Here is a 72089-nt window from a genome sequence, read left to right as displayed (position 1 = left end):
ACGAATTGACCTATTAATTGGCGCGGGTCCATTTTTCGAAATAATTTCTCTGGGACAAATTCATTTGGACAGGACGTCGCCAACTCTTCAAAACACCAAACTTGGTTGGATAGTATCTGGAGGGATGTCGAGTATGCCAAATCATAAATCGGTTTTAGAAGCCATCAACAAGGACCCTGCTGCTCATTCTGATGATGACACATTTACTGCAATAGTAAAGTGATTTTGGCAAAGTAAAGACTTAGAGAGAACTCCACGGATGAGTTGAGTGTTTTTAAATTGAACACTGTGTCTGCCTTCTTGGCTATAAGAGATATGAATCAGTTCTTCTATGATGAAGAGGAATCATTTCCAGTTGGAGCAGTTGATTGGTTTTCCAGTTGGTTTGTAAGGCTTTCTATGTTGATGATTTAATCTCTGGAGGGGACTTAGTTGAGGAGGTGAAAGAAATTCGTAGTCAGGTGAAGAAACTGCTGTAGCGAGGTCACTTTCCAATCCGTAAATGGTGTTCGAATGAGTCAGCAGCCTTGGAAAGAGATTTTGACTGCGACAAGGAGCAGGTAATCAAATTTTACGATGGACCGGATATCGCCAAAGCATTGGGATTAGCCTGGGATCCAGCTTCAGATCAACTTCTATTTAATCCACCAAGTGGATTGCATTGTCAACAATAGCCAAATTCTATGATCTACTTGGTCTAATAACTTCAACTGTCACAAAAGCTAAGATCTTCCTGCAATCTCTATGGCATTGCCAGAACCAATTCTTTCGTTTTGGGGAAGTTAACCTGACAGTTATCGGTCGTACAGAACTTAAAATTTCCATGATTGGTAATGCAGCGTAGGGATTGCGTTGAGTTGCATGGATTCTGCGATGCTAGCGTATCTGCTTATGGAGCGTGCTTATACTTGCGATCGAAGACTATTGGAGAATCCAATAGAGTCCATCTGCTCTGTGCCAAGTCTAGAGTAGGTCCAGTAGCGCCTTTACAATTCCAAGAATATAACTTTTCATTTCTGGTCAGACTCGTCTATTGTGTTGGCATTGATTCGACGGCCTCCAAGGGAGTTTAACGTATTTGTATCAAACAGAATCGCTAAAATTCAGGAGATGCGGGAAGCCATCACTTGGCATCACTTTCCATAGAACTTAAACTTGGCAGACGTCGTGTCGCAAGGATGTACCCGAGAGAATTGCTGGAGCATTCCCTTTGGACTTACTGGACTCCATTCCGTCGAATTGGCCGTCCCTATTAGATGCAGTAAAGGATCTGCCAGACCGCCGTTCTGCGGCTCTCATTTGGAACCGTTTGCATTGACAATTCAATTGCCGCAAGGCACCCCATAAGTGCTATATCGCCGTTTTCGTTTTCTACGAACGTAGCTTATTTGGAAGTTGTCCAGGTTCTATTATCGCAGTGCTGAGAAGATTCATCAGTCGCCCAGGCAATTTGCGTACTACTGGGAGTGACAATGCTACAAACTTTGTCGGTGCAAAGAGCAAGCTTGCCGAACTGCGAGAGCTAATTTTAAGTGAACCGCACAATGCATCGATAGCTAGCCAAGAGAGCCGTCACCAAACTAGCCTTTCTGCCCATCGATTCCGATGTAGTTGGAACCGTACCTTTTCCAACGGGGGCAGATTAGTCATGCGCGCATAAGTGTACCACTGTATCTGCAGCGCTCTTCTCCCTTTTCGCCCTTCTTTCTTCTCTCACTAAAGCTATCCCGTTATTTAATCAGCTAAGGTACTTTGTAAGCTTATGCCTATAGGTTTATATTTTGAAGCCAATCTTACGCTTAGACAGTCTGAATCTCCGAATAAAACAGAGCATACATATATAATATTTACGAATTCAGACCGAGGGTTTGATAAAAAAAACACACGATTGAGTTTTATATTTTATTAAACCTTTTTATTAATTCCATTTATGGAAAGAACTAGAGCCATTTGATTATCACGAAATTGGAAAGTTAAATTGGCTTAAGCGGTGTTATCGCGGTTGATAACGTACTCAGTACTGAACTACTGCATGGAGGCATGCTTGCTGTTTTATAGGCTATTTGGGGAAGCCAAAGAGCGAAGTTTAAGAGAGTTGGGTTGTAAACCTCTATTTTCCTGTTGGAAGAGAGTCTTCTGAAGAATAGGGGTAATTGGAGAATCCTGGGACAAGTGCGTAGGCGTAGGCGCCGATCGCGAAAGTTTATTATTTCAGTTGGCTCGCCAAGTGGTCAAATGCAAATGATTAGTGGACGAGAGTCTGTGTTTATAAAGGCGGCAAGTGTCTATGTTTATGATAAGGCGACAAGTGTCTATGTTTATGATTTGCGATCTGTGAGAAAGGGTGGCTTTGGAACATGAAGCTGTGTCCAAGGTTAATCGAAGGACTCTCGTTCTTTGATTACATTTTGTGCTTAGACTTAGATATTTTGTGTTTATACATTAATGTGTGTATATGAGCTTATACTAGTGTATGTTGCTTATAATTATCTTATGGGGATTTGTGGGTGTTATGTTACTTCCCCATCCTTAAGAAAAAAGCCTGTCCTCAGGCGCTTATTTTAGGGTACAATACAGGGGTATTTACCTGGGGTACAAAGTTTTCTGTTTCAGGGTGTATAATAGTTTCGTTTTCTGGGGTTTGATTTTTGAATTTTACAATTAATTTTTGGGGTATAGTGTTATATTTATAAATAAAGTACAATGCAACAATTATAACTAGTATGATTAATGCTGTAAGTGTTATTATTTGAAAGATATTATTCGTCTGATTGTGTTGTTCGATTATTTCTTTTGTGTGAATGTATTCTAGTGGTTCAAGTTTTGTTACGTTATTATTTACATAGATAGTTTGAGAGTAATCTAACATTGTGTTGCTAATTAATATATCTTCTAATTGAACGGAACAATTAAATGTTTTTATCATATTGTTACCTTCTATTATAATTTCTCTATTAATACAATTTTGGTTTAAAATAGTCTTGGGAAGGTTCCAAGTTGTAATTATATTAGGTTCTACATATTTTATTTCAAAATCAGAATGTGTTTTACTGTATCTACATTGTGTTGAGAGTTGGTTTAGTATACCTGTTATACATTTATTTATGACCAAGCTTTGGGAACTTGCTGTGTAAGTTTGATTATTGTGTAAAAAATATTTGTCATGTATTGTTTCAGTCAGTATGTTACTATTTTCGTCTGGGTATGGTATTATTTCAAAAACTGGTGTTTTAATTATTTCTCTTGGAATGTGGGATATTATCAGAATTTCGTTCGTATCAGATTTAAGCCAAGCAGAAGTTTTGATATTAAGAATTTTTTCAGAATTGACGTGAGTTAATGAATCGTGTTTCAAAAATTTTGGGTTAAAGATACCTAAGCGTGTCAGTTGCAAACCAAGTTCTATGTCTTCTATGTATTCAGTGAATTGTTGTAGGTTGAAAATTACTAAGGCTAACATTTGTTCTCCTTCAAAGTTACTATTTAGATGATTGGTCAATTAAATTCATTTATTAATGGCTTCTATTACGTGGTTGAGTTCGCTTACTTGTACATTTTTTTTAGAGATGTCACCTATTTGTTGTTGTAATTCTTCTTTATCTTCTTGATTTAAGGTGCCGAATAAGTATTTGTACATTGTTCCTATAAAATTAGCGAGACCGCGTTTACTACGTTTTGCAATTCTTATACCGTTCATTTCTCTGTTAAGTTCTTCTGTTAGATACTGAATTTGTGGTAGAGTTTCAAAGATTTGAGCTTGCTTGATAAGTTCTTCATAAGTGTTTTCGGTTTTAGTTAAATTAACAGATAAGTAGTGATATTCATAGTTTATTGGTAAATCTAATGATCCGGTTTGAAAGATTAGGTAACCGTTTTTGGCCTGGATAGGTGTTACTTCTAAGTATTGTGTGTTAATTGTCGATAGGAGGCATAACATGAGTATCATGCTCGGGAGTAGGCCTGGAATTATCGTTATTATATTTACTTTTATTAATTTTCTTCTTCTTTTTAAACTTAGATTTATAGTGTATTATTTTTCTACCTCTATTTGTTTCCTCAAAATGTTTTTCGTCTATTTGTCTTAAATTTCCTGTCTTTTTGAATGGGTTAGTCGTTTTTGATCTGACTAGAGGGGATTCTCTGAAATTGGTGTCTATACTAAAGTCTTGTCTAGTTTCATTGAGTTTGTTAATTTTGCTCACTTTATTTTCTTGTGTGTTATAGCAAGGGGTTCCTGCATAAATAAAAATGTCTGCTGGTGCTCGACAATTTGTGTTTTGTTTTGTTTTGTGATTGTATACGTAAAGTATTTTCTCGAATTTTGTGAATTGGTTTTCGGGTTCATTTTCGCTTGATATTATTCTTAATTTTTCATTAACGGTTTTATGAAATTTCTCGATGTCAGAAATTCCATTTTTACTTGTCGTTATATTTAAGGTTACTCCTTCTGAATCTAACCAGAGTTTAAGTGCGATGCACATGAAAGCGGAGTCTTTGTCGGCTTTTATTTCAATGGGTTTACCCATGTCGTTGAATATACGTAAAATAGCTCTTTTAGCTTCAAGCCAGTCTCTACTATTTACTTCTATCAGGGAGGCGTATTAGAATAAATGTCAATACATGATAGGAATTGTTTATTGTTTATTAAGTAGAAATCCATGACATATTTGTCACTGGGGTTAAAGGTTTCTGGGGTTGTTTCGATAGTTAATTTTGTGTTTCTGTGTTCGGTTTTAGCGATGTTACAGATTTCACATTCATTTATGATGTTTTAGATAAGCTTTTGGTAATCGGGGTAATTATAAAGTTCTTTGAACTGAAGTGTTAGTTTTTCTATCCCAGGGTGTAAATATTCTTTATGTGTTTTAAGAATGATTTCTTTGAATTGGGCATATGTTTGAATGTCTATTAGTTTGTTATTGGTTTTCATGGTTTTAGTGAAATTGTCGGGACTTATAATTTGAATATAAGCATTTTGAAATATCTGAAAGTCGATTTCATTAGGGAAGTAAATAACACTTTTCTTATTACAGAAGTATTCTTTAATTAAGTCTTTAGCAAGGGTGTCGGTCATTTCTTTATAACTGATTTTTATTCTAGTTTTGTGGAAATATTTTATTATCTGGACGTCGTCAAAATTGTCTTTTATGAATTCGAATTGTCTGTTATAATAATTAAGGGGCCTTTCTGTTATTGGAATGTGATTTTGGTTATCTTCTGATGCACTCTCATCTTCTTCTCCTAGGAAGTTTTCTTGAATGTGAATTCTGGATAGAGCATCAGCGACATGATTTTCGTTACCAGGTAGGTATTGGATATTATAATCGTATTGTTTAATGTTGTCTTCCATCTCTGTAACTTCATGTTAGGGTCTTTTATATTATTTTGCCATAGAATTGGCCTATGATCACTTAATATGTCGAATTTTAAGAATAGGTCGATAAGGTAAGATAGCTAATGGTTCTTTTTCTATTGCTGAATAGTTAAGTTCGTGTTCGTTAAAAATTCTGCTTGCATTACAAATCGGTTTATGTTCTTGGGATAATACAGCGCCTATAGCTATATTACTTGCGTCTGTCGTTAACGAGAATTTCTTTTCGAAGTTAGGGTATATTAGGATTGGATCGGGAGTAATGATCGTAATGAGTACTTTTAGTTTCTCGAAGGCGGACATGTAGTCATTATCTTTTGTGTTAATTATTGCTCCTTTTTTCAATTTAAGTGTCATGGGTTTTTTATTTTTGCAAAATTGGGAATGAACTTACGGTAGGATCCCCAGAATCCAAGAAAAGATTTTTTTCCTTTTGTAGTTTTTGGGTTAGGAAAATTAACAATTGCATTTATTTTGTTACGGTTTGGTTTTATAGATTCGCTGATCGTAGTTTATCAAATACCCTTTTCAATGACATTATGTGTTCCTCTAGTGAAGTGGAGTAAACGATAATATCATCTAAGTAGACTAAACAATCCTTATAGATTAAATCTTCTAGAAGGTTATTCATGCAACGTTGAAAGGTTGCTGGTGCATTTTTCGAACCGAAAGGCATACGAGTATATTCGTAATGTCCATGTTTTGTTGAGAATGCGGTTTTGGGTATTGACTGTTGGTCCATTTGAATTTGATGGAAACCTTTAGCTAGATCAATGGTTGTGAAGTATTGACAGCGTCCAAGCTTGTCTAATATTTCGTCCATTACAGGAATAGGGAATTTGTCGTCAATGGTTATTTCATTGAGGCTACGATAGTCTATGACTAATCGAAATTTTGGTTTGCCAGAAGCATCGCTTTTCTTTGGGACAATCCAAATTGGAGAACAATAGGGGGATAGATAGGGTCTTCGTGCTTTGTATGAAGTGTTTAATCGTACTTGTGAAGGTCAAATTTTCACCTTCTTTGTACTGAATATCACTGTATTCGAGCAAAACGTGTGAAAGTTGTTCCCTTTCTTCCGTATTTAGATGTTCTAATCTGAATACGTTGGATTCTCTTAACTCGTCGTTTAAGGCGTAGTTAGAGGATGTTACGAGAAGTGCTTCTTCTATGTAAGGGGTAATAAGAGGGTTTTCTTCAGATTCAGAAGATTTGGGACACTCATTGGTAGTCTTGGATTCTTCTGGATTGGATGGCTTTGGCTCATCTGGTTTTAAGTGGGGTTTCCGCTTAATTTTACGGAGGGTTTTCTCCTTTTTTGGGGTATGTAGAGGGGTTTTCTCTAGGTTAGATGACTTGGGGTACTCATTGGTAACCTTTGAATCATCTTTTTGGATGTGATCGTACCACATTTTAAATGGGTAGCCATTTATGTTGACTGTTTGTGTTGAATAGTTAATTTGAGTGTTGTTTGACTAAATAGTTTCTGCCTAATAGTAGATCATATTTTTCTGAGAAATTGTGAATAAAGAATGTTTGTTTAGTCGGACAAAGTTTGCTTGAATGCAATGAAACGCTTTGGTTCAATACTATAGTGCCATTTATAGTGTGGACTTTCATTTTAGAGAATTTTATTGGGAAATTAAAGAAATTTTGTTTCATAATATTGATAGACGAACCAGTGTCTACTTGGAATTTGAGAGTAATATTATTTAGTTTAATTTTTATGAATGGATTACCTACTCCTCTGGATCGCTTTCTGATTCCGAGGCTGGTTGATTATTCCATGTCCATATTGTATTGGTCACTAGAACTTTCTCTCTGCCGTTTGACGGGAGGGTTTGGTGCCTTACTATTTTGTTGTGGGTAATTTAAAGGGTTCTGGGCTCTACCCTGATTTAGCTTTTGCTTAAATTCATGCATAACCTGCTGGTTTGATACAATAGGTTTTGAATTATTGTTGGGATTTGATTTATTTGTGTTGTGCATAACATTATTCGCGAAATTTTGATAATTTCCTTTATTCTTAGAAGTTTGGGGTGGATTTGTGTTAGGATTGGAGTTATTTTGGTGTTTCGTTCGGTCGTTGAAGGTTATTTCGTATACACCTTCTTGTTGTGCTATTTGTTTGAGTTTATATACTGTCGTTATGTCATGTCTAGCAAGGGTCATAAATAACCTTTCGGGCAATTTTCTCATGATCACATCCTTAACTGTGTTGTTTAATGCATTTGTGTATAATAAGGTGTTGTTAACGTTATTTTCTAACATAAGCTTATTTGATATTGTGAATGATTTGGTTTCTAATTCTTCGATGAACTTACGGATACTTCCGTTGAAGGGTATATTGTCGAGGCGACGGAGTAATTCTTCACATGGTGTTTGTGTTTTATATTCGCTGTTGAGTGGGTTCATTAGAGTCGGCCAGGTTGTTGCTCCAGATAATTGTGACACTCGATGGGCATCTCCTGCAAGCTGCATCTCTATTGCGCTGAAGAATACATGTTTTTGTCTGGGGTCCGTTGTTGGATACAGTTGGAGTATGAACTCTATCCTTCATATAAAGGCACTGAGCTCTTGGGTGTCTCCACTGAATGAAGGTATTTGCCTAATTTGATTTAAGGCTTGATTCAAGTGGGATTCTGATAATAGTTGGATTTGTTCGGTTGCCATGGTTGATTTTTGTTTCTGTAGAGTCTTTTGGTTTTTCGATTTTACACTTTTATTAATCGTATGCAGTAGGTTGACTATTGTGTGAGAACCACCGATTATACGTAGTTCTTTTGCGGATAAATAGAGTTTTATTGTATTACGATTTACGTTCACTTAGCGCCGATTCGCGTGGTTCAATCATTAAAAGATACGCTTGGTCGTACAAGGATCTTTTGTCACTGGATTGATATTTGTAATCGAGTCGTACAACTTTTTCTTTTTATCCTACCGGCTGCGCACATTTACGAATTCAGACAGAGGGTTTGATAAAAAAAACACACGATTGAGTTTTATATTTTATTAAACCTTTTTATTAATTCCATTTATGGAAAGAACTAGATCCCGAAATTGGAATATCACGAAATTGGAAAGTTAAATTGGCTTAAGCGGTGTTATCGCGGTTGATAACGTACTCAGTACTGAACTACTGCATGGAGGCATGCTTGCTGTTTTATAGGCTATTTGGGGAAGCCAAAGAGCGAAGTTTAAGAGAGTTGGGTTGTAAACCTCTATTTTCCTGTTGGAAGAGAGTCTTCTGAAGAATAGGGGTAATTGGAGAATCCTGGGACAAGTGCGTAGGCGTAGGCGCCGATCGCGAAAGTTTATTATTTCAGTTGGCTCGCCAAGTGGTCAAATGCAAATGATTAGGGGACGAGAGTCTGTGTTTATAAAGGCGGCAAGTGTCTATGTTTATGATAAGGCGACAAGTGTCTATGTTTATGATTTGCGATCTGTGAGAAAGGGTGGCTTTGGAACATGACGCTGTGTCCAAGGTTAATCGAAGGGCTCTCGTCCTTTGATTACATTTTGTGCTTAGACTTAGATATTTTGTGTTTATATATTAATGTGTGTATATGAGCTTATACTAGTGTATGTTGCTTATAATTATCTTATGGGGATTTGTGGGTGTAATAATGGATATGTTACTTCCCCATCCTTAAGAAAAAAAGCCTGTCCTCAGGCGCTTATTTTAGGGTACAATACAGGGGTATTTACCTGGGGTACAAAGTTTTCTGTTTCAGGGTGTATAATAGTTTCGTTTTCTGGGGTTTGATTTTTGAATTTTACAATTAATTTTTGGGGTATAGTGTTATATTTATAAATAAAGTACAATGCAACAATTATAACTAGTATGATTAATGCTGTAAGTGTTATTATTTGAAAGATATTATTCGTCTGATTGTGTTGTTCGATTATTTCTTTTGTGTGAATGTATTCTAGTGGTTCAAGTTTTGTTACGTTATTATTTACATAGATAGTTTGAGAGTAATCTAACATTGTGTTGCTAATTAATATATCTTCTAATTGAACGGAACAATTAAATGTTTTTATCATATTGTTACCTTCTATTATAATTTCTCTATTAATACAATTTTGGTTTAAAATAGTCTTGGGAAGGTTCCAAGTTGTAATTATATTAGGTTCTACATATTTTATTTCAAAATCAGAATGTGTTTTACTGTATCTACATTGTGTTGAGAGTTGGTTTAGTATACCTGTTATACATTTATTTATGACCAAGCTTTGGTTACTTGCTGTGTAAGTTTGATTATTGTGTAAAAAATATTTGTCATGTATTGTTTCAGTCAGTATGTTACTATTTTCGTCTGGGTATGGTATTATTTCAAAAACTGGTGTTTTAATTATTTCTCTTGGAATGTGGGATATTATCAGAATTTCGTTCGTATCAGATTTAAGCCAAGCAGAAGTTTTGATATTAAGAATTTTTTCAGAATTGACGTGAGTTAATGAATCGTGTTTCAAAAGTTTTGGGTTAAAGATACCTAAGCGTGTCAGTTGCAAACCAAGTTCTATGTCTTCTATGTATTCAGTGAATTGTTGTAGGTTGAAAATTACTAAGGCTAACATTTGTTCTCCTTCAATTCCTTTATTAATGGCTTCTATTACGTGGTTGAGTTCGCTTACTTATACATTATTTTTAGAGATGTCACCTATTTGTTGTTGTAATTCTTCTTTATCTTCTTGATTTAAGGTGCCGAATAAGTATTTGTACATTGTTCCTATAAAATTAGCGAGACCGCGTTTACTACGTTTTGTAATTCTTATACCGTTCATTTCTCTGTTAAGTTTTTCTGTTAGATACTGAATTTGTGGTAGAGTTTCAAAGATTTGAGCTTGATTGATAAGTTCTTCATAAGTGTTTTCGGTTTTAGTTAAATTAACAGATAAGTAGTGATATTCATAGTTTATTGGTAAATCTAATGATCCGGTTTGAAAGATTAGGTAACCGTTTTTGGCCTGGATAGGTGTTACTTCTAAGTATTGTGTGTTAATTGTCGATAGGAGGCATAACATGAGTATCATGTTTATTATATATATTATATTTACTTTATTTATTTATTTTACTTTATTTACATTATTATATTTACTTTTATTAATTTTCTTCTTCTTTTTAAACTTAGATTTATAGTGTATTATTTTTCTACCTCTATTTGTTTCCTCAAAATGTTTTTCGTCTATTTGTCTTAAATTACCGGTCTTTTTGAATGGGTTAGTCGTTTTTGATCTGACTAGAGGGGATTCTCTGAAATTGGTGTCTATACTAAAGTCTTGTCTAGTTTCATTGAGTTTGTTAATTTTGCTCACTTTATTTTCTTGTGTGTTATAGCAAGGGGTTCCTGCAAAAATAAAAATGTCTGCTGGTGCTCGACAATTTGTGTTTTGTTTTGTTTTGTGATTGTATACGTAAAGTATTTTCTCGAATTTTGTGAATTGGTTTTCGGGTTCATTTTCGCTTGATATTATTCTTAATTTTTCATTAACGGTTTTATGAAATTTCTCGATGTCAGAAATTCAATTTTTACTTGTCGTTATATTTAAGGTTACTCCTTCTGAATCTAACCAGAGTTTAAGTGCGATGCACATGAAAGCGGAGTCTTTGTCGGCTTTTATTTCAATGGGTTTACCCATGTCGTTGAATATACGTAAAATAGCTCTTTTAGCTTCAAGCCAGTCTCTACTATTTACTTCTATCAGGGAGGCGTATTAGAATAAATGTCAATACATGATAGGAATTGTTTATTGTTTATTAAGTAGAAATCCATGACATATTTGTCACTGGGGTTAAAGGTTTCTGGGGTTGTTTCGATAGTTAATTTTGTGTTTCTGTGTTCGGTTTTAGCGATGTTACAGATTTCACATTCATTTATGATGTTTTAGATAAGCTTTTGGTAATCGGGGTAATTATAAAGTTCTTTGAACTGAAGTGTTAGTTTTTCTATGCCAGGGTGTAAATATTCTTTATGTGTTTTAAGAATGATTTCTTTGAATTGGGCATATGTTTGAATGTCTATTAGTTTGTTATTGGTTTTCATGGTTTTAGTGAAATTGTCGGGACTTATAATTTGAATATAAGCATTTTGAAATATCTGAAAGTCGATTTCATTAGGGAAGTAAATAACACTTTTCTTATTACAGAAGTATTCTTTAATTAAGTCTTTAGCAAGGGTGTCGGTCATTTCTTTATAACTGATTTTTATTCTAGTTTTGTGGAAATATTTTATTATCTGGACGTCGTCAAAATTGTCTTTTATGAATTCGAATTGTCTGTTATAATAATTAAGGGGCCTTTCTGTTATTGGAATGTGATTTTGGTTATCTTCTGATGCACTCTCATCTTCTTCTCCTAGGAAGTTTTCTTGAATGTGAATTCTGGATAGAGCATCAGCGACATGATTTTCTTTACCAGGTAGGTATTGGATATTATAATCGTATTGTTTAATGTTGTCTTCCATCTCTGTAACTTCATGTTAGGGTCTTTTATATTATTTTGCCATAGAATTGGCCTATGATCGCTTAATATGTCGAATTTTAAGAATAGGTCGAATAGGTAAGATAGCTAATGGTTCTTTTTCTATTGGTGAATAATTAAGTTCGTGTTCGTTAAAAATTCTGCTTGCATTACAAATCGGTTTATGTTCTTGGGATAATACAGCGCCTATAGCTATATTACTTGCGTCTGTCGTTAACGAGAATTTCTTTTCGAAGTTAGGGTATATTAGGATTGGATCGGGAGTAATGATCGTAATGAGTACTTTTAGTTTCTCGAATGCGGACATGTAGTCATTATCTATTGTGTTAATTATTGCTCCTTTTTTCAATTTAAGTGTCATGGGTTTTTTATTTTTGCAAAATTGGGAATGAACTTACGGTAGGATCCGCAGAATCCAAGGAAAGATTTTTTTCCTTTTGTAGTTTTTGGGTTAGGAAAATTAACAATTGCATTTATTTTGTTACGGTTTGGTTTTATAGATTCGCTGATCGTAGTTTATCAAATACCCTTTTCAATGACATTATGTGTTCCTCTAGTGAAGTGGAGTAAACGATAATATCATCTAAGTAGACTAAACAATCCTTATAGATTAAATCTTCTAGAAGGTTATTCATGCTACGTTGAAAGGTTGCTGGTGCATTTTTCGAACCGAAAGGCATACGAGTATATTCGTAATGTCCATGTTTTGTTGAGAATGCGGTTTTGGGTATTGACTGTTGGTCCATTTGAATTTGATGGAAACCTTTAGCTAGATCAATGGTTGTGAAGTATTGACAGCGTCGAAGCTTGTCTAATATTTCGTCCATTACAGGAATAGGGAATTTGTCGTCAATGGTTATTTCATTGAGGCTACGATAGTCTATGACTAATCGAAATTTTGGTTTGCCAGAAGCATCGCTTTTCTTTGGGACAATCCAAATTGGAGAACAATAGGGGGATTTTGATTTCCTAATTATTTTTTGTTCTATCATTTCGTTGATTTGTTTATTAACTTCTTGGTCAAATTCTTGGGGGTATTTATATGGTTTTTTATAGATAGGGTCTTCGTGCTTTGTATGAATAGAGTGTTTAATCGTACTTGTGAAGGTCAAATTTTCACCTTCTTTGTACTGAATATCACTGTATTCGAGCAAAACGTGTGAAAGTTGTTCCCTTTCTTCCGTATTTAGATGTTCTAATCTGAATACGTTGGATTCTCTTAACTCGTCGTTTAAGGCGTAGTTAGAGGATGTTACGAGAAGTGCTTCTTCTATGTAAGGGGTAATAAGAGGGTTTTCCTCAGATTCAGAAGCTTTGGGACACTCATTGGTAGTCTTGGATTCTTCTGGATTGGATGGTTTTGGCTCATCTGGTTTTAAGTGGGGTTTCCGCTTAATTTTACGGAGGGTTTTATCCTTTTTTGGGGTATGTAGAGGGGTTTCCTCTAGGTTAGATGACTTGGGGTACTCATTGGTAACCTTTGAATCATCTTTTTGGATGTGATCGTACCACATTTTAAATGGGTAGCCATTTATGTTGACTGTTTGTGTTGAATAGTTAATTTGAGTGTTGGTTGACTCTAAATAGTTTCTGCCTGTGAATAAAGAATGTTTGTTTAGTCGGACAAAGTTTGCTTGAATGCAATGAAACGCTTTGGTTCAATACTATAGTGCCATTTATAGTGTGGACTTTCATTTTAGAGAATATTATTGGGAAATTAAAGAAATTTTGTTTCATAATATTGATAGACGAACCAGTGTCTACTAGGCATTTGAGAGTAATATTATTTAGTTTAATTTTTATGAATGGATTACCTACTCCTCTGGATCGCTTTCTGATTCCGAGGCTGGTTGATTATTCCATGTCCATATTGTATTGGTCACTAGCACTTTCTCTCTGCCGTTTGACGGGAGGGTTTGGTGCCTTACTATTTTGTTGTGGGTAATTTAAAGGGTTCTGGGCTCTACCCTGATTTAGCTTTTGCTTAAATTCATGCATAACCTGCTGGTTTGATACAATAGGTTTTGAATTATTGTTGGGATTTGATTTATTTGTGTTGTGCATAACATTATTCGCGAAATTTTGATAATTTCCTTTATTCTTAGAAGTTTGGGGTGGATTTGTGTTAGGATTGGAGTTATTTTGGTGTTTCGTTCGGTCGTTGAAGGTTGTTTCGTATACACCTTCTTGTTGTGCTATTTGTTTGAGTTTATATACTGTCGTTATGTCATGTCTAGCAAGGGTCATAAATAACCTATCGGGCAATTTTCTCATGATCACATCTTTAACTGTGTTGTTTAATGCATTTGTGTATAATAAGCCCTTGTTAACGTTATTTTCTAAATAAGCTTATTTGATATTGTGAATGATTTGGTTTCTAATTCTTCGATGAACTTACGGATACTTCCGTTGAAGCGTATATTGTCGAGGCGACGGAGTAATTCTTCACATGGTGTTTGTGTTTTATATTCGCTGTTGAGTGCGTTCATTAGAGTCGGCCAGGTTGTTGCTCCAGATAATTGTGACACTCGATAGGCATCTCCTGCAAGCTGCATCTCTATTGCGCTGAAGAATACATGTTTTTGTCTGGGGTCCGTTGTTGGATACAGTTGGAGTATGAACTCTATCCTTCATATAAAGGCACTGAGCTCTTGGGTGTCTCCACTGAATGAAGGTATTGGCCTAATTTGATTTAAGGCTTGATTCAAGTGGGATTCTGATAATAGTTGGATTTGTTCGGTTGCCATGGTTGATTTTTGTTTCTGTAGAGTCTTTTGGTTTTTCGATTTTACACTTTTATTAATCGTATGCAGTAGGTTGACTATTGTGTGACAACCACCGATTATACGTAGTTCTTTTGCGGATAAATAGAGTTTTATTGTATTACGATTTACGTTCACTTAGCGCCGATTCGCGTGGTTCAATCATTAAAAGATACGCTTGGTCGTACAAGGATCTTTTGTCACTGGATTGATATTTGTAATCGAGTCGTACAACTTTTTCTTTTTATCCTACCGGCTGCGCACATTTACGAATTCAGACCGAGGGTTTGATAAAAAAAACACCCGATTGAGTTTTATATTTTATTAAACCTTTTTATTAATTCCATTTATGGAAAGAACTAGAGCCATTTGATTATCAAGAAATTGGAAAGTTAAATTGGCTTAAGCGGTGTTATCGCGGTTGATAACGTACTCAGTACTGAACTACTGCATGGAGGCATGCTTGCTGTTTTATAGGCTATTTGGGGAAGCCAAAGAGCGAAGTTTAAGAGAGTTGGGTTGTAAACCTCTATTTTCCTGTTGGAAGGGAGTCTTCTGAAGAATAGGGGTAATTGGAGAATCCTGGGACAAGTGCGTAGGCGTAGGCGCCGATCGCGAAAGTTTATTATTTCAGTTGGCTCGCCAAGTGGTCGAATGCAAATGATTAGGGGACGAGAGTCTGTGTTTATAAAGGCGGCAAGTGTCTATGTTTATGATAAGGCGACAAGTGTCTATGTTTATGATTTGCGATCTGTGAGAAAGGGTGGCTTTGGAACATGACGCTGTGTCCAAGGTTAATCGAAGGGCTCTCGTTCTTTGATTACATTTTGTGCTTAGACTTAGATATTTTGTGTTTATACATTAATGTGTGTATATGTGCTTATACTAGTGTATGTTGCTTATAATTATCTTATGGGGATTTGTGGGTGTAATAATGGATATGTTTCTATATACATTAAAATAACCTATTTGTGCGTTCTTATTAATTTTAGCATAAAACAGAGCATACATATACATTAATATAACCTATTTGTGCGTTCCTATTAATTTTAGCCCTAAGGGTGGCATATTGTTGACTTCCCTATAAACAGTTATGTTTGATAATATACGTGTATATCACAAAGGGAGTAAGCTCAAAAATGTTAGTGGTTGTGAATCTGTTGACATGGTTGTATAATTGACCTATAAAGATGCTGTAAGTGCGGAGTGACACACAGCCAGGAATTCCGTCGGGATCTGGCAAATATACAGGCTTAACACGCTGGAGATCGGAAAGTATCGAGCTTTCGCTTAGAGTGGGAGCAAATATTAAATTCCACTTTATAGATACCGCGTAAGAATACGGCTGTTCAGAATGAACAGAACCTAAGTGCACAGCCTGGAATTCCGTCGGGACCTAGCGAACAGAAGGTTTAACATGCTAAAGATCGGATAGCAGTGACCTTTCGTTTAGAGTGTGGCAAAATATCAAATTCGAATTTGTTACCGCGTAAGACTAAAGCTGTTCAGAATGAGATCGATGAGATGAGATGAGATCGATGTTCAGAATGAGATTCAAATAGATCGGCTATTGCCTGATCCGTATTTTAAAAAATTAGCGATGAAGGGTAAGAAGTGGTTTTGCGCTTAGTATTAAAGAAATTATTAAACTGCTTTGGATCCCTTGCTAACTGGAACTTACAACGGCTTAAATAGTTTCTGTAACACTGATCATTAAGCTAGGTATACGGTGTCTTTAAATTTTGTATAAAGTCAGTACCCTACATTTCTGAGGTCAGTCAACTCTTTATTGAACCAAGGAGGTTGGTTAGATACAGATGGATAGTGCATCGAAACACAAGAGTTAACAAATGATTTAATTGCCGTATTATAAATACTTATGGCCATGATGTTGAAAGATAAATCGGATAAATTAAAGCCAGATATAAAATGTAGCCTCAGAAAATTAGCCTTGCAAAAATAATGTATTCGCTTGGTTGACTTTTCTGATTTTTCTTTTATTACGGCACCTGTGTCGATTGTCACCTAAAAAGTAGGATGATATGAATTGAAGGTTGTTACAAGGATTTGTTACAAGGCACAGATCCAGCAATCGACGAAGAGAAATTCGAATATGATTAACCCACAACAACGGTTTGTCAAGCCATGTTGTGATATAGGTAGAAGGATAATCGATTTTTCTTCTATTCAAATTACCTAGAACTACCAATTGGTCTCTATTTCATTTTGTATAGCGGAAGAGGCCTGACCCTCAAGATGTGTTCATTTCGTGCATAAATGGTCCTGACAGTGGCTTCATTAAATTGGACTTCTTACTGAAATATTAATATTAACTAAGCCGAAAAAAAAGAATTATCAATGTTTCAAAAACGTCACTATCAAAGAGCAGCTCAGCTATCAAACGTGAGATATGATAGAGGCAAATTTCATAAATTTTTCCTGATGCCGTTCAATAATGGAAACCCTAGGACGGATTTCCAAACTCCATGGTATTTCGCCTGACAAAACCAAACATTGCATACGCCTTCAAGGAATATAATTCAAGTGAACAAAAAACTGTAATTTTCTATCAAAAAGGACTCCCAGGTCCAAAATCTCATCTAACAAGCACAGCGGTTCATTATTTATGGAGTAGCGAGAAGCAATTGTTGAGAAGCATTTTCACTATGTAACAACATTGCATTTATTTATAAATAAAGGCAGGTTATTGCTGCCTTCGGCTGTGATTAATTTAATAAGAGAGAACTTAAGATTACCCTAACTCGCACAGATCACGGCGGCCGATCAGCATCCGAAGTAAACATTCATGTGTCGTTCGTCGTCACACACAGCTTTTACTGCTGTTACTTGTTACCTACTCCCCTTCATTTTAAAAATGGGCGTCCTCGTCCATGTCTATGTTATCAAGGATTTGCGTTACCGACATCGAGGCTCCACTTTGCCGCCTGATACATCATAATAATTAACATTACGTAGAATGCAAAGCAGATTGATGTTGCTGAAGGTGGCATCTGATTGTAAGCATTTGTAACCCGTTATATGCTGCAGCATTTCTTCGTTTGACTAGTAAAGAAAGGGCAGGCTTAAGAGCTGCTGGTGCCTAATTGACGAAAAGTAGTTGGCCGATCCTTCATATGGGTGCTATGGATAAGATGAGCCGACCAACAGGCTGCAAACGGTTGATTGTAGCCCATTCCATGAGGTGACGGCGACCCATCTAGTTTGACCTTGCATTCATTTGTTTTCATCGAGATGTGATATCCGGCCGGTGTGCGCTTTTCAAATTATCTACCATACAAACTAAAACTTATTGTACAAGATTCAGTAATTAACATAGTATTTGTTTCTATTTTAACTTAACCCTTGTGAAAACTTTTTTTAGAATCGTCTTTGGGTCAACAGTGCAACTTCAAAATATTTATTTTGGCAAGAGTGAGGGTTTAACAAAAAAAAAAAACAATAAAATTTTACAATGACAATTTTATGAATTTAAAAAATAAGATTTAATTTTTTACTGACCACAACTTATTAGCCTAATAAATAATCTTGTAGGTGGCCTTACCGAATATTGTCCTTGTTGAACACCCTCCCTTGAGTTAGGACCGTTGTCCCTATATCAGCATCGACCCTAGTCTCGACATACAGAGACGTAAGTTTATCCCCCAGTCTCTTGTTGGTTTTAACTAACACCTTCTCACCTCTCTCAAATACTATATTCTACCTAGTCGGACTATTCCGATCTAACTGTTACTGCTGTGCCTTCTATTTTCCTTTCCAATTTAAGACACCATGCAATCTCTGTAAGAGTACTGTGGAACCTTTTCCCTTACCATTGGAGGTACTATGTAAAGGTGGAGCATTTCAATTTCAATTTCAATATTGATTTTTTAGCATGGATCGTATTGTTTCGGAGTTAAGCGATGCCTCATTATCGCAATTTATCGATATAACATTAGGAAAAAGGTTGACCAGCTGAAGGATTGGGACCTTTAATTCCAATATTGAACGCGATGCAATTGGATGAATTGGCTAATGTTTAATGGTGTAAATATGTTTAAGTCATTTTTGGCATAGAGGTAGTAGAGGAGACAGTATGAATAATTCCCTTTCATTTGTAGCATAATTTAATTCCATTTCTTTTAGCGTTCGGGATATCATTGTTATAGGCCGTTTTCCCTGAGACAATACTGCACCTATGCCAAAGGATGACGCATTGGTCGTCAAATTAAATGGTCTCATAAAATCAGGATAATGAAGAACAACGTTCTCTGATTCAAGGATACTTCTAAGATACTTCTTCAGTTTCTGAAAAAACAATAACGTCATCCACATAAACATAACAGATTATTCTTATCCCGTAGTACATCATCCATGGCCCTCTGAAAGATGCTTGAGGCATTCTTCAGCCCGAACGGTAGGCGGCAGAACTCATATTTGCCTCCGTTGACTGAAAATGATGTCTTTTCTCGGTTCAATTCTGGAAATTCAATATGGTGATATGCGGACTTAAGGTCAAGCGTATTCAGAGAAAAATGTTGCCCTCCCGAGATTCGACAGTATCATATTTATATGCGGCATCGGGTATCTATCGGCAATAGTTTTTAAATGTAACTTCCTGAAATCGACTATTAAGCGTTTATTGGGCGATCTCGCAGCGTCGGTGCCTTTTTTAGCTACAACCTATATGGGGTTATTGTACGGAGACCTGGATGGCCGAATAATGCCATTTCTGAGTAGATCTTTGATCCCGATTCACGAAATCGAAAGAATTTTGAATAAACTGGCTCATTATCCTCTGTCCGAATGGTCGCTACGACATTTGTGTTGAATGGTAAGTTCTTACACATTACACAATGTGTAAGGGCACGACAATATCCTCAATCTTCGTGAAGTTAACTTGAGCGAATTTTTGAAAGATCTTCTTATTATCATTGGATCTTCACGTCCTCCATTAAACTCGATAGCATTGCCCTCGAGGTCAATTGTCGCACCTACTTGCGCTAAAAGGTCAAGGCCAATTATGCCTTCAAATGTTTTATGTTCGGAATAATAAGAATAAATGGCTTTCTACAACAACAGATCAAGCTTATATTTGCGTTCTATTTTTTCAAAGCCATTAAGGTTTTTTTTTTTCTTCTCTTTTTATATACAATCTGTCTTAAGCAAGTATGACAATAAGTAATTTTTATAATTAATCTTAAATTAACAGAGGCAGTAGTTATCCATTAAGCCCTACTACATACTCTATGCATAACATGTTTTAATACTTAATGCCTGGCTTTTTGATTTCCAGGCTTGGATATTGGGATGATTTTTGCAGTTTTCCATGCAACAGGAAAATATCTAATCTTAAAACAATTATTAAATATAAGAGTTAAAAAAGAAATTGAATTTTTAGGTAGATTTTTAATGCACAGGTTAAGAATTGTATCAGTGCCAGGAGATTTCTTAGTTTTAAGTGCCTTATTTATAGCTCGGACTTTGCAAGTTGATATGGCAGGTACATTCGAGGAAACTGTCTGACAACTGAGATTATGTAAGGAAGTGTTAACTAAACCTAATGTTTCAGCATCTGAGAAATGAGAAGTTAGATTGTGTTTCTGCTCAAAAATATCTGCTAGCAAGTTGGATTTCTCCAAACCCGTTGAAAATCGTTCATTGTTGTGATTAAAGCATGGAATATAACTATGTTTGTTTTTAATTATTTTAGTTAATTTCCATAGTGGCTTGGAATCATTTGACAAGGCAGATAGTTTATTATCCCAAGAGTGATTGTTAAATACGAGAAATTCTTGACGAATCTTGGAGTTCAGGAAGTTAAGTTTCGCTTTATATAGTGGTTGTCGGGTTCTTATCCATTGTCTTTGGACGACATTTCTTTGGGCAATGGTGCTTTGTAAACTAGTCCAGCTAGTTTACGGCATGGAAGTTTAATTTGAGTTTTAGGGACAGACAGATCAGTGGCCATAGCTAAATCCTCTGTTATAAAATTGATCATATTATTTATTATAACAGGGTTAGGGAAAAGATCTTGAAAAGCTAATAATCTTAATTTCTGAATGTCGTTTAAAATACGTTTAAATTTTTTCCAATTGGCTATTGCAAACTGAGGAATGGTTTTCAAATTTTTTAAGCTTACTTCGACATTAATTTTGCATAGCACCGGAAGGTGGTCTGAAGACAAGTCAGCATTAACAACAGGTGCAGAGAATCTTCGGATAATTAGTAAGAAATAGATCTAAAGTGGATGGGTTTCCTTTGTAACTTTCTGGAATGTAGGTAGGATCCATAGGATATAGAATTTTTAATTTACCTATACTAGCCAAATCATTTAAAATGTTGCCGTAACAATTGGCTCTTGCACAATTCCATAATCGATTTCTACAATTTAAGTCACCACCGACAATATAGTTACCATCAATGTTAGAAATTTTAATGAGATCGGATCTAAGCATATCTTTGGTATGCTTAGAGGATGGCAGTGAAACACAGTGGCTCATAAGACAATTGGCCCGTTGACCGGGAAAATAGGCAGAAAAAATTTTAAGATTTTGCCCAGCTATATTTTCAATTAAATGGGTATTTATGTTTTGGACTTGTTCGTGTAGAATACCATTCTTAATTATAATTGCTACTCCTCCACCCCTGGAGGAAGTACGATCATTTCTATACACTTTGTAGTTCGGAATTAAAAATCTAGAATTTTGTGTTAGTCAGGTTTCGCAAAAGAGACATATATGAGTTTGATTTTTAACAAGGAAATCTATTAACTCCAGACGTTTTACAAGTACGGCACGGGCGTTCCATACCATAATATTGAGTTGACTAAGGGATCTATTTGTTATATTTAACACATATTTAACAGCAAGTTCAGCAATAACATTAAATTGTTGTATTTTAGTTGTGCATCCACTAAGCTTTTCCATAAGCTCTGTAAGAAGTGCAGTAATTTCATTTACAGTAAATAAATCAGGAGAGTTAGAGGGTCTTCCTGTAACTGCCTGACTATAACTTAAATAAGTACCATTTGAAGGTGACGTTGGAGAAGGTTTTGCCGTTACAGTTCCTCTGGCCATAGTTTGTGTAACTATGTTACTCGCTGGTCCACGCCGATTTTTTTGAGTATGATTAGTGAAGAGCTGCTTATTTGTGTTTTGATATCGAAGAGAGCGAAGAGAGCGCTTTGACAAGAGAGCTTGATAAGACAGTCTGCAAGAGCAATTCTCATCAGTAGAAGAGTGGTTGTTTTTGCAATTTGCACATTTTTGTACAGTGGTGTTTTTGCAGTCGAAGTTTTATGACTACCCGCACAGTGGGCACATGACGTTTTGACAGCACACTGTAGAGAACCATGACCAAATAGTTGGCAGTTATAACATTGGGTTCGCTTATTTGGCGATTTTGCTTTGTACTCCCATCGTACCTTAGTATGATTAATATGTGAGTAGTTCTTTCTCAATAACTGTAAATGTGTACTCTTGTGAGCAAAGTACACTACATATAAGAGCAAGTTTTGATTGTTTCTGGTCATTTTTTCACCAATTTTGACGTCAATGCAGTCAAGACCAATTCCACACAACATTGATTTTACATCAGTTACAGGGTATTTATCAAGGCCCGAAAGTACTGCCTTATATGGCTTATTGTTTTTAGAGATATAAGAAAAGAACTCATATTTAAGCATTTTAAGCTTGGCACAGATTAGATCAAACATTTTTGCGCCATTAAGAAATATCTTAATACCAATGGAAATGGTTTTGAAGCAATAATCAGTTATATTCATTTCAGCAAGAAGGTCATGTAAGATCTTAGACGACTGTTTGATCAAAGTAATTGGTGGCATTTTTTCAGTATGGTTAACCACTGCTTCATCTTCAGTAATATTGATAGGCGCCTCAGGGTCAATAATGTCATTAGTATCATCTTCATCCTCAATTGCTTGTAACAAGCGAAAATAATTAACAAACTCGTCTTTGTTTGGTTTTTTAATATTTTGGGATCGTGGCATTTTAAAGCTGGCAGGTGCCTGGGCACCGCAGGGTTGTTGATATACGTCGCTTTATGATTGTTGTTGGTTTTCTTATCATCAAAATTCAATTTTGTTTAGTTGTCGTTGGCTAAAGGGATTAACGGTAAACGATAAAAGAGAATTTAAAGTAAACACCGAAACCGAATTGCGCGTTAAGACACATGTCCGAAATTAAGCAAGATCGGAAAGCATATGCCAAAAAATGTTAAGCAGGGCCAGACTTATCATAAGAATATTGGTAGCAGGAGTTTTTCATTCGTTGGTGCCCCCGACGACCTTGAAGAATACGTGTTTTGCAACTCATTAATTACCTTCGCTGCTCTAACAATTCAGCAAAGGTTTGATTCCGCAAATAGATCGTCCTCTGTATTAACTCTCTAACTGGCAAAAAATTTTAAATGGAAACGGTGCTGGGCGTATATGTCCTCACACCACACATTAAACAAAAAGTGGCGAGTTAGTTTTGGCTAACTCATCGTATCATATGAACATCATATAATCATCAAATCATTGAGAACCTGCCACTCCGCCCCCATAATGTCCATTGAATATAACGAACCGTATCCGCAATTAGAAACCGTACGAGTCACAATCGTACGTGGCCTTGATGGTGTGTCTTGCGCCCAATGCTGTCAGCATAGAGTTAGTGCCTGACCTAATGTAGCATACAACCTGCAATGGTAATTGCGTGATCTTGCCGCACTTGCCACACCCCATCAGTATCAATGTGCATGGTCAGTAAAAGGTGGGGTTCCAATTAATCTTTGAGCTACTCGCTCGAAAGTTTATAAATCTTAAATAAGAACCACATGCGGTTTCGATCAAGAAAATAAAAACAAGAGAAAATGCTTTAGTCGATTTCCCAGACTTACTGAGCTAGAGGAAGTGCGAGCGATAAATTTCATAATTATCTGGAATAAAGCGATAGAAATTTACAAGCCTAACAACAAATAAAATAAAAAAAATCAAAAAAATTTTTAAAAGTGTGGGCGTGACAGTTTTGGTCGGCTTGTGGGCGTGCAAGCATCATTTAACAAAATTGTTCTTAACTCTGGAATCTGCATGCCTAATCTCAACATTCTATCTTCTCTAGTTCCTGAGATCTCGACGTTCATTCGGACGGACGGCTATTGATCGTGATCAAGAATATCGGAAATGCTTCCTTCTATCGGTTACATACTTTTCAACGAATCTAGTATAACCTTTTACTCTAGAGTAACGGGTATAAGAAATACTTTTCTATCGGCACCTAAAATGAAGCGAACATTGTTTAAGCGTCGATTCCACTATAATTTTTGGTAGCGCAATGTACCAATATAACCGGTCTAGGTTAAAATTAATTATTTCTCAATTAATACTTTTTTAATTTACTGCTCCGAACAGGACGTTGATGATGCAATTGATCTGTTCACCAACAACATAAAAACAGCAGCTAGACTGGCAACTGGCAGCATATCTCGGCAGCCCGCGGCAGATCGAATCCCAATAACCAGGGAGATCCTGCTACTCATAGCTGAGAAGAGGGGCTTACGCAATAGGTGGATGAGGTCTCGCCACATCGAGCGCTGAGTAGGTTGGAATCCGAATGCTTCGACGAAAGGCTTTCCAACACTGGATTCGAAAGTTAAGCGACGCATTCACTCTGGAAGGCCACGCGTGCTATCAAAAGGCGTTGTACGAGGAAGGCGCCATTAGCCTACAGTAACGGGACATGGTGTCGGACCGACTTGGAGCAAGCGGAGGTATTCGCTGCGCACCTCGCCGAGCGATTTCAACCATACAATCTTGCCAGCCTGCAACAGGTTGAAGAAACTCAGGAGCAGTTGAGCCAAGCGCTTCAAATGGATCCACCAATCACGACGTTTGAACCTTGCGAGATAGCCGATGTCATTGCGAACCAGAGTAACAGGACAGGACGTTATCTGCAACGCCACATTGAAGGCACTGCCCAGTCATGCGATCCTCTACATAGCGTTGGTTTTTAATGCTATCATGAGGTTGCAATACTTCCCTCATCAGTGGGAGCTCGGGATAATCTCCATGATCCACAAACCTGGCAAGCCGGAAAGACTCTATGCCCGCCTCCTACCGGCCGATCAGTCTTCTCCTTTCAATCTCGAAGGTGTTTGACAGACTGATTGCTGCCCGGATTGAAACGATCATGGAAGCCCAGGGAATTACCCCTGAGCACCAGCTCGGTTTTCGTGCTGGCCACTGTACTGTCGAGCAGCTCCATCGGGTCGTCGAGCAAATTCTGACTGCCTACGGCATTAAGGAATATTGCAACAGCCTCTTCTTGGACATTCGAGAAGCGTTTGATCGAGTGTGGCACATCGGACTCCAACTAAAAATCAAACAGACGCTACCTGCTCCATATTTTGGGTTGGTGATCATCAATAGCATCAATAGCAGTAACTCCACCAACGTCTGCTTTACTCTAAAGCGGAGAACGCCACCGACCGTCCATATTGAGGGAGCCCCCTTACCACAGCCGAACGCAGCAAAGTACCTTGGAGTGCTGCTGGACCGCAGACTCACATTTGCCAAGCATGTGACTGCCATCAGAACACGCTTACGTGCTTAGGTGGCGAAGCACTAATGGCTACTCTGCTCGCGCAGTAAACTGTCACTCTCCAACAAGCTGACAATTTACAACAGAACAGATCGGCTGCGAGTGGTTTGTGCGAAACACCACCCTGCACAGAGACCTCAAACTCGCGACGGTATTTGACGAGGTAAACCAGCACTCGAGTCGACACCATGACAGGCTGGAGCGCCACAGAAATCGACTTGCCAGTGCTCTAAACAGATCTCGCCCACCAAGGAGGCTCAACAGAAGGCAACCGAATGATCTCATTTCCCGATCTCATTTGACTAGGGCCAGCAGAAGTTTATTTGTTATCTGTGATTGTTTTGTTATTGTTAAAATTTTGTTAAATTGATAAAGCTAACTAGACTATACTTAGTCGGCACGCCCAAATGGGCTGAATCAATAGAGAAAAAGGACATAAAGGGGTTCCCAGATTTCCCCGTACGCCTCAATAAAGCTTTAAGAAAAAAAAAAAAAAAAACTTTATGTCTTTACGATCTAGCAGGGGCACAGAAAAATTCCTAATCGCTCGAGAACTTTTGAAAGGCCGTGATTAAAAAGGCTATTGAAAATAAGAGATAAGTCCGATAATTCAGAGCTGGGTTTACTTAGTGGAAAGCATTACGAAAAACTTAATCCGAATAGCGGATAATATCGCATAAATCCAAGCTCGGCCTAATAAGTGGAGATCGGTTCAGAAAACATAATCAAAATCCAAATATTCTTTTAGGGTTAGATTTATATTTGTAAAGATATTTGATATTTATATATAATAGAGTATAAATCAAGCTCACTAAACTAACCACTGATACTTTTTAAATGGCCGTCCTGGGACTCCTGCGAAGCTGTAATGCGACAACACCACCAACTTCGGCTTTTGTAAAGTCAGATGTAAAGTCAGCACAGCACCTGTTTTTTTTGGACGGCCAAGACTTCTTGACCGCGGATGAGCTCGGAACTTCATTGGTCAGTGGTCAGCAGTCCGGGCAATCTGCTAGTGCATAGTTTAAGCAAGTTGCACAAACGTCGCCGTCATCGAGGACAACGTTCCACCTCAGCAGTAGATGATCGGGAGCGTCGTGGCGGGAAGGTCCGAGATGAGTGCCAAGGATCGATCGTATCAGCGTATTGCCAGTTTTGGACTGAAGGACAAGAGCAGGGGCGCAATAAGGCTTTCCTTTGGTTCAACCACGCAAGCAGGGACATCCAAGCTGATGAATGTCTTGGGGAGCTGATTCGTCCCAGTGTAGTTTTAGTAGCAACAAAAAATGATTTATGCAAAATGATTTATGCCACGATGGGAGTAACTAAAAAGTGGCGATGCTACGGACAAAATGTAGAATAGCTTTTAATTTGATTTTACCTCTACCTCTACTTTTAATTACCTCGACCGTAGCCGCTCCACCCGGAAAGTCATCCACATAAAATGACGATTTGATGGCTTTAGCCCCAATTCACAATTTGTCCATAAATTTGTCGGCTAGATATAACAAGCTGTGTATGGCTAAATACGGTGAAGCCGCTGTACCGTAAGCGACGGTATTCAATTCGAAAGTTCTCAATGGTTGCTTTGGCGAAGCTCTCCAAAGGATGTATTGGAATCTGCGACCTCCGGCTGACACGCTACCTTGACGGAACATCTTAACCACATCAGCAGTGATTGTGTAGCGATGTATACGTAAACAATTGAAATTCTTTTATAGCCTTGACCTTTTTAGGTGAATTTTTAATTCCCCTTCGGGACACTAAAAGTGCAAGTTCTTCAAAAAACTCAGATTTATCGACACAATCTCATGCCTGCATCGCATAACATTTTTACCATTTTATTTTGAGAGAGAAAATGATTACGTCGTCAAAGTAGACATAGAAAGTTTAACGATGTGTTCTCTTAGAACATAATTTATGGCTCGCTGGAAACCTACCGTTTTTGGAAACCAAAGGGAAGCCTGAAAAATTCATACTTCCCATTGTTGACCGTCTATCTCATCCCGATCACGCTCCGCGAGATAAATTTGGTGGATGCGTTTCGACCATATAAAGTAATTATATTCTTGATCAGGATCAAATGCGGATTCGATCTGGCCATATCTGTCTGTCCGTCCGTATGAACGTCAAGATCTCAGAAAGTATATAATCTATAGAGTTGAGATTAGGCATGCAAATTCCATAGACATTGCCGTAGCGTAAGTTTGTTGAATGATGTTTCCACGCCCACTCTAACGCTCACAAACCGCCCAAAACTGTCACGCCCACACTTTTAAAATATTTTAAAATAATTTTTGGCTTTTTCTATCGATATTCCAGAGCTGAGTAATGGGTATCTGATAGTCGGGGAACTCGACTATAGTATTCTATCTTCTTTTCTACTTCTTTTCACTGAAATTTTTTACCATTCATCACTCTCTTTAAGTCGTTTTTTTTTTTTTGGAAAGCTTTCTTTCCTTATGTCTATGCTATGTACAATTTTTCGCAAAAATTTTTCATTACATTGAAGTTTGAGGACTGTGCTATCGTAATGACTACGTAAGGGCAGTTCCAGACGACCCGATTCTTCACAATTGCTGCTGAGTGTTTGGGCTCGCTATCCTGGTATTACCGAAAACGAGCGCGTATGCCCAGTTCTTTTACAATTTGGATCAGGTTTTAGGTTAAAATATGGAGGAAAATTTCGGCATCCACTATTCCGGCCAAAAAAACGAGGTTGCCCTCATCAGAGGTTCCAAGCATGGTACAGGCCCGAGCATGACGCGATCCCCGACATGCTTGACCATAGGTTTCAAGGAGCCGACATATAAAGAAGTGACAGAAATATTAGCAAAATAAATTATTAAAGAATACTTATGTACAACGATGAGCGCTTTATTCTAATCACGAGTAAGATATACTTAATCCCAAAGAAAAAAATCGTTCTCAACGGTCTTGATTTGAGTATTTTCGATCTCAAAATCAAATAAAGTAAATTCAGATGCTGCTTCAAATGAGGGACTGCCGGACACAAGGCCGCAGAGTGCCCTAACGAGGCTAAGTGCTTCCCGTGCGCAAACAGAGGAAGCCGAGCGATCAACCACCAATCGGGCACCCGGAAGTGCCCATTGGCGGGCAAAGGAGCACCAAAGGCATCACTATGATGCGCATGATTCAGTTAAATCTGAATTCTTGGTGGTCAATAATACATACAAGAGGACTTCCAAGGCCCTGGACCCAGGGAAGCGTCCGAGCATGTAAAGGAGCATCTGTTTCCAAGAATGGACAGGTTACGCCCCGCCGACACTGCCGCAGATGGATACGACGGGGCAGACGCCACGGTCAGCAGCGAGGAGATACTGGAGTTGGCGAAGATACTGATGGACGGAAAGGCCCCCGGGCCCGACAGCATTCCCAACAGGGCGCTTCGACTAGAACTCTCCCTTCAGCCAGCCTTTTTTGCGAAGGCGTTCCCCAAGTGCCAGGGAAGCCACCCGAGGAACCTTCATTGTTCCGGCCGATATGCCTCACCGACAGAACTAGCAAGCTCTTGGAAAAACTGGTGTGCGTTCGGCTAGAAAGGGCCATCTCAGACGCTGGAGACCTCTCACGGTCCCAGTTCGGATTTAAGAAAGCGGGGTCCACGGTGGACGCTGTCAACAGAAAAGTCGAAGTAGCGGCTCAGACATTCGAAGGCACCAGATGGAAAAAGTACTGCCTTATGGTCACCTTGGACATCAAGGACGCCGTCAACAAAGCGCGATGGGACCGGATCCTGGACGCACGAATCGGCTTCATGGTACCAGCCTACTTTGTTCGCATAGTGCGCAGCTACTTCTCGGAACGGGTCCTAATCTGCGAGTCGACTGAAGGAGTCTTCAGGCACCAGGTCACTTGTGGAGTCCCACAAGGATCGGTTCTTGGCCCGCTTCTGTGGAACGTCATGTGCGACGTGATACTTCATCTCCCGCTGGTGGGTAGGAGCAAGATTGTAGGCTTGACGACGGGCACTGCTGATTGTTGATAAGCAACTGGGCCAGGCAGGGGAAACCTGTAACCGCAACGTCAGGACCATCGAGCAGTGGCTTAGGTCTATGGGGCTTAATCTGGAACCCGAAAAGACGGAGGCTGTCCTGATAAGCTCCAAGAATGTAGTGAAAACGGCTACAGTCGAAATAAGTAGTACCTCGGCGTCCTCCTCGCGAGCGATAAAGTACCTTGGACTCATGATAGACAACAGGCATTTGTTCCGAGAGCACCTAGCCTACGCTAGCACGAAAGCAGAAGGAGTCAACTGGTCACTAGCCGTCATAATGCTGAACACTAGAGGCCCTAAACAGGTAAGCAGACGACCACTGACGAGCGTTACCCGTGCGACTATGCTGAACGCCTCCCCGTTGTGGGCAAAATCACTCGAAGTAGACAGCTACGCTCAAGGTCTGATCGCTACACACAGACTGTAGCACCTTCACGACGGTGTCCAACAAGGAGCCACTGGTGATCGAAGGAATACCGCCACTAAACCTAAGCCACGGTAGAGGCCTCTTCTCCAGTTCGAAGAGGACAGTACGGGCTGAAGCAAGGCAGTGCACCCTGAAGACTTGGTAACATAGGTGGTGCTATGAATTAAAGGGCCGCTGGACGCAGATATACCCATCCTCAAACCGTGGATAGAACGGAAGCACGCCGAAATGACATTCCATCTGACGCAGCTAATCAGCGGATACGGCTGCTTCCGCAACTATCTAAAACGTTTCGGCCATGAGGAGTCGGGTGAATGTCAATGGCGCGGAAGCAGACGGTGCGAAACCTCAGAGCACGACCGAAAAGTTTGCTTGTGCGGGAGGTGGAATGGCAAGCGGCCGACTGCTTTGCCGTGGCGGTGACAACCGAGCTCAAGAGAGCTGAGAGAGCCAGTAGGGAACAGGAGTACAGTATGTCCGATACAGTATGTCCGTGAAGCATTACTTCGCGAGGACATAAAATTCTGGATTTTCTCGCCTATTATTGCCAAAGTAATATTAGTATTAGTTAAATAAACGAATTAAAAAAATAAATATCGCGATAATAATTTAAAACAACTTTTAAATGGACAATAAACAAGGTTTATTAGTTAAATATCCGACACAAAAATTATTGTCCTTTATATCAGTGAACCGCAACTTAGTTTTCGAGCCTTTAATCACCGCTCAATTTGTATGAATACTTTCGATGATCTTAACATTGGCATGTCCTAGGAAATCATTGCTAAATCATCATATTAAACCAATTTGCCTTAAATTATCCATTTGTATTCGTTGTTGCTTATGAAATGAACCCATTACCTGTAATAATTAATGAATTAAATTCGAAAATAATTTACTTACCATTTTTATTGAGTTCCAGTTTCTAAGGCACTCAATAAAAATCGCGTCTGCTTCTCTGCTTTTAACATGTCACTCATTTTTTCATTTATGAGATAGAAAGCTGAGTTTAGCTTGCTTGTTATGTCTATCAGCTATCACAGTCTACTTGCAATGCTTAATAGGTAAACATTTTATGTATGTTTAAAAGATCAATTTTTTTAACATATAATTAATTATTTTAATGTAATGAGAATCACTACTTTCATTTGAGCACCTAATGCATTTCTCTATAATAAATTTTCTTACAGAAATTAAACTAATTATGTTGTTATTATAAAGGATTATTCATTGAGCCAACTGCTCTTGTTTATCTTACGATCTTCCTTATAGAGCTTACTTATATATCCCGCGGACCTGGCAGAGCGCTTACTCAGCGCCTCGTGCCGTCTTTTGCAAGTTGAGCTTCAGTCTCCGACCAATACTTGGCGCTCACATGCCCGTTCCGTACTATGCTGACCGTTACACATCGGTTTTGCTGAAACGGAATGCGTTACTCGGTCGGCCCGGTACCGTCGATTTTACTGTTGACGGTGCCGCATACCGGTTTCGGGTGGCATTTCCCACTTGCGAGTGTTAACCCCTCTCTGTCTTAAGTCCCCGGATTCCATGACCTTAGATGGTTGTTGATGTTTGGCTTTGAAGCGTCAAATGAGAATAATAATGATGATGATTATTGGGACTGTGGAAGAGACAATGCAAAAGATCCAAGTATTGCCCGATGACAGTCAGGATTGGAGATGGATTATATATTATGTTAAAGATTTTTAACGCTCATCCCCTGAACTGATGATAGGCTAAGGCGCTCTAAATGCCTCAGAACGTTTATTGGGCAATGGCTGAAACTGCGGCTATATTTTTTTATATTCCGATATTGGTGATGTAAAGAATGCCGTTCATTTTAAATTTGTCGGTGTATGACACCAGGTAATTTCCGGATACCTTCTGATTTATTCCCTTTTCGATTCGTTTCGATCATATATAGTAATTATATTCTTGATCAAGATAAAAAGCGGAGTCGATCTGACCATATCTGTCAGTCCGTCCATATGAACGTCGAGATCTCAGAAACTATAAACTATAAGCTAGAGAGTTGAGATTAGGCATAGAGACATAGGCGCAGCGTAATCCGCCCAGTACTGTCTCTCCCACACTTTTGAAAAACGTAAAATTTTTTAATTTTTTTTTTCTTTTGTCTTGTAAATTTCTATCGATTTGCCAAAAATCTTTTGGCCACACCCACTCCACGGCAAAAACTGTCGAACACACACTTTTGGAAAAATTTTAAATTTTTTTTCACAATTTTTACCGGTATTATGAAATTTCTCGTTAAAACTTCCACTAGCTGAGTAACGGGTATTTGATAGTGGGGGAACTCAACTATACCATTCTGTCTTGTTTTTTTTACATGGGGACAATCGATCAAAAATAACATAGATTGAAAATCCATAAACTTAAGCATACGTGTGCACCCATACAGTGGTCGACCTTCGCAGTATGCGTACAAAAGAGCTGCTGTCTCTAGAGCGCTCTACCTCTGGCCAGCTCTACAGCCAGCACAAAAATATCGTATGGCGCTACGTATCTTGTTATTCTAAAATCTTTGGACAGACGGACATTTAAATGTAGGGATTTCAAATGAATATATTTTATTTCAGTTGGTTGCAAAAGTGCAGGATCGAGTACAAGATAGGCTATCTTAGATGCTCCCGCAGTTTCCCTGCGTAAGGACGAACAATAGAGCGTAAGTTTTCCAAGTTTTCATACTTAGATATAGGAACTGCTGGGGCTGCGAGACCCGACATACTTCCCCCGTTGCAAGCATGGCCTTAACAGCATTCTATTTACTGCTCGTTTCGTCGATCCTACTGCTGTTCTTAGTACCGAAAATCTGGCGACTTCATCTCTTCAACGAACAAGGAAGCAAGTTCCTCAGCTCCAAATGTATCACCTTGGTTGCAAAGCAATTGAAAACGCAGCATTTTCCAGTAGCCTTGCTGCACGCCTTGGGCTTGTAGAAAAATGTTCCACAGAAGTCGATGCCAGTGACTTTAAACGCATGAGATCCATCGAGACGATCCTTCGTTAGAGCAGTTATTATTTACGCAACTAAGCGATGTTTTGTGCGAAAACACCTGACACCAAAATTGGGATCTAACAATGCTGAGACAAGTGTGAGTTATATGAGCCATAGTAACAAAGAGTTTTTCAGCCGACCATCTACTCGTCCAACTTGATCAAAGAATGGTTAAAGCGAAGCAAGTGAGCTATGTAATATTTCTTCAGTGTACGGGAATTTTAAAAGCAACACTCTTTGACGAAGTTACAGTACTGGGTGACCAATTAGCAATGAAATTTCTTATTGGGTAGAACAGCCGCATCAGATTATACTAAATGGGTTCCATTCGAAGGACTGCAAGTTCCCAAAAAAAAACCCAGCCCAAAAGGGTCTTTTGAATTAGGGGCTTGACTTGACCGACGCACAGCCGATGGTAGAAGAAACCGGCTTCAATCAATAAATATATGCGTTGAGGATGATGAAAATCTGGGTCAGCGAGATTAAGATGTTCCAGCTGCAACTGTCAATGATGAGGCTGGAGGCGGAAAATATTGGAGGCAATAACAGCAGTAATATCGATTAAGTATTGAACTATTTGCTGACGAACCATCTGCCTCAAGCCTAGAACCGCCTACTTCGGTAACACAAGCGGATGATTTTGTTGAAGCTGATTTGTATATCGGGATGTTATGTAAGGTACAGTGGCTAGGAACACAACATTTTCCTGTGCGAGAAGATTATCAGACAGGATGCACAGGATTCAACGGCATGATGGGAGTCAGAGGCAAGCGTTTCTCTAAGCTATGATTTTTCTTGAGATAAAGGTGAGGCCAAGTATCCCAGGTGATGGAGAGTGTGGTGCTTAGATGCGTATGTATGGTAATTGCCAGGGTTGCACTATCTCAATTGATGACCACGCTTAAATAATTGAGTCTTTTTATTTCTTGCGAGCAATTTGCTGTGTTCCCGTTCTTGAAACTCTGACAATAATGAATTGTGTCCAGAGGCGTTACGTATAGCTTACCACGTTAGAATTAAATGACGCAGTATCTTTTGAATAAGTACATAGACAATAATGCATCCTTCCGATGCGATTTCTTCCGATGTGTCTATTTCATTTAGAACGCTAATATGAGCATTAAATTTATCCGACAAGCATTGAACCGGAAACAGTCTGTACTGAATCTCAGTAATTTGTGCCTGAAAAGCAAACAGTCTGGCTGCTGATAGCCATAATTACATAGAAATGCCCTCTGAATTATTTTCAATTTCTTCAAAATACAGTTCATCAAGTTCGTTAAGAATTCTACCATTTTCTTGAAGGTCCTCGATCAGCTAAAACCTCACATGAAGAACAAAATCGTCATATTAATGCTGAGCTTGATAAAGAGTGCATCAAACGTTCCACTCGACTATATGTAAATTAATTTATAAGTAGTGGATTAGAGGACGGTCCCCCGCTGCAGTCGGCCGGTTGGCCGATGAGCGTAGTCCACAGGTAGCGGGTGGTCGTTCCTCGCTCTAGTTGGAGATCACTAAGAGCGTCTAGCCGGCTGGCTGTAGTTCCTATGTTAGATTAGGAAGATTATGTTGGAAGGGGGACTACTCTTCTTAACTGCTGGCCTAGAGACACAGTCAGCTTTCAAAATGATAGAAGATATTTAACTGCTGTTGCCGGAGTAATTAGCTCTTTATTAGTAGAGGTCTCGCTTAAGACTAAATACAAAGAATATGGAAAATATGAATTTATCCTAGCTCCAATGCATCACGCCATAAGCTCATGGTCGGCAAGCCGACTCAGCAATTATGCAGCGCAGTTCGGTGCCCCGGCTACTGGGTGTCCGATTGCCGCTCCTGACCGTTCTTAGCGTGGAGCGCATCAGCATTTTTCATATAAAGCTACTTAGTTGCTAGGGCATTATAACCGTGAACTATGTAGCTGCTTTTATATTGGTCGCTCTTTCAGTTCTTAACTACTCCCCCCTCAAAGTATGAGTATGTATGAGTATGATCGTTCAAATCTCCATCTATGACGGGAATGTAGTTGGCGTGAGAAAAGTCGGTAATCCGAGCATTTGTCACCGCTAGGGCGATGAGTGTTGTGAGGACGAACCTGCAATTCAAACGTAGAGTGAGACCACGGTGTATTAACTTAAATCTGGCTTACTATTAAGAAATATGCCTTACAGCTAATTGGAAGTGGGGGAATCTTTTTTAGGTTGTCCTTATGGACGAACCTCCCCTTAATAAGAACAGACGTTCCCAGGTCTGCCTGCACTGTTTGTTCTGTGCACAATGGTGTTAGCTTGTTTCCTAGCCTTTTATTGTTTTTGACAAAAACCTCGTCTCCTACCTCAAAAACACGGTTTTGCCTAGCTGGGTTGCACCTTTCGATGTTGTTCTTATGGTCCTTTATCAACTTGTCTCTAATGCCTAGGCAGCGATTATCGGAACCCGAGTGGAGGATCTCGACCTGCTTCTCCTGAGTGACAGAATGCAGGGTCTTATTATATTCTATCGTTGCCCTCAAGATTAACTCTGTCATATCGCTGATTTTTTTGTCTAGTTTAAGCCACCTGGCGATTTCTGTTTAGGTGCTGTAGAATCGTTCCACTTGACCGTTTGACGCTATGCAGCGGGGCCGCGTTCACAATGTCAATGTGGTAGCTGTTTTTAAGTAACGAGGTGATAGTTTCCGAATTGAAGAAACAATTGTCGCAATATATTGTTTGGATTTTGGGGAACAAATTTACGAGTTGAAGCAGGGACCCTGTGACGTCCACTATTGTTCTGGACAGCACTGGTTGCACTATTGCAAACTTTGAGAATTTGTCAATGGATGTTAAGAATTGCTTCTTATCGGTTGAGAAGATATCAATGTGCAAAATTTCGCCGGTATAGCTAGGAATGGGTGTTTCCCCGAGCTCCTGTTTCTTAGGGTGCCTGTCATATTTGGCCTTGGTGCATATTTTGCAATTTGCAACCAATTCCTTTGCTAGGCTGCTCATTTTGGGGAAATAATAATCGCGGAGGACTTGCTTGGTATTCTCCTGAGCCGCCATGTGGGCACGATTGTGTTCTGTCGTGATAATTTCCAACTGCTCATTTCGATTGGTAACGTCTATTACAATATTCTTAGCGATTAAGTCGTGTTGAAAACTTGCCAGGGTGGGTAGGTCGCAGTGTATCGCATTTACGACATCGGGGTTCACGACCTCCTTTAGCATTTCCAAAATGGTGCCTTTGTCGGCGAAATTGATTAAGTGGCGAGTTTTACTATGAAACAATACCAAGCTTCGCTTTAGTCGGAAACGTGATTCTTCTATAACAATTTGATTTCTGAAGCATTTTACTGGTTGGTCTGTCGCTTCGACCGTGTAGGTCAGTGACAGTTTGCTGTGAACAGTCGCAGCGTCTGACGGAGGCTCACTTTGTAAGGCATTAACGTTCTGCCTGGAAAGAGCGTCAGCCACATGGTTGTCTTTACCCGGTTTGTAGTGGATTTTGCGTTATGATCATTAATATACATCCTTTTAATTTTCGGATTTGGATTCCGATCGGACACCGCGAATGTCAACGGTTGATGGTCCGTATACATTTTAATATCGCGAGTGCCGTATAGGTAGTGTTGTAACTTGCCTAAGGCCCACACTATGGCCAACAATTCTCTTTCATTTGTGGCGTAGTGTGACTCACTCTCTTTGAGGGTCCTAGAGATCATAGTGATCTTTTATCTTGTGATATAACCCCACCGATACCGTTCGCGGAAGAATCCGTCGTTAAATCGAATGGATTCCTGAAATCAGGTTATCTGGGAATTACATCCTCAGAAGCCAAGACATTTCTCAGCCTCTCGAATGCATCTCTCTGCAAATCACCGAACCCGATAGGAGTCTTCTTGGACATGTGCTTGCTGACAGAGCCGTTTTTTCCTTTCATCAAGCCTGTCAAAGGCCTCGCGATCGCCGCAAAGTTGGCATCACACAGGCTTTTTAAAACCCAATCTATGTGCCTAACATGGTCGTTTTCATTTTCAGAAAAAAGAATGACGTATTTACGTTACATAGCACGATTTGCCAATCTGCTCCCGTAAGACGTCGTCGATCGCTCTTTGGAAGATGCTTTCCGCATTCTTCAACCCGAACGGTAATCGACAAAATTCACACTTTCCGCCGTTCACCGAAAAGGAGGTATTTTCACGGTCGTGTTCGGCCAAGTATATTATATCTGGTGGTAGCCGGATTTCAAATCTAACGTTGTGAAGTATTTGGCTTTTCCTAAGTTTGCCAGTATCATGGGGATGTTTGGCATTGGGTACTTATCAGCGATGGTTTTTTCGTTAAGTTTCCTAAAGTCTATAACCAAACGCTTATTTTTGTTCCCCAGTTCATCATGGCCTTTTTTGTCTACAATCCATGTTGGATCGTTGTACGGTGACCTTGAGGATCTAATAATGCCTTTCTGCAGTAAGTCTGCGATTTCTCGCTTAACAAACTCAGATACACCCATGGGGTGCGGGTATAATTTGGAATATACCGGCTTATCATCGCTAGTGCGAATTGTGGCAACAACGGAAGTGTTAAACGGCAGTGCCTCGTTAGAGGCTGAAAATGCCTTAGATCTGTTTCCGATCATGTTTCTAAACTCGGTTTTTACAGATTCCGGTACCGTAATGTCATTCACGTTAGTGAAATTTACGTCGTCACACTTATGATGCTGCAGCTCTTCAACCACAGAACCATAGTTGATTGTGCCTTCCTCTGTGTCTAGCTTTGCTATCAAAAAGCGTTTAAGTGTCCAAAAGGAAAAAATCCGCTGTTTTCCCGAAAACGTTCATTAAACATTTCTGTTCAACTCTGTTAGCACCGTGGATGGAACTAACCGTGAAAGGGGATTTGACCGGCACTACATTTTGTAGCTCCTTTACGGGCTTGATGTAGTTTTTCGCCGCCCCTGGATCTATTAAGATATTTAATTTTCTCCCATGTAACTGGCGTTCAATGAACGGCAGTCGGGAGCGTTCCCTAAAAAATTTATTTGGTCACAACCGTCGGATTCTTCGTCTACTTCGGCGACAGCCGCTGCTGCCGCTCTATCATATTCACTGCCACTTTCGTCGTCGACGCGTTGCATGGTATTCTGCACTCTTTGACGTCTTTGATCCGTCGCGCGTGTAGATCCATGTTTTTTCTGCCCTCGAATATTCTCGCCCCTAGCATTGGCAGACTGACCGCTTCCGAAGGCGGTGGCTTACCTGTGTTGTGTTACAGTGGAGCCTAACTCCATGGGTTCTGGTGACTGGTTAGGGCCATCGCTTGCGGGAACACATTTTGATTTTTATAGTAATGGGGGATTCTTCCATGGCCATCCTCGGCCCTGCTACTTTTACCTTGACCTTCCTGCGAACGGGTTTGGTTCTTTCGCTGCCCGAAGGCGGTGCGCTCCATGCTCGCCTCGGATTCCCTAGTCAAAGCCAAGGCTGAGGGTAAATCTTTGGGTTAAGCTGGCAACACTATGGCTCTCAAGGGTTTCCTGAGCACCGAAATGAACGCGTGGAGGGCATCATTTCTAACCTCATTATTGAATAGAGCGGCGCTATCCGGTTCATGTGTAATAACGATTTTGTTCGTCACTAGTGTTAGTTGCTTTTCTACCTCGTCATAGTATTGCATCAAGGTAAGCTCGCCTTGCCTAACCGTTTCAAGACCCTGCCTAAGGACACGCAGCGACGTTTTGTCCGCGTATGTGCAGTCTAGTCGAGCAATGATGGCATCGAAATTTAGTACTGTGTTATGGGACACCAGTAGCGCTCTCGCTACCCCCTGATTTTATTCCTGATTATTGTGACAGCCTGGTAGTGCACCTCGCTCTCATTGAACGACCTGAACATTTCATAGGCGTCCATGGCTGACTGCCGCCACGCCACGCATCGTCTTGATCCCCCTCAGACTCGGGAATGGACTTTACTATGTCGAGTTTTAAGTCACATTTAACGTGTGGCTTAAATTCAATTCTCAATACTTCCACACGTAAGTTCTGCATTTGTTGCCTAACCTGATCTAGTTGGGTCTGAAATGATTGCATTTAGTTGCAATAGTTTCCTGCTGAGCTATAGCCTGGTTAACGGCTCCTTTGGGCAGCAATAGCTCACAGTAACTTGGGGTATGCTGTAGAATTTACTCTTTGTAAAAGTATGCAATGGGATAACTAAGCCAATTCTTGAAGGCTGCCGAATTGAATTCACTAATAAAACTTACATGGTTTCTCTTCTTAAATACCCTGTTAAGATACTCTAGGTTCGTAATTATAGTTGGGTGCCAATTAATTCATAAGTAGTGGATTAGGGGAAGGTCCCCCACTGCAGTCACTATACTTTGGCCTGTAGTTCCTATGTTAGATTAGGAAGATTATGTTGGAAGGAGACCTACCCTTCTTAACTGCTGGCCTAGAGACACAGTCAGCTTTCAAAATGATAGAAGATATTTAACTGCTGTTGCCGGAGTAATTAGCTCTTTATTAGTAGAGGTCTCGCTTAGAACTAAACAAAAAGAATATGGAAAATATGAATTTACCCTAGCTCCACTGCATCACGCCATAAGCTCATGGGCGGCAAGCCGACTCAGCATTTATGCAGCGCAGTTCGGTGCCCCGGCTACTGGGTGACCGATTGCCGCTGCTGACCGTTCTTAGCGTGGGAGCGCTGAACTCAGTTTGGGCGCATCAGCATTTTTTATATGAAGCTAATAATTTAATTTAATATAAGCCGAAATAGCATTCGAAAACTTATTAAAGAAAGCAAAAGAAAGGTTAAAATTATTCAGATACAGTACTTTATGAAAAGACTATAGAGAAAGATTTGGGGTGCTTAATATTGGATCGTCTTATAAATACTTATTTGAAACCCTAGGCCCAACGATAGAGATAAATTGGAACAAAAAAAAAGGCAATTTATCCGAAAATAATATCCAAAATAATGATTTGAATGAATTTACATATGACGGATTACATCGGATACATTGGATATTCCATCCAAAATCCATTGAAAATCAAAACAGGTACAAACGAAGAATTTGATGAAATCCCACATCCGATGACAAAAATAAAATACACATTTTGATAAAAATACAGAGAAAATGAGAAAATAATTGTTGATGAAAAAATATTCAAATAAACTAAAACTATTTAGTAGCTAGCGAAATCAGAAAAAGAAGCCTCTACCTACTTAATCAAGAAATCAACAAAGTATGCTTATTTATTATGATTCTTGTATAAAATGTCTTCAGATCTCCATTCCACAACACGGAAGTACAATTTATTGCTTACATTTTAAGATCTTTAATTATTAAGAGCTTTTATAGCAATCGGATATATAGTTATAGTTAATCGGATATTTGTTCGTGTTATCTAGTTGTTAAATAAATCAATATTTTTTGATAAGATGTAATGTCCGCAATGTCTCCACTAGGATTTATATGTTTGTGAACGTTAGAGAAGGCGTTGTCAAAATGTATATGTAAATTCGGACAATTTTTGCTTTTATTTTTTTAGAAATGTAAATATAACAAACAATTTAATGTTAATACAATTACATGGAAGGTTTGTTCGTGAAAGTTTTAAATAGTGTGGGGATTGGCTGTGTTCTTAAATTTGTCTATTGTTTTAGGCATTTATTAGTCGTATCATACTACCATTTTTAAATTGGAACAATACAAAAAACATGATGAAATATGTAACATTTTTTATTAGAAATAAATGGGATGTAGTAAAATTTTGAAGAAAAAAAAAATGTTTTTAACAATCACTAGCATAATTAAATACAAAACCAAATGCTGCAAAATGTCATCCTCATTGTAAGCAAAATCAACTTCATTGTCCATGATATTATTAAGGCTTCTCCAAATCCAAGCTGTCTTCATTATAATTTATACGCATCTACCTGATATAAAAATAAAAAATATTCGATTTTAAGCAATCAACAAAACTGTATCGATAATATAAGGTAAGCGTTTCTGTTTAAGCCACTTATTTTAATATTCATCTTATTCAGGCTGCTCACTGTCTGAATACAAATCTTGTCCAATTCTGCCATTGTACTTGGTGGTTTGCGTGACTATGGTCTCTCGCAGGGCAATAAGTAAATAAAGTTTAAAATGTAATTAAATTTCCTACCAGCATTTTATTAGTTAAACAAATTTGTTTTAAGCTCAAAAATGTTACATTGTTTTTATATAAATTAAGAAAGGCGAAAAATAAAAAATTAAATTCAGATTTCCTTTCCATGTATACTTGTGTGGTAACACCTTTAGAACATTCGGATTTTATTTAAGTTAGGTGTATAACAACGGCTGTATAAATTGCATTCCTAGAAAACCCGATTTAATATATTTATTTGGATCCAATTTTACTGATTGGAGTAATATTAATTTATAAAAGAATTAAATGATATTATTGAAATCCACTACCACTACCACTACCGGCAAGTGCTCGGTGAGGACAGGATATAACACAGTTGAGACGAAATGTATATATTCGATATACAGGAATATATTTAATATCACCGCTGTTGCTTGCAGCAAAAGTATTTAAAATCGTATTCACAAAGGAACGCTAATGTGTAATGGTTGAGATTGTAATAACCTAATAACGTTAACATTCGGAATTTGTGTTGCCATGTAGAAAAATAATGCTAATTTTTGTGGCATTTTCTTTGAGATGGCAACATCGCCTTTTAAAGTAATAAAGACCTACGATTTCAATATGCTCAATTTAAAAAGTGCTTATAAATTTGCTATAAAAAAAGCTGTACAATGAGCATCTGCTGTTAGTGTGGCGAGTGTACGACGCATTGTTGTTCGTGTGTGTACATAGAAAGTGCGAGCATCAGGCGTTGGCTTGCCAGCGATGTCTGACATTACAATAACCAAATTAACTCATGGACGAATTTCCATTCCAAACAATGTCATCACGAACGGCATCGAAAACAGCACAGATAGTGACACGCTGAGTGGTACTCTGACTCATCTTATGGAAGAGCATCGCACGCGGGTGGGAGCGGTAACTGGGCCAGAAACAGCGACCACGTCTACAGACGGTCTAATATCGAATGGAGCAGAGCGACTGCGACTTCAAGGCAGTCGGCTTCAGACCTCTCGCTTTGCTTGCTTTCGATGTTGCGGAAACATTATCACTTATCTAGTAAGGCTGCGTAGTACACCTGAGGAGCTGGAACAGCGTTACAAGTCCAAAGAGATTGATAAGTTCCTGGAAAAAGAAAAACACGCATTTCGGCGTCAGGTGAGGTGATCTTAAGATATAGGTTTCTATATCCTTCCCGTGGGTGTTTTATTTAAAAGTTAAGGCAGTGAAGGAGAGATATTCGGCAAAATTAGGTATATGTACGTATATGTTTGAACAAGTTTAATGCGTTTTGAATGTAATTTCAATACAAAGTTTTAAGCAACTGTCTCAAAAAGTCACTGACAAAAGTGAACTTACAATTTTTTGGCTAGAAATTCTAGAATGGTTACATGTATTTTAATCAGCGGATCGGACCGTATTTAGCAACTTATTCTACATAAAAGCAAAAGAAGTCTATACTCAGTTAATGAGGTGCAAAATAAAAGGTTCTTTGCAAACACCAAATAATGCAGCAGAAACAAATAAAATGGCTAAACAAAAATACTGGCTTAAAGATTGCACACGACATCGTGACACTGCTTGCTTATTACTATTCAATCTTTTTTAAGATAACTTTTAATAACTTTAAGAAATTTTAATATTTTTGACACGCATTGTTTTGCGGTAACTAAAACTCTTTTGCCAGACGGACATACCCGTTATGAGCGCTTACGGACGTTAGAGTGGGCGTGGCAATATTTTAAAATAAACTTGGATTGCAAAACAAAGTTTTGCTTTTTATAAGCATTTGAATATTTGTTTTTTTTAATAACATGTTCATGCGTAATAGATTTTTAGTAACAGAATGCGATCTAAATTAACTCCTTTTTGGGCACTTAACTTAGAATTCAATAAGGGTTAAGATATGTACGGATCATTGAATTACTTACACTGAATTACATTGAATTACCACATTCAAATTTCACCAACTTCACCTTTATTAACCTTGGACGAAATATTATCTGAAACAACAGTTTTGTGTTTTAATAAGCGGAAATATTGATTTCTAGCCGAAAACCTTGAAATCATGATCTACAAGCTATTAGGGTTAAAAAAATTTTACGAAATATTTTGCTCTATTTGTCAGTCAACAAAATTTCTCTGTTCCAAGTAGATTCAATAGAAATTAAATCATTGTTTTAAATTACAAAGTATTATGTTCTGACTATACTATATTTTTTTCTCATCTCTAATTCTGACTGTCTGGCGCTCTTAAAGCAATCATTACTAACTTTTTTAACACAAAATTTGTTTTTATTTTTTTTTATATATTTTTATATTTTTTTTATATATTTGTATATTTTTTCCTCTTCCTTAACTGTTCCTATATGTGCGTCTAATCGAAAAAATGTACATACGAAGAAAAATAATTCACTATTAATCAAAATTGATTATAACAGATACCCGTTACTCAGATAGTGGAAGAGCGAACAAAAAATTTCAACAATTCTTAGGAATATCGATAGAAATTGGTAAGAAAAATAATAAAATAAAAAAAATCTAAATATTTTTTAAAAGTATGTGCGTAGCACTTTTTGGTCTCTTTGTGGGACTTAGAAGGATCGTGTATAGCATTTTTGTAGTTATTCCGAAAGAAATTGATAAGACAAATAATAAACTAAAAAAAAAATACAACAATTTTCAAATGTGTGGGCTTTAAAGTTCCCGAAATCCCAGTGTTCACACGTACAGATTGACAGATAGATTAAGGTAACGATTTTATAGGTTAGGACAGGGTTCAACTTAACTATTCCACACTTTATCAAGTCCTGTATACCCTTTTACTCTACGAGTGACGTGCAGTGAATTTCCAAATATGTTTTATTTATATATTTATTATATGTTTCGAAGTATACAATTTATTTATTTAGAGCTCTTTTGCTCTGTAAACTTTTGGGTACGCTCATCTAAAGTTGACTGGAAAACAAGGGTTTGTTGTTATTAATTGGGGAAACGTGTAACTTGCAAACTGACCAAGCCTCCGTCTAGAAAGTTCCCAATTGAGCTTCACCCCATACCCAAGGTAGACATATGACATACGATATATGTATATCGATATTATTTTTTTGTTCCTGCAGATAAGGGTAGATTTTTCACTGAATCGAATTTTAGCGATTTTTGTTCTATGCAAAAATTTGAATTACACTCAATGGCAACAGGCGCACGTCGCGCCTGCACGTGGGCATGTAAAACGCGTTATGAGTTTCTTACGCATGCTAAGAACCTGTTGAAAGTTGTCAGAGATCTTGGCAGACGCTTTAGGCGAAATACAAAAAGCTATTAATTGTACCATTAATCGCATAACCAAATTTCGGCCCTTTAGATTGTAAAAAAAGAAAGACCTTTTAATGTTACCTATAGTAAAAAAAAATAAAGTAGATGAAAATATGACAAGGAATGCTTTACATGAAAAAGAAAGAGTTGTCAAAGTTGGATCAAAAGAATAAGGGTCAAGTTTTGGTGACAGGTACTAGAAGGAGATCAATTAGTTTTTGAAATCCTTAGCAAATAAACGAACCAATAAGTACACGCATGGGTCTGTATGTCGGAATAAGAGATTTCCAGAGAACGAGATATGTATGATGAAAGTGGCGATGTTGAAAGAGACGCTAGAAATACATTGGTGGATTCCAATGCGAACGAAGGTGCTGAAAGAGGCGTCATAGATGGGTTGGTGGATTCCAACTAGAAAAGAGCATTGGACTTCTACACAGTGTTGAGTTGCCAGCGGAACTGTTAAAGAAATATCCTCTGACAGTAGTTTTAACAATTAACAATTGACAAAAAAAAAAAAATTTACGTTTAATCTAACTTAATAATTACAAGAACAAGGACTCCTTTCAGATTAAGCATAATATAGTCTCCTTATTAATGTTGAACATTAATGTTCTGCGTAATCTCGGTCCGAAAATTAGAGCGTGACAAATATAGTGTGAAACAGAATGGATAAAGCAATAATTGCAATCATGTGCGTACTAAGTGGCGTCAAGAAGATGCATGCCTCTATGTATTGTGCTAGCATACTTGTGAAATTCGAGTCAGTCAGAAACTGAAGTTGTAAGAAGACAGTTCGCAACGCAAGTCCATGATCCGAGAAATGGTTGAGCTAAAGAGCGCTTTATTTTAAATTAGATATTTTAAAAAGAACAACCTTTAGGAATCAAAGAAATCGCAAGTCTATGGCGTCACGGTTTAAGAAGTTATCGGCGTAGCTTCCTACTAGCTGCGTTTAGCTGTGTTTAGCTAAACTTTATCTTTTGTTTAGCTAAACTCGTTTTTTCAAATGTTACCTACAACGATCTGTTTAATACAAGAAATGATTTTAGGATACAAAAATGTTGACAAATGTTGTTTTGTCTTTATAACAGTTACAGTGCCTCTCAACTGAATAAGTTTGAAGAGCTTAACGTTCATACGGACAGACGGCCATGGCAAGTTCGCCTCGGCTATTGATCCTGATCAAGAATATATATACTTTTACTCTACGAGTAACGGGTATAAAAAACACCCCTTAATTAACTATTTAACCGAGAACACAAGACGTGGAACACGGAGTGGAAGACAGTGGTCCTCTCCGACGAAAAGAAGTTCAGCCTTGATGGACCAGATGATTAAAATTACTATTTCCACAAGATGAGAAAGAAATAACTTTTCTTAAGTCTACATTACAGTTATGCTGGTGGAGTTATGGTGTGGGGAGCCGAATCGTTTTATGGAAGATGCGAGCTCCAGTTTGTCACCTTCTAGATTAACGCGAATGCGCAGAACACTGTACTGTAAAAGGCTTTCCCCGGATTTCTGAGATATATGGTCATATTTCAACATAACAACTCTCCCATCCATAACGATCGGGTTGTAAAACAGTAGATAAAGGATCAGAATGTCAAAATGCTCGAGTGGCAGCCTTACTTCCCTGACAACAACATTATCGAAAACATTTGCGGACTCTTTTCAAGAAGAGTTTACGAAGACAATTTAGTGACCCTGGAACTCTAGTTGAAGCAATAAAAAAAAGCCTAGTCAACAATTTCACTAAGTGAAATTAAAAAATATTATGAATCCTTACCATGCCGTATATTTGAAATAATATATAGAAATATAAAACTACGCCCTAGCAACGACCTTTATTATTTAAAATGAACTGTTTAAAATTATTATTTAATATTACTTTTTTTTAATAGTTTAAGATGTCAAACCTATTTAGTTGAGCCAAAAATTCAGTTGAACGGCAATGTAAAATTTAAGACATTAGAATAACAATATGCGTAATGCCATACGATTTTTTGGCACACGATTTTTTTGTGCTGGCTCTAGAGCTGGATCCAGGCTCCCTCGAATTTCTGTTCAAAAGCCAGAGAGAGAGCACCCTAGATTCCTCTTGTACACAGTCGATCACTGCATGTGTCCACACGTATGCTCATGTATTGTAAATTTGACAAAATATGCCCCACTTCTTTAGTTTATGGACTTTCAATCTTTATTATTTGTAATGTAAAAACTTTAATTTTGCATTGCCTTAACATGATAATTATTTAAATACATCAAAGTAAAATGAATAGGTGAATACCTATTAATATTAATACCTTATTAATTTCATAAATTACGTTATATGTACCAGAAAATTTGTCATTAGAGTATTCAGTTTGCGACGTGGAATTGAGTTATTCTTAGGTGTGCGCTGGTCCTGCCTTAAGAATTCAATTCTGCAATAAACAGGTTGCATATTTTTAAACTATACTTATTAGTACAGATAACTAGTATGGAGGTAAAAAAAAATGAACACTTATATTATCATGTAAATGACAAAATTTCCGCTAATTAAAATGCAAATTTTATTTAGTTGAATGTTTTTGTTATCTTCTAATTTGATATTTTTAAAATGTTTTCTTTCTTCTTTTATTTCGTCTTAATCCGTTTGCTTAAAGTTGACAAATACATAGAGCAACTAGTTTGCTACTATTTTTCCAAATATTAATAATATATCCGCATTTATAATAAAAAAAAAAGATTTTCTGGTTTAGTAAAGCACAATAATACGATTAGTAATTGTGCTAAGTAGTGCAAAATAAAGGAAACTAGAATTTTCCTAATTTTGCTCGGCTATATGATGAATATTACTAACGAATAATAAAATAACTTCGTTAAAAAAATAATAGTCACGGCATCAATTTTTAACACATACTCACTTTTTTGCTTACTGTTTTTACTTACACAAACAAGGAAATTCTACTTTTATTGCCGCCACCAAAACAGTGGCAAAACCAATGTACACGAGCTCAAAGAAGCTGGGTTCGGAAAAATGGTATTTTTGAAATTTGAAAGGTGCAATCGTTTGTCTATCGTTTGCCCATGTTTGCACTTTCCGTAAGTTGTGGCGCCAGGTGGCAAACGAAAATATTTTTATTTTAATTATTATTTAATATTACTTTTTTTTTAATAGTTTAAGATGTCAAACCTATTTAGTTGAGCTGAAAATTGAAATTGAAGACATTAGAATAACAATATGCGTAATGGTGGGCAAACGAAAAAAACAATTTTTAAAGGGTGGGCAAACGATTTTGATTGAAAATAATTAGTTTTGAGGTATGGAAAATTTATAATTCTTTAAGGCCTTATATTTTCTAAACTAAAAGTTTTTTCAAAATTCTAAAGGGTGGGCAAACAAAGTTATTGCGATTTAAAAAAAAAAGTTCAAAAAGTCAACTTTATGATTTTCGAAATTTCATATCTTCAAAACTGGACGTGGGCAAAAAAAACTAATTGGTGGGCAAACATGGGCAAACGATTCCACCTTTCAAATTTCAAAAATTCCATTTTTCCGAACCCAGCTTCTTTGAGCTATGTACACGGTGTATCCCAGAAATAACCGAACTTTTTGGATATAAAATAAATTACACATTATATTATATTTGAAAGTTATTATTGATAGGTTCCATTTGACTCAACACAACGTTTGGAACGATCAACGCATGCATAGATTTTTTTATGTCATTTATAGAAATGTTCTTCAGTACCTCGGTTACGACTGCTTGAATGGCTTGGATATCATCATAAAATGCTCCCTTCATCTTGGTTTTCAGTTTTGAAAATAAAAAAAATCACACGGTGATAGATCAGGCGAATTTTGGACAGCTTCAAAGCTCTTGTCTCTGGTATAAGTGTTGTGGGGTGGATGAGTGAGCGCTAAGATGTTTAGAATTTTATAACGTTGAGATGTATCCGAAGTTCATTACAATGTTGTTTAAATGCGTGTCGCTTTTAGAATATCAGGCCGAGAATTTTAAGGAAAGAAACGCGTTCTATATCTACGTTATTGTAAGATAAAGAAGGGTATGTACAGCGTGGTTTTTTACAAAAAAGAATAATTTTACATTTATTTACAGCTCCCCCAAATTTGTATTTCGTTAAGCATTTCTTTGAACTTATTATTTAGTGTAGTAGTATTTATACACTTGCTAAAAATTATGGCATCGCCTGCATATATTGAAAGTTTAATTTGTTTATACCTTAGAATATTGTTATTAAGGCAATCATGAACAACACCACAGAGAGGGGCGATCCTTGGGGGATGCCATTGTGGAGAGTATTGAATTTAGATAGAGTGTTGTTTACTCTTACTCAGATTGAACGGTTGATCATTTAAGCGTTCGCCAAGTTGAAGGTCTTGAGACCTACCACCCACCAGGAAAGTTGATTCAATACTGTATGCACCCCTATGCTATCGAATGCCATTTCAAAATCATTTGCCAGTATGGTAGCATGATTTTCGGTGGAAAGTGCATCAGATACATGATAGTGGAGATGCAAAACGGAATCAAGAGTGCTATGCTGTTGTTTAAAGCCTGTTTGGTGGGAGGTTATGAGTTTATGTTTGCTTTCGTATAGGATAGTTCAGCTTACTCAGTATAGCTTTCGCATACTGAGGGCAATTCAAGCTCACCAAGAACGAAATTAGAGTCGAAATCTACAGCTGCAGCGGACAGTTTAGTAGGATTGTATTCCTGAGACAGAATTTCTTCTTTACGGGTCTTGTATTGGTGGGAGTAAGTGTCCTTAGAGTAGTCCGACGCTAGTAGTAGATGCTAGGGGACTTATATTCATTGTAAATTTTTTAAAGGATTCCTATTTTTGATATGTACTTGAATAGAGCATTGGATTTTCTGTAGGCGATCAGGGAGCGGTGCTCCGAGTTTGTTTGTATGCATGCCAAAGGGATTGCTTTTGTTGCCTAAGATCTTGGAGTGTTTGGCTCCACCAAGCAACGTTTCGTAAACGTAGAGATGGCTTGGCTTGCGGGATTGCTACAATAACTGCCGCTTTAATACCTTTTATTTTTTTGGCGGCGAACAAATTGGTTGGAAATAGTTAAATAGTTGGTTTCAGGAAAATTAAAGCTAACTTAACATTTATTCCGGTACAGATCCCAATTGAGAACAACATATACGATTGGCTTGGTAGTAAGATAAGGTAGTTGGCTGCTAAAAACTGAGGGGGAGGTATGTATGTATTAAAAATACAGACATTGGGTAGTATTAGGATTTCAATACCTAAAAAGCATGTACTGCCTTTTATTGTTATGGGTCTGTGTGAAATATCTTTACGGACGAGAATGCTGACACCTTGCATGACATTGGTATTAGAGATACAATTATGGAAGTAAATTGCTTAGGGGAAGCTATATTAGATAGGTTAGCATTTAGATGAGCTTCCGACAGACAAATAATACCCGTGCTCGTATCGTTAATCAAGAGTTGAAGCTCTTGGTAATTATTAAAATAACCCTTCTTATTTCTTTTAACTAGTGTACTGGACATAAGTGGGTAGAGAATTGGGTTGTTCGGTTCTTGGGTATTTAAATTAATTGTATGCGATATTGATTTATATTGAATAGAAGATGTTGTTGGGCTGTTTGTTTCTTATTCAGCATAAATTTTTAGTAATAGTCCAAGTCGAAATATAACCCGAATTTATATTTGTTTAGGTCAGGTAAGGCAGTTTGGTTAGTTTGATAAGGGCTAGTATGGATAGGGGACAGGGAAATGGTGGAAGGGGAAGGCGTAGGGAATGAGAGCGGGATAGGATAACTCCACTCGGTTTGGACTTCATAAATTTGTACACGTCCCCGTCACTTTTAGTTATTTAAGTTCATTGACAATTTCTTTTTCGGGGATGTCGCAGAGATACGGGGCGTAAACAGTGCCTTTTACAAAATTAAGGTCCTCATGGAGCTTTATGAAGCATGGAGGTTATGAACTTATCGGCATCGGTTTGGGTTTTCACTAGCATTAGTAAATTTCCGTTGGTGGAGGTTATAATGATATACTTAGGATTGTCGACTGAGGTAAGTGAAAGGTCAGGGAATGCAATGTCCAGTTTTTGGGGTTGTCTTCCTTTTTTTGATGGGACGCGGATGGCATGCGATGCATACTGGCTGTCGCACAGGGTAGGAGGACCAGGGGCTATGTTGGGGCTTCTGCATTTTTATTACTTTGTGTATTTTTTGCGCAGTGTTTTTGAAAAATGAATGTAAAAACTGTAGAAGCAGTGGTATGAATATTAAGGACCACGTGGATCAGATAAGAACAGAGACCGTTCGATAACCGCTGTTGGAAGATAAGAGACCTCCGCTCGCAATGAGAGATAGTCGAAGATTAATGAAAGGGTTAGATATTGACAACTTAGATATTATATTTCGAATTTTAAATAATTTCAAAATAAAAATCAAGTAAGCTGCCAAAAGATTCCATATACAATTTTATATTAAACAACTATATTATAAGAAGTACCTAAAACAACACATTCAATTAAGAAATTATATAGCCTAGAATTTTTAATTTCATCAGGGTATTATTAAAAATTTAATTAGTTTTAATATTTTTAAGTTGCAAGCCTTGCTAAATGATGTTATATTATCAACGCTCCCATACAACATAAAAATCGGTATACTGACATGGCAATATTCGGTTCTAGGTCAAACTGCTGCTTTTAGGTGCTGGGGAATCTGGAAAGTCAACTTTTCTTAAACAAATGCGAATCATTCATGGGGTTCACTTTGACTATGAACTGCTGCTGGAATACCAAAGTGTCATATACCAAAACGTTATAAGAGGTACGTAGTTAATTATATATACCAAAGGAGATTTTGTCTTATAAAACTTACCTTTAAGGTATGCAAGTTTTATTGGACGCTCGCGAAAAGCTAAACATTGCGTGGGGAAGTGACGGCAGAGAACAGGATGCTTATGATGCCAAATTAATGGAATGTAATTCTCTAGACTTACCCAAGTTTATGGAGTATGCACCACAAATAAGCCGACTGTGGCAAGATCGCGGCATTAGAAGAGCTTTTGAAAGAAGACGCGAATTTCAAATTGTAAGCTTAATTGCATCGCAGATGGTTTACATTTTTACAATTATATTTTTAGAGCGATTCTGTTAGCTATTTCCTAGACGAGATCGAACGGCTAGCTACACCAGATTATGTGCCAACGCATAAAGACATATTACATTGCCGGAAGGCAACTAAAGGGGTTTATGAGTTTTGTGTGAAAGTTCAGGTGTGTGAATTAAATAAAAACATAATACCTTTAAAGACTCAGATATTTTCAGAACATTCCATTTGTGTTCGTCGATGTTGGTGGACAGCGAACTCAACGTCAAAAATGGACTAGATGTTTTGATAGCTCCGTAACGTCTATTATATTTCTCGTATCTAGTTCGGAGTTCGATCAAGTTCTTGCGGAAGACAGGTAAACAATTATAAATTAACGATTGATAATTAACAATTATCGTTGCAGAAAAACCAATCGCCTTGAAGAGTCAAAGAATATATTTGATACAATTGTCAACAACGCTACATTTAAAGGAATATCAATTATTTTATTTCTGAACAAAACAGACTTACTTGAACAAAAAGTTCGTAATCCTGAGACTGACATTCGCTGGTACTATCCGCACTTCAACGGAAATCCACACTCAGTTTTAGATGTTCAGAACTTCATACTACAAATGTTTATGAGTGTTCGTCGCAGTAGCAGCATAAGTAGGATCTACCATCACTTTACCACAGCCATAGATACACGTAATATTAATGTTGTCTTTAACTCTGTAAAGGACACAATACTGCAGCGTAACCTTAATGCTCTTATGCTTCAGTAGTAACCACCATTCTTACAAACAAATTTAAGATATTTTGGATTTTGTAGTTATTTTAAACGACCCATAAAAAGAATTTTGCAATCCTGAGACTGACCCTTGATGGAGCTATTCGCAATTCAATGGGAAGTGAACCTGTTTATGGTTTCCAATACCTTAGACACGTGAAATTTAGCTACAGTGACATCCTTCGGTAACTATGTATAAAATGATGAAAAACCAAGACTACAGCATTTTATGTGCATATAGACTTATTCAAACCCATCGGCAAACTTAGTTATCGTGATATTTGTGATATAATAATATTAATAACAACTTTTTAACATATGCATTTAATATGGTAACATATGTTGATTTATATTAATATTATCGATATATTGAACGGATGTTAGCAATCAAAAAATTTGATCATTAGGTATTTTACGTGTATCTTTTTTTGAGATGTACGTCAGATTTTCAAAGTAACAGAAATATTTTTAAATGGGTGTAAAAAGTAACATGAACTTTTATTGACGTTTTTATTGCTCTGATTCGGGTTAAAAAATTCAAAAACTGTTTCCACCCCTAAAAAAAATATATCAACAAATTAAGAAATCATATTGAAATTTAATATGTCTGTCCATGGTAGTAATCATGTACTATGGTAGTAATGGTACAGCAGGATTGTGTTCATATTTGATTTATGTTTTTATTATCCTGTGCACCTGATTTAAACGCTGATTTTAAACGCCATTAACCATGGAATGCATATCTAAAAAAGAGCAAGATTTTTAAGCAGAAAATACGAAATTTAAATATTACATTTTAATAAAACTAGGTATATTTTATCTTGTTATGACGTTACTTCGTATCCAAAACCGATTTTTGTACAGAGCTCCAATTGTTGTTAACTTTGTAAAGATAGAATTGGTTGTTCACTAACTTGGTATTTAATAAAATTGTTACTTCTTTGCATATAAATATTAAAACGGAAATTTAAATATTATACGGACAATAGTGCATTCACAGTAAACTTCTTATTTCTTGTATACCAATTCCTCCCTCGATAATTGTGAGTTGACCCGGGTCGGAACCGCAAGTACCGAATTGTCCTCTTCGTACTACCATAGTTCAAAAAATACAGCTCATACTCACGATTTCGCACGTCCTTGATGCTTCTCAGGAATAGGTCACCCTCCAAGTATTTAATCTATAAGAACCTGAACGTTAATTTTTCGTCGTCCCTTCTTTATTTATTCCATTGTTTGCTTATTTCATGTCAGAGATCGTTGGTGTTGTAGTGTTCGGAGACGTCGATAGGTATGTTCAGCAAAATCAATTTTTTTAGCCGATAAGTTATAATCCACTGAGTCTCAGCTAACGCTTTTTAAGCCATTATTTTATGTGCGCATATAAAAATAATATCTCTGGTTCATATATAAATTTGCAAAACAGATCGATGTAGGAAATAATATTTTTTCTTCTGGTTAAAAAGCCCGCTGGAACACCAGAAGTTAAGGGATATAAGGGATAAAAATTCAATGCATGCTTATATTAATTTGGCATTCCTTGAAGTCGACTTCCATTATGCGTTTAGTTTGGTTTCGGCGATGAGATCCACACTAGGCAGATGGAGCACTAAGCCCACCAGGGGAATGATGACGAGGAAACGGTGTTTTTTACCTTCTAGAACCATGGGTTTGGTACTACCAGCCTAGATAACCATTTCATCAAGCTTCTGGAAGGGGCTTGAGTGTTCAAGGACCGTCCGTATCCGATGTTTCTGGCGAAACAGAAGGGAATCGGGGCGAGGTGGACAATATGCTGGTGTTGGGGGTCATTAAGGAGAACAACCAAAAGACGGTGATACCAAGACCAAATAAAAAACAGGTTCTTGTATGCCCGCAAGCTGAACACCTATTTCGGGCCTCTAAGTAACGGCTTGTTCTTTCCTGGTATGTTATTTCCTGGTATTTGAACTATTTACCGTATGTTGAGCTAATAAACTTTTTTATAACCTATTTTCGCAAAATAAAAAGATGTTTTGTTTATTTATTTTAGCGAGGTTTGGCACCGATGCGCGAATGCATAGGTGACTTAATTTCAGAGCGAACTGCAAAACGCAAGGACAAAGGTGCAGGGTGGGCGCGAGAGGAGGAGCTTAGCTGCTCACGCAACTGCTCTGCATGTATAACGAAAGCTAAGGTAGCGTAGAGACTAATTGTGTTGGCCATAACCAACCGAAGAAATACATTTAGCAACTGATGGCGGCTTCGAGAGCCGACATACTCCCCCTGTTGGAAGCGCGGCTTTCAACAGCATCCTTAAGGGGTAGTAGGCACAGCTATTCACTGCCCACTTCGTCAATCCTATTGCTGTCCTCAGTACAGAAACTCTGGCGACTCTATCTCTTCCATCTTCCATTCTTTCTTCCATCGGGACCAGAAAGTCTGCTGCAGGTGAGCGATGCGCTGCCAGCTATCGATTGATGTTTAAATTTGTCTCATCAGGCTCGATAAGCGATGAAGACACCAATAAAAAAAATGATTTGGAGTTAAAACATCTAGATCGGCAGGGCTTTCTGAAATTGATACTAAAGGTCGAGAATAAAATACAGCTGATATGTGGTGTATTATATCGCCATATATCGCAGGATCGCCATGTATTAGTTTGGCAAATATCTCCCTTCCGCCTTTTTGTCTTTTGAATTTCGCGGTTATGTACAAAGCTCGTATCTGGCTATACATAATTTGAAAGGTCTTGACATAACCTACAAAACGACGCTATGCATGATTGGATATTGCGTTCTACAGTTATAGACGTGTAAACATGGAGTTCACTAACGCCGAAATTCGCGCTATTTTAAAGTTTTCCTTCGTTAAAGGCAAATCCGCTAGAGAAACGTTCCGTGAGATTAATGGTGTTTTGGGGGATGGTACTCTATCACTTCGAACCGCGGAGGAATGGTTTCGACGATTCAGAGCCGGTGAAAACGATACCATGGATAAGCCAGCCGGCTTAAGACCTGTGACGACAAATACCGATCAAATCATGGAATACATCGAGTTAGACCGGCATGTGGCATCTCGTGACATCGCCCAGGAGATGGGAGTTAGTCACCAAACCATTTTAAACCATCTGCAGAAGGCTGGATACAAAAAAAAGCTTGATGTTTGGGTGCCGCATGATTTTACGCAAAAAAACCTTCTGGACCGCATCAACGCCTGCGATATGCTGCTGAAACGGAACGAACTCAAACCCATTCTTGAAGCGGACGACAATATCAAGCGAAAACGGTCGTGGTCGAAGGCCGGTGAATCGTCCCAAACAGTGGCCAAGCCGGGATTGACGGCCAGGAAGGTTTTGCTGTGTGTTAGGTGGGATTGGAAGGGAATCATCTACTATGAGCTGCTCCCATATGGCCAGGCGCTTAATTCTACCATCTACTGGACCGAACAACTGGACCGCTTGAAGCAGGCGATCGACCAGAAGCGTCCAGAATTGGCCAAGAGGAAGGGTGTAGTGTTCCACCAGGACAACGCCAGGCCACACACTTCGTTGATGACTCGTCAGAAGCTAAGGGAGCTCGGATGGGAGGTTTTATCGCATCCACCATATAGCCCGGACATAGCGCCAAGTGATTACCACCTGTTCCTGTCCATGGCGAATGCCCTTGGTGGTGTAAAGTTGAACTCAAAAGAGGCTTGTGAAAAGTGGCTGTCCGAGTTCTTCGCAAATAAGGAGGGGGGCTTCTTCGAGGGAGGTATTATGAAGTTGCCGTCTAGATGAAAACGGCGCATATTTGAACTAAATCCGATCACTAACACTTTTTATAAAGCATTGAATAAAGAGCAAAAAAGCGGAAGGGAGATATTTGCCGACATGTTATTATAATATGTTGTTTTATATTTGATGAAAAGGCAGTATTTAGTCTGTTCAGTTTCTTTATTTATGGAGCAGGGAAGGTCCCGATCCGTTCAAAGTAAATTTGTCAATGTTTTTGGAGTTCTCCATACAAAGGTTTCTTAGCCTAATTCGAGGAGCAGCGCTCTTATATGCGACGCTTATATGCATATATATGAATTGTCGCCGAGCGACGGCGCTTGAGGAGGGGGAGTGTTGTAGGCACACATATGCGGAGATCAGCGTTTGGCCAGCGTGGGAATGCTGACTCTGCAATTATGCATGTTGGCTTTCAAGTGGACGCTCGTGTTACGCGTGCACTTGGGCTGGATTGTTTTTATACACTTTGCAACAGAGTGCAACAATGTGTTTGTTGTTATTACAGTGGTGCATCGCTATATGTGCATACAGTGTTACATCGCTATATGTGCATACTACAGTGGGAAAAAAAGGTTCTCAGCTCATCAAGGGCATTGAAGAATCCACAGCACGGATTTTCTTTGCTGTCTTCTCGATGTCCTCCGCCAGGCAAAAATCCAACACTGCTTTAATAAGGTCGTCGATGGGGAATAGGCGTCTCCAAATGTATCGCCCAGGTTGCAAAGCAAATGAAAACACACATGTATAATTATACAGGAGCCCTTTTGCGCGCTTCAGGCTTGCAGAAAAATGGTCCACAGAAGTCGGTACCTGTGAATTCAATCGCATGAGACCCATCGAGACGGTCCTTTGGTAGATCCGCCAATATGTGCTCAATTAAGTGATTAAGTTCCGTTAGAAAACACCTGACGCACTTGTTTACTGTCCTGTTTACGATTATTCCTCAAATAGGCCAATATTGGGATCGAATTATGCTAAAAGCCTGAGGACCAGTATGTAGGTTGCGGTTATGAGCGGGATTTATAATGGCCATATTAACTGGGTAATCCTTCTAAGATTACTTTATACTAGAAAATATGTCGTTAGAGTATTCAGTTCGCGACGTGGAAAATATATTTGTAGTTAGGGATTCTTAGGTGCGCTGGTCCTGCCTCAAGAATTTAATTTTGCAATAAACAGGTTGCATAAGAAGTTTTTAACTATTTAGTATATTTATTAGTACAAATAACTAGTATACAAGTAAAAAAAATATGTATACTAAATGTAAATGTAAAAATATGTAAGGGACCAATTTTCAGTATTTGAAATGCAAATATTATTTTGTTGAATGGTTTTGTTATATTCTAATTTGATATTTTTAAAAACTTCGCAATTTTGGGTGGATAAAAAGGGGCGCCAAATTGATTGTTTCTTCTTTAAGTTCCTCTTAATCCGTTTGCTTAAAGCTGACAAATAGCTCATGGTTTGCTATTATTTTTCCCAAATTTTAATAATACATATGTACAGTAGCATATGTACCATAGTATAACACTTTGTCACACACACACACAGTACATATGTACCACTTGATCACACCCACCCAATCCATTTGCCCCAACACATAAGTCAGATCCCAAGCTCTTGGCGACAATAACAATTTCGGCCGCGTTAACATAAACAATTGATTCATAGACATAAACATCCGCCGATGCCGAAATTCGTTATTCCCACTAAGCAACCAAATAGCTTACGCAGCACAAATCCTGGTAATTTTCCATGCGCAACTCTCTTAAAGAGCGCAACCCATTTGAATAAAGAGGAGAGCCTTCAAGTTCATATAAACAAAGTCGACCAAGGGTTTGCTAAGCGTTCAACTCACACTCCAGATTTAGTTCTAATTCATCCACCATACCATTAAGACGTGAATTGGCTCCGATTCAAAGTTGTATTATTATCTTGAAATAAAAACTTATATTTTTTTCAAAACTTGCAACCGCGAACTCGTTATGGGCGCAGTCGGTGGTCCTAAACTTATAGTGACCAACAAAGAACCATCGTGTGTGATTTAACTTCAACTTTGTGGCTAATCAGTGCTACAAGAAGTAACTATCCGCCAGTCATACAGTGCTTAATAATTAAAACCGCTTCAACTTGGTAGCCCACTATAATAGTGTGACCGCTACTAGAAGAAAAAAAAAATTATTACATAAGTGCTGCAAAGACAAGACCACTAAAGGGTAACTGAAGCCCCAGGTTTTGCATATCAACCAAAGACAGTGTGTAGCCCGCAAAACAAAAAGCGTGACCGCTACGAGGCGTGAAAAATAAAATAAAATCAAGAACAACAAAAACAAGAGAAACAACAATGGCACTACCACAACAACAAGTGCAACTACTCTCCGAGAATCATCTGAACCAGGCTCTTGGTCAAATTCGACAGGTACCAACATTTACCGGTACGACACTGGAACTGAGCTCGTTCATAAGAAGAATAGAGTTCATACTTCAACTATATCCATCAACTGACGTCCGTCAGTTACACGTCCTCTTCAGTGCAATCGAAATGCAAATTGGAGGCGACGCCCAACGAGTATCCCAGCTCAATGCAGCTAATACATGGCCGGAATTGAAGGAAGCCCTAATCGCCGAGTTCAAGACCCAGACACCATTTGAAGAGCTTTTGAGACGACTATATAACACCCAATTCAATGGATCAGTTCGTAAGTTCAAAGAAGAGCTTGAAGCAAAATGCTTTGTAATAACAAATAAACTAGCTTTAGAAAATAATGATCTACATAATCACATTTATACAAACGCAATGAACAATACAGTAAAAAGCGTAATTATTAAAAAACTCCCAGATAGACTCTACATGCAATTAGCCAGATTTGATATAACAACAGTCAGTAAATTAAAGCAAACTGTACAGCAGGAAGGTTGTTATGACAGTACATGGTCCGATCACCCAAAATCCCAAAATACTCAAAATACCCAAAATAAAAATCAGTACAGCCCAAACTATAACAACACTTCAAATAATCAAAATAGAAATCAAAATTATAATCAAACATCAATTAGCCAAAATAAAAATCTATATATGAACAAAAACAATAACAGCCATGACCAGCCTTTTGAATACCCATTCCAAGAATTTAAGCAAAAACTCAACCAAGCACAGACACAAAATCCTTTAAATTATTCCTCCAACTATCAACAAAATCCATTTTCTTCATCCGCTCCGAATCCGGCAACAAAAAGGCAAAGACCTAGTACCAGCGGCCATTCCAAAATGGATACGTCCGAAAATTTTCATCTACATGCCTCGGATGAAGAAGAAGACACAATTCCTTCATAAATATTGTTTTAAACAATATACCGCTCCGATGTGTTATAGACACTGTGTCTACAATAAACATCATAAGAGCAAACATTTTTAATTTCCCAGTCAAAACTACTAATTTACAAACACACACCATTAACGGTACAATAACCCTAAAGAAAATCATAATTCTAAAACCAAGTAAGCTTTGCCCTACTAAACAAGTTTTTTATATTCATAATTTTTCCGAAAATTACGATATGATATTAGGTACAGGGTTCCTAGAAGACGCCAACGCCCAAATAAACTTTGGCAAAAGAAGTGTAGTTTTAAACAACAACAGTTTCTTAATGGACTACCTACCAGAACGAGAAGGTAGCCTAGAAGACAACCCCGACTATTTGATAATTTATTTGATTTAGGGACATACAATACAGAGAAGGTGAAAATTTGACCTTCACAAGTACTGTAAAGCATGTCATCAAAACTAAACATGAAGACCCAATCTATAGGAAACCTTATAAATACCCCCAGGCCTACGACAAAGAAGTCGAGGTACAAATCAAAGAAATGATTCAACAAGGCATTGTTCGAAAATCGAACTCACCCTACTGTTCTCCTATCTGGATAATACCGAAAAAAGCGATGCTTCTGGTAAAACAAAGTTCAGGTTAGTAATCGACTATCGCAAACTAAACGAAATTACTATTGATGATAAATACCCAATTCCTGTCATGGATGAAATACTAGATAAGCTAGGTAGGTCTCAATATTTCACTACCATAGATTTAGCAAAAGGTTTTCATCAGATCCAAATGGATGAAAGCTCGATTCAAAAAACCGCTTTTTCCACAAAAAATGGACATTACGAGTACACTCGAATGCCGTTTGGACTGAAGAACGCACCTGCAACATTTCAACGTTGTATTAACAATCTATTAGAAGACCTAATTTACAAAGATTGTTTAGTTTACATGGACGATATAATAGTTTTTTCCACTTCATTGGAAGAACACTTGTTATCTCTACGTAAAGTATTTGCTAAATTACAAGAAGCTAATCTAAAGTTACAACTTGACAAATGTGAATTTATGAAAAGAGAAACAGAGTTCTTTGGACACATTGTAACTACTGAAGGCATAAAGCCTAACCCAAATAAAATAGAAGCCATACAGAAATTCCCACTACCTAAAACTAATAAAGAAATAAAATCATTTTTAGGACTTTGCGGTTTCTACCGTAAATTTATCCCTAACTGTGCAAAAATTGCTAAACCAATAACACAAAAACTAAAAAAAGGTTCCGTTATAAATTCTAAAGATACCGAGTATATATCAGCCTTCGAAAAATTAAAATTTTTAATTATGTCCGAACCAATATTAATTTCCCCAAATTTCGAAAAAACATTCTCATTAACCACAGATGCAAGCAATGCCGCTCTAGGTGCTGTATTATCACAGGATCGTAAACCCGTTTGTTACGCTAGCAGCACTCTCAATGAACATGAACTTAATTATTCAGCAATAGAAAAAGAACTTTTAGCTATTGTCTGGGCCACTAAATACTTCAGGTCCTATCTTTTTGGTCGTAAATTTCAGATTCTTAGTGATCATCAACCTTTAGTTTGGCTCGATAATATCAAGGAACCAAACATGAAACTCCAAAGATGGAAAATCAGACTAAATGAGTTTGATTACCATATAAAATATGTACCAGGAAAAGAAAACCATGTCGCCGACGCACTTTCACGTGTAAAAATAGAAAACTTCTACGGCGAATCTCCCACTTCAGCTGCTACCATACATAGTAGCCATGAAGATAACCAAAATTACATTTCCTTTACGGAAAGACCAATAAACTACTATAATAGACAAATAGAATTTGTCAAAGACGACAATAACAATACAGAAATAAGAAAATATTTTCATAAAACAAAACTAAAAATCCATTATAAAGAAATGACAAGCGCATATGCAAAAGAATTAATAAAATAATATTTGTGTAAAAAAAATAGCGTAATTTATTTTCATAATGAAATAGATTTCCTTACATTTCAAAACGCCTTCTTAGAAATTGTCAGTCCGAACAACATAACTAAAGTTATGAGAGCAACCAGTAAATTAATAGATATTGAAACATATTCAGAAATAAAGAAGTAATAATAAAAACCCACAGAGAACTCTTACATCCAGGTATAGAAAAACAAACCAAAATTTTTAAAGAAAAATATTACTACCCAGACTATCAAAAGTTAATACAGAACATTATCAACGAATGTGAAGTATGTAACATTTGCAAAACAGAATATAGAGATACTAAATTAAATTACGAGTTAACGCCAGAAATTTTCAATCCTAGAGAAAAATATGTTATCGATTTTTATTTAATCGATAATAAAACATTCCTATCATGTATTGACGTTTATTCCAAATATGCCGCCTTAATTGAAGTCAAAAATTTGAAGCAAAAAGAGCTCTACTTAAAATTTTTAATGAAATGGGAAAACCGTCCGAAATAAAAGCTGCATTACATTTATGGCTAAAGTCCAAAAATGTTCACATTAACGTCAAAACAAGTAAAAATGGGATTTCTGACATTAAGAGATTTCATAAAACTGTCAACGAAAAGTTAAGAATTATAAGCACTGAGTCCGACCCAGAGAATAAAATAACAAAATTTGAAACCCTACTCTATGTTTATAACCATAAAATTAAACATAATACAACAGGTAAAACACCAGCAGATATTTTTATATATGCAGGAACACCTGCACATGACACCCAGCAAGAGAAAATTAATAAAATAAATAAATTAAACGAAAATAGACATAGTTATGAAGTAGATACCAGATATAGACAAGCACCATTAGTAAAATCAAAGACAACAAACCCATATAAAAAGACAGGAGAAATTACACAGATTGACGAAAAACATTATGAAGAGAAAAACAGAGGCAGGAAAATAACCCACTATAAATCAAAATATAAAAAGAAAAAGAAAATTAATGAAACTAAATATAACAATAATTCCAGCACAACCCAAAACGACCAAGGCAATCGAACATAATTACACAATTTTGATGATCCTTTACTATTTTCTATTATGTTTTATCCAACATGTCCAAGGACAAAATCTTGAAGTTAACCAAATTCATGCCAAAAATGGCTACCTTATATTTAATACTGGATCAATAAGTTTACCAATCAATTACGAGTATCACTACTTATCTGTAAATATTACAAAAATAGAGAAAACATATGATAACTTAGTAAAACAATCAGAAGAATATGAAACTTTATCCCAAGTTCAATATTTAGCAGAGAAATTAAAAAGAGAAATGAATGGCATTAGAATAGCAAAGCCCAGCAAACGCGGCTTAGCTAATTTTATGGGCACAATTTATAATTACCTTTTTGGAACCTTAGATCAAGCAGATAAAGAAGAGCTAGAATATAAAATTCAAAATTTGTCCGAAAACAGCGTCCAAGCTAATGAACTCAACGAGGTCATAAAAACAGTAAATGAAGGCATAAAATTAATAAATTTATTAAGTGCATTACATGAAAGCGATCAAAGATTAAACATTTTATTATTTAATTTACAACAGTTTACTGAGTATGTAGAAGATATTGAACTTGGAATGCAGTTTACAAGACTTGGCATTTTTAATCCTAAATTACTAAAACATGATTATCTAACAAATATAAACTCAGAAAAACTTCTACATATTAAAACTTCCACTTGGCTGAAAACGGATACAAATGAAATTCTAATATTTTCCCATATTCCAAAAGAAATAATTGAAACCCCAATCTTTACAATAATTCCATATCCAGATAGTAATCAAAACATTTTAATAGAAAATGTACAAAATAAATTTTATGTTCAAAATAATCAAACTTATTTGGCATCTTTAAAAACTTTAATAATAAACAAATGCTTAACGGGCATACTTAACCAATTTAATACACAATGCAGATATGTAAAAACTCATAAAGAATTTGAAATCAATTATGTCGAACCTAATATAATATTATTAACTTGGAACTTACCCAAAACCATACTTAACCAAAATTGCATAAATAGAGATATAATAATAGAGGGAGACAACATAATAAAAGCTTTTAACTGTTCCATACAAATCGAAGACATCAAACACTATGTTAGATTACACACAAACGATTTATGTTAACAACAATATCACTAAATTAAAAGCCCTTTCTTATATACAAGCTAAAGATATTTTTGAAATCCATAATAAAGCAAATAATAAATTTCAAATAATTACATTTACTATTTTAATAGTTTTAGTTGTCCTAATAATATTCTATTATATCTACAAATATAAGAATATACCTAAGAAAATTATAATCAAATTCAAAAGACAAGTACCCACTCCTAATGAATCAAATATTATAAACAATGATGTAACAGAAATAGAAAATAATGTAAATCCTGTCTTGTATCCTAAATTATCCGCCTGAGGACAGGCTAATTTCTTAAGGATGGGGAAGTAGCATATGTACCATAGCATAACACTTTGTCACACACACACACCACACACACACAGTACATATGTACCACTTGATCACACCCAATCCATTTGCCCCAACACATAAGTCAGATCCCAAGCTCTTGGCGACAATAACAATTTCGGCCGCGTTAACATAAACAATTGATTCATAGACATAAACATCCGCCGATGCCGAAACTCGTTATTCCCACTAAGCAACCAAATAGCTTACGCAGCACAAATCCTGTTAATTTTCCATGCGCAACTCTCTTAAAGAGCGCAACCCATTTGAATAAAGAAGAGAGCCTTCAAGTTCATATAAACAAAGTCGACCAAGGGTTTGCTAAGCGTTCAACTCACACTCCAGATTTAGTTCTAATTCATCCACCATACCATTAAGACGTGAATTGGCTCCGATTCAAAGTTGTATTATTATCTTGAAATAAAAACTTATATTTTTTTCAAAACTTGCAACCGGGAACTCGTTATTGTACATATATACGTATTTATATTCAATAAAACTTTATATGTAAAGTTCAGTTGTAAACGGTAGCTAATTCGAGCGGCGATTTTAACTAACGAATATAAAAATAAATTCTTAAAAAAAATAATAATCACGGCTTCAATTTTTAAATAATATTTTATTAGATCATATTACAACGAAATTGACCAAAACCATAATGAAATTCGTTTCTTAGATCAAAATTGATTTTGGGCCGAAAATCGTCTTCTGCCACAACTACGCACACATGCACACTTTTTTGCTTACTGTTTTCACTCACACAAGCAAGTGAATTCTATTTTTAGATTTTTATCCTCTCAATTTTACGCGAGCGGGCAGAGAGCAATTGTTGCCGCCACCAAAAAAGTGGCTGCATAGTGCAAAACCAAAGTATGGCCGTTACGCATCTTATTATTCTAGTGTCTTTGGTCCAACCGACCCAAGAGGATCATAAAATTTACCGATTGCCTCTAAAACTAAACGTCGACGAGGCCTTGCTGTTGATGGTAGGGTTGAAAATGAACACAACAGCTGATAAGACTGGATCCCGACGAGGCCAAGCGTTTTTGTAAAATCACCTTCATCATCAAACTTCCAGAAGGATTCCTTATCATCTTCTGACACTCCTTTCGAAACGGCTGGTACATTTGAACACCACTTCCTTATTTTAAAATTGGCTCTGGACAATAGGCGCCAGATATCAAATCATCAACATAAAAGTCCCGGCGAAGAATCCCAGCACTCACTGGAAATGTCGCCTCCTCAGCCATGGACAACTGATGCATCAACCTCACAGCTTGCTAAAAAATACGTAACAGTATTCAACTTGAACATTCACAGATCTCTCCACAAAATGTACTGGAAGTAGCTATCCTCAGGGGAAACCCTGACACACCGGTACATCTTACAGATGTATCCTGGGATGAAAGATTCTATAGTTTTTTCTCGAGAGATACGCATTTTTGCGGAGCTTGCTGGAAAGACTCGCCCAAAAGTTCTAAATTAAACTTGGCTGGCAATCGAACAGAATAATCCCCACTAGGCCAGCGATTAAAATGTTTAACAAAATGAGCTTCACAGTTAAGCTCTCCTTAGTGGCACGGAAAATGGGGTCGGCGAAACCCTTCACCTCAAAAAAACGTCAAAGCAGCACCTCAAGACGATCCAGTTGGGTTTTCTCATTACGCGGAACAACCGCGCACGACGATATTAAAGCCTTGCCATTGGAGCGACCGCAGCCGAACAACCCAGCTAAACGAATCTTGTAGACGCAATCCTGACAGAAGCTTGACTTGACCGACGCACAGCAGCTCGTAAAATAGATTGGCGCCAATCAATAAATCTATGCGCTGAGGGCGATTGAAATTTGTATCCACGAGCTTAAGGTTTTGGGATATGTTCCAGTTATAAACGTCGGTGTTAAATCTGGGCTGATGTGCGGTTTTATTGGAAGCAACAGCAGCAGTGATGGAAGTCAAGTATTCGGAGGTTTGAGATCGCGTTGTTAAGTTAACTGACAAGCCATCTGTCTTGAAACTAGAGTCACCTATTCCGATAACACAAGCGGATTGTGTTTTCTTAACTTGAAGCTGATTTACAAATCGGGACTTTCTCAAGTACAGCTGGGAGCCCGAGTCAAGTTCAGCACGGCAAGGAACAAACGTTCCTGAACGGTTTTTTACTAACACGGTGGCAGTGACTAGGACTACCACATCTTTGCCTAAATCGACCAATAAGAGATGGAGATGGGCCAGACAATGCAGAGGGTTCTGTGGCAATTTATACAAAGAGACAGCCTTTTTGCTTCTTGCAATCGACCTGCTTGACTCAGGTTCTTAAAACTCTGACATAACTGAATTGAGTGCCTAGAAGCATAACAGAAAATACAGGTCGGAGGGTTAAGATTTCTGGCGAAAAAGGCTTACCTACGCATATTAGAGGAACGATTTGTTCTCACCTGGCTGACTGGCGCATGGATTCCCACGTTGAAATTAAATTATTAAATGTCCTTAAAATGTCCTTAAAATTCTCTTCCCATTTGGTCTGACTCGCTGGATCCTGCTTTTGGACAAGTACTTGGGCGATAATGCATCCAATGGTTTGTTTCGTTGTACCAAATCCATTAAGAGTGCGAATATTATTTTTTCTGATAGTTCACGAATCATTAACACGGAACCACTCTGCACTGCCCTTAGTCCCAGAATCTTAGTGACATGAACCCGATTAGCAAATCTGTTTTGTAAGAATTCCAAAGCTATAGCATAGTTGCCTTCCGAAATTTCCACTGATCGAATGGTTTCCAACGCAGTGTCCTTCAGACATGATCGTAGATGTTGTAGCTTTTCTATATTTGTAAGGTCAGGATGGCTATCGATGATTGTAATAAACATAGAATTGAAATCCAGCGGATTTGCATAGCCTCCAGCGAATTTCGGTAGCTCAAGAGGAGGAAGCGTTGGTGCCCTATGCCGGAGTGGACGCTACTGACGGCCGCAATCACACGAGAAAATGGCGTCAGCAAAGGTTGAGTTGCGCGCCTTGAAATCTCTCCTCGAACTGAAGATTTAAGCGTTACAAGAACAACATCATATATCCCACTCAAATTACTTTCAAGTTCTTAAAGCTCCCTCAAAATGTTTGTTGAATCGATAAACTGATCAGGTCCAACCCCATATGAAAAACGGAATCGTCAAGTTAACGCAGGACTTGACAATGAATCCGTTAATCGCTCCCCTCTGTTATAAATTGCAGTCGCTTTAAAAATATCACCCTGTTTGCATCAGCGGTAACGTTTCCCGAATTTTCAGTAGCTATGGCAATACGGTAATAATAAACCGGAAGAACAGCGAATTAGCGGAAGCTTCCGTTACTTGCCTATGTACGCGCAAAATATAACTTCTTATGTATATACACAAGAGTACATACGCAAGAGCGTAACCAAGGAAATAACTTTTTAATGTCCACAACAGCACGCAGCAGCAACTGCGACTTAATTAAAGTTAAAGCTTTAAACAGCTTTTTAATGATTTGCACTATATATTGTTTATTGTCACCAAAATGTTGAACTACTATGCTTTTTTACTAGCTTATTTTGCAAAATAAAAAGAGGCTTTATTTGAAGCGATTTCGAACAATTATGGCTTACATATTTTAGCGAAGGTGGGCATCGATGCGCGAGATAAGTGTCGGTTCGAGGATTTTACCCTGTATGCTTCACGAAAAGACGTTGGTAGGGTTTGGCTTTTAATTCCAGAATAAAATCTTTCTTTATTGTTTGATCTTTTCAGTTTTTATTGTACATTTTCTTTGTTATAATAATGCTGATGTCATTGAAAGTGAAATTGGAGCGGATGCGATTCTGTAGTGAGGAATGTTTGATCAGCAATTTGTTTGGTCAGCTACTTTCGTGGCGATACAAAGTGTTGACTGCCGTCTAAAGCTCCGTCTGACGAGGAGGTTTCGGCGGGGACCGCCGAAGGTGAATGCTGAGGCGATAACTCCTCCCCCCTCAGACTGAACCAACGTTATTGATACGTATTGATACCAACGTAGCAGATGGAGCGATGGTTTCTTTTTTAGATCCTCAATTTTCAGCTCATGAATTCCCAGTTCTTGGGTTGTTTTATTCCTTGAAAAAATTGAAAATTGCGATGTAGCCGGCCTCCGGTTCGAAGATTGCTGTGACGAACCCGACCTCTTTAGTTTCGCATTCTGTTTATATGTAAAAAATGTTTCTTAAAAACTTACATTTCTTCTTATAATATGTGTATTTACCATTATAATAATGTATCACCACATAATTTGGAGTTATCACAAATTCTGTGTTGTTCATGGGAAGTGGGATCAATCTTCTTAAAGAGAAAATTTCTCTTTTGAATATAGGTATCCTAATTGAAAATAGAATGTCCGTATTGTTAACGATAGCATTTAATTCTAAAAACTCGCACATGTGTTCATCCGATAATAACTGTATTCCTTGTCTTTCTAGTTCCTGAACGCATATATCTGTTTCTTGCTTTCCGAATAAAAATGTAGAAATTACTCCTAGCTTGGCCAACAATAGCTCTGCAACGTCGTTTAAGTTTATACTTAACATGTCTATCGTAAGCGAGATTCTATCAATATATTCTAACCTATATTTTCTCCTGTCTTCTACAGATGACTTACTGGTGCCATTGTTATAGTTATTAATAAACGTGTTTACCCTACTTTGCTCTTCATTGATGTATTTTGTCAAGTTCTTAAAGTTCTTGCAAACTCATGTCTTCTCTTAAGCTTTCCTCTTCACGCTTCTAATTTTTCTGCGTCGTTCGCATCTAAATTCTCTGTTTTTGCTTTAACAACCGAACCTAATCCATTGATCAGTCCTTTTGCTCTTCTGTGTTTGGGTCATATGCATTCTAGCCTAGTTCTCTATCTCTCTTAGTGTCCTCTACATCTCCTCTATTATATTCTTATACTCCTGTAACCTTACTATATGTACAAAGGTCTTGTGCGTCTGGGTCACTCTCGCCGCTCCCATTTGTATTTGAGCTCACAGTTCGTTCCCCTTCAAGGGTATTACTTCGAACCCGCTCTCCTCGGCCACGACGATGGACCACCTGTATCGGGTCTGGTTCCTGCCTATCTGTATTCGCTGCCTCAATTCTCTTAATTCTTCGACTCCCTACCCTCTCTTTTATTTTGGGGTGGACTTCGGCCTTAAATGCATTGATTATGTAAATAATCGTGTTCATTATTGAATGGCGTTATTGTATGTTATAAACGCTTCACTCAGTATCTCTTCATGTCTAAGCTCTAATTTTTTGTGCTTTTTTGTTTTTCATAATTAATCGGTATACCTCCGTTATCGTAGAGTGTAATCTTTCAACCGTAGAGTTACTCGACGACTGCTGAAAGGACTTTGTGTGCAATTCGAATTCGTACTACCTACAAAAATCCTTAAAGAGGTGCGACGAGAACTCGACTCCCTGATCACAAACTACCTTTTTGGGTATTCCGAATAATGCCATAAAGTTCTTCATAGCTTTAACATCTTTCTGGAGTTTCCGTCACACTGTATTTGATTGTATGGGGTCTTCTGACGTATTTTTGCGTTTGACAACAGTCGCAGTTGTTAATTTTTTATGTTATCGTCTTTTTCATATGAGGGAAGAAGACCTTTCTTTTCATATGTTCATATGTTTTCATAGTTCAGACATGAACTATCATATAAATTCATATTCGCGGTCTTTAATGGATTCTTTTTTGTAAGAATTCCAAAGCTATAGCATAGTTGCCTTCCGAAATTTCCAGTGATTGTTCAGTCGCTTTTTGATCGTTCTTGAGTTTGGACGTATGTCTTAATGTGCAATTTGGTTTCGGTGTTTATTTTAAATTCTCTTTTATCGTTAACCGTTAATCCCTTTAGCTCACGACAACTAAACAAAATTGATTTTTGCTGATAAAGAACAACAATCATAAAGCGACGTATATCAACAACTGACGGTTCCCAGGCACCTGCCAGCTTTAAAATGCCACGATCTCAACCAAACCAAACGATAAAACCAAACTAAGACGAATTTGTTAATTATTTTCGCCCGTTACAAACAATTGAGGATGAAGATGTTACCAATGACACCATGGACCCTGAGGCGTCTATCAATATTACTGAAGATGAAGCAGTGGTTAACCCTTCTGAAAAAATGCCACCAATTACTGTGATCAAACAGTCTTCTAAGGTCTTAAATGACCTTCTTGCTGAAATGAATATAACTGATTATTGCTTCAAAACCATTTCCATTGGTATTAAGATTTTTGTTAATGGCGCAAAGAATTTTGATCTAATCTGTGCCAAGCTTAAAATGCTTAAATATGAGTTCTTTTCTTATATCTCTAAAAACAATAAGCCATATAAGGCAGTACTTTCGGGCCTTGATAAATTCCCTGTATCTGATGTAAAATCAATGTTGTGTTTCATTGTTGTGTCAATTGACCTAAAAATTGTTGAAAAGATGACCATAAAAATTTGCTCTTATATGTAGTGTACTTTGCTCAGAAGAGTACAAATGTACAGTTATTGAGAAAGAACTACTCATACCAAGGTACGATGGGAGTACAAAGCAAAATCGCCAAATTAGCGAACCCAATGTTATAACTGTCAACTCTTTGGTCCTGGCTCTCTACAGTGTGCTGTCAAAACATCATGTGCCCATTGTGCGGGTAGTCATAAAACTTCGGACTGCAAAAACAGCACTGTAAAAAAGTGTGTCAATTGCAAAAGCAACCACTCTTCCACTGATGAGAATTGCCATTGCAGACTGTCTTATCAAGCTCTCTAGTGGATGCACAACTAAAATACAACAATTTAATGTTATTGCTGAACTTGCTGTTAAACATGTGTACAGTATTAAATAGATCTTTCTTTTAGTCATCTCAATATTATGGTATGGAACGCCCGTGCCGTCCTTGTAAAACGTCTGGAGTTAATAGATTTCCTTGTTAAAAATCAAACTCATATATGTCTCCTTAGCGAAACCTGGTTAACACAAAATTCTAGATTTTTAATTCCGAACTACACAGTGTATAGAAATGATCGTACTTCCTCCAGGGGTGGAGGTGTAGCAATTTTAATTAAGAATGGTATTCTACATGAACAAATCCAAAACATAAATACCCATTTAATTGAAAATATAGGTATTAATATTCATTTAAGCTCTGGGTAAAATCTTAAAATTTTGTCTGCCTTTTTTCCCGGTCAACGGGCCAATTGTCTCATAAGGCACTATGTTTCAGTGCCATCCTCTAAGCATACCAAAGACATGCTTAGATCCGATCTCATTAAAATTCTAACATTGATGGTAATTATATTGTCGGTGGTAACCTAAATTGTAGAAATCGATTGTGGAATTGTGCAAGAGCCAATTGTTACGGCAACATTTTACTTGATTTGGCTAGTATGGGTTAATTAAAAATTCTCTATCCTGTGGATCTTACCTACATTCTACCAAGCTACAAAGGAAATCCATACACTTTGGATATATTTCTTACTAATTCTCCGACTAGATTCTCTGCATTGTTGTTAATGTTGACTTGCTATGCAAAATTAATGTCGAAGTAAACTTAACAAATTTGGAAACCATTCCACAGTTTGCAAAAGCCAATTGGAAAAAATTTAAACGTATTTTAAACGGAATTCACAAATTAAGATTTTAGCTTTTCAAGATCATTTCCCTAACCCTGTTATAATAAATAATATGATCAATTTTATAACAGAAGATTTAGATGTGGCCACTGATCTGTCTGTCCCTAAAACTCAAATTAAGCTTTCATGCCGTAAATTTCCGGCAGTTTAAAAAGCACCATTGCCCAAAGAAATGTCGCCCAACCACAATTGATAAGAACCCGACAACCACTATATAAAGCTAGACTAAATTTCCTGAACTCCAAGATTCGTCAAGAATTTTTCGTATTTAATAATCACTCTTGGGACATTAAACTATCTGCCAAGTTAAATAATTCCAAGCCACCATGGAAATTAACTAAAATAATTTAAAAAAAACATAGTTATATTCCATGCTTTAGTCACAACAATGAACGGTTTTCAACGGGCTTTGAGAAATCCAACTTGCTAGCAGACATTTTTGAGCACAAACACAATTTAACTTCCCATTCAATCTCCTGGCACTGATAAAATATTTAACCTGTACATTAAAAATCTACCTAAAAATTCAATTTCTTTTTTAACTCTTATATTTACTAATTTTTTTAAGATTGGATATTTTCCTATTGTATGGAAAACTGCAAAATTCATCCAAATATCCAAGCCTGGAAAACCTCCTAACTCTCCAGAAAACTATCGTCCCATTAGCTATTAAGTTCCCTCAAAAATACTAGAGCGTTTAATCAAAGTATTGGTATACATCTTGATAAAAAGATTATCTTCAAGGAACGTATATTAATAAAACAGTTGACAAAATAAATAAGACCATTCGCATATTATAGCCGTTTATAAATCGGAATTCTAAGCTGTCCTTTAAAAA

General features: G+C 37.5%; 1 protein-coding gene across 3 annotated transcripts; it reads left to right on the top strand.

The window, feature by feature from the left end:
- Window positions 1-41169: 41169 nt before the first annotated feature.
- On the top strand, window positions 41170-52869 carry LOC6548622 (guanine nucleotide-binding protein subunit alpha homolog). Of its 3 annotated transcripts, none has more exons than XM_026983581.1 (7): window positions 41170-41290; window positions 41646-41955; window positions 50809-50947; window positions 51006-51211; window positions 51264-51395; window positions 51448-51587; window positions 51636-52869. In XM_026983581.1, the coding sequence occupies exons 2-7, from the start codon at window positions 41686-41688 to the stop codon at window positions 51994-51996; spliced, it is 1248 nt and encodes a 415-aa protein (XP_026839382.1). In that variant the 5' UTR covers window positions 41170-41290; window positions 41646-41685; the 3' UTR covers window positions 51997-52869. The 3 variants fall into 3 exon arrangements, with proteins under 3 accessions (XP_026839382.1, XP_026839381.1, XP_001973862.1); XM_026983580.1 differs by having other exon boundaries at window positions 41171-41275; XM_001973826.3 differs by having other exon boundaries at window positions 41183-41955.
- Window positions 52870-72089: the final 19220 nt, after the last annotated feature.

This window comes from Drosophila erecta, unplaced genomic scaffold (genome assembly GCF_003286155.1).
Source record: "Drosophila erecta strain 14021-0224.00,06,07 unplaced genomic scaffold, DereRS2 tig00000393-arrow-arrow-pilon, whole genome shotgun sequence".
Classification (NCBI taxonomy): domain Eukaryota; kingdom Metazoa; phylum Arthropoda; class Insecta; order Diptera; family Drosophilidae; genus Drosophila; species Drosophila erecta.
This window is presented reverse-complemented; position numbering and strand designations above follow the sequence as displayed.

Excerpts from the sequence above, each read along its gene's own strand:
- LOC6548622 (XM_001973826.3), top strand. The coding sequence starts at position 41,563 with ATGTCTGACATTACAATAACCAAATTAACTCATGGACGAATTTCCATT. Across the intron at positions 50,948-51,005 it reads ATACCAAAACGTTATAAGAG|GTATGCAAGTTTTATTGGAC; the intron begins GTACGTAGTTAA and ends CTTACCTTTAAG. Across the intron at positions 51,212-51,263 it reads GAAGACGCGAATTTCAAATT|AGCGATTCTGTTAGCTATTT; the intron begins GTAAGCTTAATT and ends TTATATTTTTAG.